Source organism: Sebastes fasciatus, chromosome 1 (assembly GCF_043250625.1).
Source record: "Sebastes fasciatus isolate fSebFas1 chromosome 1, fSebFas1.pri, whole genome shotgun sequence".
NCBI lineage: Eukaryota > Metazoa > Chordata > Actinopteri > Perciformes > Sebastidae > Sebastes > Sebastes fasciatus.
In genome coordinates, this window is record NC_133795.1 from 38241353 (window position 1) to 38313441 (window position 72089).

The 72089-nt window shown below is 38.9% G+C and overlaps 1 protein-coding gene across 2 annotated transcripts; it reads right to left on the reverse strand.

Annotated features, from left to right (window-relative positions):
* Positions 1–6364: 6364 nt before the first annotated feature.
* Positions 6365–53572, reverse strand: pmepa1 (prostate transmembrane protein, androgen induced 1). 2 transcript variants are annotated; one of them, XM_074647688.1, is made up of 6 exons: positions 53205–53572; positions 13987–14141; positions 11926–11979; positions 11442–11836; positions 7903–10274; positions 6365–7865 (listed from the first exon to the last, which is right to left on the reverse strand). In XM_074647688.1, exons 1-5 carry the CDS (start codon positions 53299–53301, stop codon positions 9974–9976), a joined length of 1002 nt encoding a protein of 333 aa, XP_074503789.1. In that variant the 5' UTR covers positions 53302–53572; the 3' UTR covers positions 6365–7865; positions 7903–9973. The 2 variants fall into 2 exon arrangements, with proteins under 2 accessions (XP_074503789.1, XP_074503798.1); XM_074647697.1 differs by lacking the exon at positions 53205–53572 and adding an exon at positions 18522–18850.
* Between the last annotated feature and the right edge of the window lie 18517 nt (positions 53573–72089).

Sequence of the window (72089 nt, forward strand, 5' to 3'; positions counted from 1 at the left end):
GACCTCCAGATATGTGAATGTAAATGGGTTCTCTGGTTCCCCACGAGTCTCCCCTTTACAGACATGCCCACTTTATGATAATCACATGCAGTTTGGGGCAAGTCATAGTCAAGTCAGCACACTGACACACTGACAGCTGTTGTTGCCTGTTGGGCTGCAGTTTGCCATGTTCTGATTTGAGCATATTGTTTTATGCTAAATGCAGTACCTGTGAGGGTTTCTGGACAACATCTGTCATTGTTTTGTGTTGTTTATTGATTTACAATAATACATATATACATACATTTGCATAAAGCAGCATATTTGTCCACTCCCATGTTGATAAGAGGATTAAATACTTGACAAACGATCATGCGATTAATCACGATTAAGTATTTTAATCGATTGACAGCCCTAATACTAATACATTAAAAGCAGGAAATCTTCACATTTGAGAAGCTTGTAGCAGTCCCTCATTCTTTGGTTCTTGCTGTTATCTAATTTGATCTGAATGTCTCAGTTCCTCTGAGTTTATTGGAGGTGATTCGGATCACCTGTTGTGCAGGTGTGATTAACAAGTGAGAGCAGCTTGGTGCATTTCCCCTCTCGTCCAATCAGGGTGTGACGACGCCTTTTCTTTAGGGCTGAAGAGAGGGGGGGTGCTGCACATCTTCTGATTCTTCCTCTACTTAATGCAGAGTCAGCCACAAACTCTGGTCTTTTGAGACTTCTTTGCTGTCTTAACTTTTCTGATTGAAGATGATTTTGATTGTTGTGAAACCAGCAGGAGTGAATATTAAAGAACACCTTTAGGTTTCCTGCATCAGGGCCGACCTTAGTGCCGATAGTGCCAGGGTTTGTGCAACCTAACGCCCACCGGCTTTATTAGGGGCTGGGCAGCTATGCTGTGCAAATCTATCCTCATGTGAACCATTGAAGTCAATGGAAATCAAGCATTTTTTAAACACAGTTTGTCACTTATGGAGCAATCAATCTTTATTCAAATAAATTACTGACATCTCTGTGTTGTCTAGATGAAGTACTAGAAATCAGCTGAAATCTGGAGAATCAGTACCGCCACAAGCTGATACCATGAAATGTTTATGCGTGAAACATTAGAGATCATCAAAGTGCTTGGCCAATTAATATTCTGTCAATTTAATTAGTAAAGTAACTAAAGCTGTCAAATATGAAGTAAAAAGTCTAATATTTCCCTCTGAATTGTGGAGTAGAATTAGAAAGTGACATGAGAAGAAATGCTCAAGTAAAGTACAAGTACCTCAGATTTGTACTTAAGTACAGTACTTGAGTAAATGTACCATCGTTTATCAGAAACATGTCTGACTTGAAGATGCAGTCTGTGTTTGAGCCATGTGGTTTTACTGTGTAAAATACTCCAAATACTTCCTTTTCCAGTGGAAGATTAAAAAATCTTTCCAGTCTGATGATTGAATTTCTCTCAACTCGTCATGCGTGTTCATAAATTAAAACATGTAACAGGAAAACTTTATCAATTTGGCTAAAAGGAAAGGAAATCAGTGTGCCAAACTAAATAAATAAGCAGAGGAGACGCGGACATATTTATAAAACTTTTTATTCATTGTTTAAATCGAAGGCTAACTGAAATGTGTACGATTCATTCCATGTTCTGTGACGATAAACCGTCTTCGGTTTGTAACAAACAGAAGAAAAATAACAACAAACTTTGCAACACATAGAAGACCATCCAATATAAATAAAAATAAACTGTTTTTAATACACAAATAAGCAATTATTACCATTGAGGATAAGTAGGCCTCTATATAAGTATGTGAGCCATGCTGTGAACAGAGAACAGACGGGATTTCAACCCTCAACCCTTCAGCGACGTCTTCGTCTTCCCTCCACTTCAATGGAGGAAACGTCTGCTGCTGAATCTGAACTCGGGAGTTCAAACACATTTGATCTGACATGACCAGAACAAACTCATCTATTGTACAAGTCCCACATTATTTAGATGCGTGCAGGATGAAACTCAACAACAGGTGGAAGACTTCTACAAAAGTCACTGCGGTGGACGAGCATCAGAGCGCTGCGGAGCGCGTCCTGTAGGATATTGAGGCTTGTTTAAATATGCACACGTACGTACTGCAACCAAAAGAGAGGATTTCTGTATATTTGTCTTCAACATTGTCAGAGGAAAGGCGCCGTACAGCGCTGATTCAAAGAGCAGAAAAGAACACGACGAGGCAGAATGAGCAAAAACACAAACGGGGAAAACGGTTTCTTTTACACTTGGCCTTCCTCCAGTCTGCTACGAGCGTCAACGGTGTAAGTTCTTTCAAACAACGTAAAATACTTGGTCAACAACAGAGTTACAGGAACTGGAAAAAAGGCTTTTGTAAAGTGTTTTGCACAAAGAAAATAAGAAAAGTTCAAGTCAGGTTGACGAGAGTCTCGTTTAGGATGATTCCTTCTTTGGACATGTCTTTAATGATGCGCTGTAGTGTGTGTGTGTGTGTGTGTGTTTGTGTGTTATTTCCGTGGCAGCCATGTTGGCTCCAGTACTGTATCTTGTTTCTTGTTTCTTATGTTGCGTTCCATTAAATGTCGGTAAAGTAAAACAAAACTCTGAGCTGGTATGTTGTAGTTCTTTGACACCTTTTAACCATAACTTGAAAAAGTAGAAGAAACACGACCGGTTTTCTTTAACTTCAAATACCGTTCGCTATCCGACAGCTAACATTCACACTGAACTTCAGATGCAACTGAAATGCAACTAGATGTGAACAACATGTCTCTGGAGCGCAGCATAAGTAACACGTAAGCTAAACTTTAAAACATTCAGCATCTTTTTTCAATATTATGGAAGCCCACATTTGCCAGGAAAAGGAAAAAAATTAAAAGTTTTTTTTACAAATATATTTAAAATTATCAGACACTAAGTCAAAAATGTGACTTTGTAAATCAATATGCAGCCCTGTTTCCTAAAAACTATGTTCCCGTACAAAAAAAACTGCGTTGTGAATTACGTTTTGAGGGATACATTTTGTCGCGGATTACGTTTGTTTTTGACGATTAACAAATATGTTTGTAATGAGAGTCCGCATAGGTCAAACAATCACAGGACTTTCACCCAGGAGACCGCCGTTCGTGTCCCATGTGAAACTAAAAGTTTATGTTCACTTATTTTAATTTACCTCCGTAGCCTAATAACGTAACAAACGTTGTCATTTTAAGCCAAACCATGATGTTATTTTTTAACTAACCCTAACAAAGTAGTTTTGTTGCGTTTTTTTTTGTTTCAATTTACAACATTAACATGTTTAAAACTGTTTAAAACTGTGACCATAATCCAGGAGAAAATACATTTCCCTCAAAACTTAATTGAGATTGCAGTTTAGTTGTATGGGAACATCATTTTGTATGAGACAAAAACAATCTCAGCACTCTTTCGATTGTATTACACAATCTTCCTCAACAGATGTTTGTTTATCCAGTTGTACTGATATTGTTCGCATTAACATTTCTTTTATCATCCATATTGTCAAGAATAAACTTTCAATCTGTGAGTATTTTCTCATTCCTCACATTTAATCTATTTTCTTCCCTTTTCCTGTCTTGAATGGACTTCCATACATCCTGGCCGACGTGTCATGAGAAGTATTTTGTTAATATGTTGTTGATGTCTGAAGTGGTAAAAGGCAACAGTATTGGAGTATTTGAGGGGCGTTTTGACAGACGGGTGAAGTCTCCGGTGAGCCGGGACACCAGAAGGCACACATGTAGACGCTGGGCGGCGGCCAGGAGACGTGGTGATTGGGGACGTAGTGGACAAAGTATACTTGGACTTGTAAGTGCGTGGAGGAATACCTCAGGACTGAATGAAGTGCGTGTACGGCGGTGGTTTAGATGCGTCGCTTTCATCCTCTGACAAACCGTTAAGTACATGTTGTCGTATTTACACGTCCTCCCAGTGGTCTGCAGCATTTGTGTGTGTGTTAGGTAGTTTTACACTCTCAAAGTTGGTTTTACAAAAAAATAAAATAAAAGTGTGATGATGGATTGAAGTAAAATTTTTTGTTCTCAAGTGAATAAACAACAATAACAACAACAATAAAAAAAAAACTTACTTTTAGCACACTACGTTAAAATATGACTAATATTATCAAAAAGGCAAATAGTAGGTGTATTGCAACGCTCTCTGCGGCATCACTATCAAAAACATCAATCTTCATCATCCTCAATCTCATCATCGTCATCATCATCATCATCCAATCATCATCATCTGAGACAGTAAGGAGGCGTGGCCCGGGATGATTGACAGCCCAAACTAGCCACTCACGTTTCGCCCGTCTCAGCGCAGGCAGGCACACTTGTACGACATAGCAACAACAATAAACGTTTCCAAGGAGACCGAACAGCCAATGGCGGCAAGGGGCCGGTCTGAGAGGAGCTCTGTCATTGGACAGCAGGCATCTCTAGGGAACAGGAAGAGCTCGTTCAGACAGGGAGGAGGCAGAGGAGGAGGTGAGCCAGGTGTGTTAGATAAATGTTTTTGCTATCGTGTGTGGTCCACAATAAGAACAAAAGTGTGTGTGGATGTATGAAAGTGCACCTGTGTGTGTGGAAGGTCGGGTTAGTTTGTTTAGTCTGCTGCATGTGTGTGTGTGTGTGTGTGTGTGTGTGTGTGTGTTTGGTTTAAGTCTAGACAGCTGGAGGTCTTTCCCAGGGCAGGTCAGTGTACATTAACACACACACACACACTCTCTGCTCTGGGAAACAGTCGGCTGCCTCTCCAGACACCGCTGTGCTGTAACGCCGCCTTCACGCTGGCTTAAAGCAAAGAGAAATGTGTGACCAGTTCAAACAGATACACATTATCTCTGGTTTAGACACATTTTAGGAGACAGAAACCTGATTGGTTTCATATGTGAACAACAGAGTGCTGCAGGGATATTTTTGTAGGCCAACCAGGAAGTTAGCGTCGCTCTGGTTCCCTCCAATGACAGCCAATGAGATTGTTCCGTTGGGTTTTGGATTATTGCAGAAAATAAACTCTGTGGCAAACAAATGTTTATGATATTTACACGTGTTGTTCAGCAAGATAATCTCCACTAATGAACACCACTTTTATGATTTAAAAAGATAACGTTAGGCTATAAACGAACTACATCATGGTCACATGAGCGTGAGGATAAACAACGAGGCTGCAAAGGAGGACGAGTCGGCGTGATGACGTTTCATTCTGCCACTTGTTAGTAACCGCCTTTTTTAAGACGTAAAAGCGGGAGTCGGATATTCACTGACTTATTTTATGGCGTAGAACAAAACGTTTAACAAAATTTTATGTATTGATTCCTGTATATAGACATAAATTTCACATTTGTTTCGTGACGCTCAGCACGAAATCAATTCGTATGTAATCTACGTAATTGTGAACCACGAAGTATAAAGAGCAGCGAACGCCGCAAAAAACACCAGACTTCCGGATTTAAGTTATGCCACTTATGGTGTTATTTAAACCCAAACCACCATCTTTTCCTAAACCTAACTAAGTAGTTTTGTTGCCTAAACCTAACCAAGTTGATATTTTCCTAAACCTAAGTAGTTTTAATGTGAAAAGACCGGAGCGGAAATTGACTCATGTGTCACGTGTTGTTGGACAGTCGTAGGAAAACGCACGAAAAATCCGTTGTGACTATTTCACGAACTGTGAGACTTTGTTAACCACAGACCTTATTTCAGGCATCTAATTGAAAACCCATTGACTTCCAGACAAGGGAACCGGAAGTGCTAAACTCATTTCCAGGTTTTCAGACTCATTCCTGCAGCACTCGGTTATGGATTTCAACCGACTCCACGTGAACTTAAGCTGCTTCAGTTACTGTGCTGTAAGAACAGAAAACTGAAGGGATGTAAATCAGCTGTTATCTCCTCTCTGCATGTAAACATACCAGTGTGTGTGTGTGTGTGTGTGTGTGTGTGTGTGTGTGTGTGTGTGTGTGTTGTGTATCAGCAGCAGCACATGTATGATGATGATTTCTCCTCCTCTCTCCTCCCGTCTTTAGTTTTGTATCGTCAGCCAGCGCAGGTTTCCCTGAAGCGAGAGATTGATCCTACACTGTTTCACTTCTCATCCACTAATAAATCATCACTAATAAATCATTCGTTTGCCTGTCCAGCCTTCTCATACCCGCTGCAAACCCTCCAGGGAACCAAACCATTTGAAAAAAAGGAAAACAGCCCAGTTCAAACACAAGTATCCTACTGGTGGAGGGGAAGAGGAAAAGGGAAAGGAAGAGAGTTATCTAACGGGCTCATAATCTCATTTCGAGGTCAAAGGTGATTCGTACTTTGACTGATTCACTCATCGCTCCTTTAGCTGCTTTGGGTCAAGAGATTAATTTCTTTATATATATATATATATATATCGTGATTTTTTTTTTTTCAAGTGCTCGTCATTAAATTAAAACGCGCCGACACGGCAGATCAGCACAGGAACAAAAAGGAGAACGAGAGACGGTAAACAAGACAGAAGGAAGGTGAATCACAAAGAAATGACTTTTGATTATATGTCTTTTTTTTTGTATCACAGAAGTTTAAGGCAGGAATCATATAACTAAACACCCACTCTTCATCTGAGTTCAATCTGTATTTCCAGAATCCTCAAAGATCCAATCTAGATACAAATTATTCTGTGTGTTGCACGACAGAAACGATTTTTAACGTCATTTCTGGTTACCATCTTAGTTTGGATTAAGAAACAACTTGGGAAACAAGTTATTAATCATTTTTATAGCACAGCAGACTAAATATTTTTTATCCGTGGATCGCTGGAGACTCTTTAAAGTTTCTGGAAATAACTTCAAACCAGTGGCAAAGTGCTGTTAAAGAATCACCAGGAATTTATCTGTCAGAAAATCGTATGCTTAGCTCCGGCCTTAAACACCTGTGATTCATCTGAGAAGGAAAGAAAAGACAAAGGATTTGAGGATTCACCAGATTATAAAATGTCTTTTTTTTTTGGCCTATTCACTCTCTCCTCTCAAAGCAAAGAGATTTGGCTGCGGTTTGGTTCGGTCCCCGTGGAGGGCGCTGTTGCATAAAGACTGGACACAAAAGAGGTTCCTCCCAACACAAAAAAGCAACTAAAAGACTAAAAGCTACAAGCGTCTACACGTTCTGATCTTCTACTGTTCGACCTTTAGCTCCAGACTCGTAACGAGACGACAAAAGACGAGTTGCTTTCAACACTCGTGTCACTTTTCAACACTTCGGTGTGTCTAATTTGCGACAACTCGTCTCGTGCTGCGTTCAACGCACAAAGAGTTCTGCTCCAACAAGAGGTAAAAATAAAAAATAATTCAGTTTAAAAGTCTGTCATTACTCCTTCTGGGTATCGAACTTTAATAGTTTTATGGTGCCGACAGACGTGTGTGAGCAGTAGAGCTGCAACGATTAGTCGATAGAAAGAAAAACAACTGCCAACTGTTTTGATAATCGATTAATGGTTTGTGATTTTTTAATTCAAAAATGTCAGAAAATGCCTCTCAAATATGAAAATGCCGTTCTTTTCTGTATTCTATATCATATTAAACTGAATATCTTTAGGTTTTGGACAATACAAGACATTTAAAGTCAACATCTTGGATGTGTTTTCACTATTTTCTGACATTTTATAGACCAAACGATGAATCGATAATCAAGAAAATAATGGTTACTTGCAGCCCTCGTGCTCAGCACAGAGTAGTGAAACTGTCTGGTCACATTCATGATCTTATTTACTTCTTCTTTGATAAGATAGTTCCTGATTTAAATAAAAGTTTTACCAATTATTATTTTATTTAACTAAAGTTCTGCTTGTCTAAAGAACATTTAACATTTGAGAAATTAAAAGAAGATTTCTGCAGATATCTAAAATGTCGTTGCCGGTACTGAAACTGTGTTACTGGTAAACGACACCCAGCCCAGACTTCAGAAGGATGAATCGATGGTTCCAGGTTATAATTAGTTTTCCAGTTGAAGGATGGTTAAAGTTTTTGGAGCACAACTCTTTGCATCTTTTACCAGTGTGTCTCTAAAGGTTGGGGAGTCTAAGCTAGAATATTAAAGGGTTCTATCGTACGTTTAAAAGTTTTATCGGCTGCCGCTGGCTGACAGAAGATTGTTGTCTCGTTCCTGGTGCAGTAAAGTGCTCAGAGATGCTGCAACAGTGATGGACTCACCAGAGGGGGGGCTGTGTGAGTGTTGAAAGATGCACATTTAATGCGTGCATGTATATGTGTGAGCGGCCACAGCGGTGCACAGTCAGCGTATCACTCATTGAGGGGCCTGTAGGGCGACATGGCTTCCTTCCTCACTACAGAGGAGACGTTAGGTGTCACTGTCTCTCTCTCTCTTTTCACCCGATGAACAAAAATAAAAGAACACACAGCGGGATTTAAAAACTAGCTCTACTCTACCGTTACATTACACATTGTCGTGATTAGTTCGGACGTTTGTTCGCTGTGACAAAACGTCCGATCAACGTGAGCGAACTCGACAGCCAGCTTTGGGATTGGCTAACGATTCGGCCAATCGGATGAGAGAGCGCTACGAGCAGAGTTTCTGATTGGGCCCACAGGTTTGAATGCTGACTCGTTGTCGGCTCGCGGGACTCGGACATTTGCATAAGCGAGGGATTTATTTCTTTTTTTATATCAATGGTACAGTAACGGTGGATCCGAGTCCGTCGGGCCAACGTCAGATTCTCCCCCCTGATATGTTATCGTGATACTGGCCGCTGTGCACCACTCTGGTCCGACCCTCTAATGAGTCCCCCCAGGGTTTTTTTTTTCCATCTGTTCATGCCTCAATTAGACAGAGCTCCTTCACAATAAAAGTCTCTCTCACACGTTCCATCTGCGCATACTAAAAAAATAGTGCAATTCTTTTCAGCAATTATATAAATAACTCTAAATTCGTGCTTTTAAGTTCGCTCTCGGTTTGCATACATGCGTGTGTGTACTCATAATACATGTATGTAGCAAAAGGTGAAAGTTGGCACCCCAACACATTAATGATGTTTCTTTTTTCTAAAACTAGACAACATGTAAAAACACAAATCTATCAAGTTTAGAAAAAATACCCCCTACTTTCTGTTTTCTCTCATCAATCATATTGCGGATTTCTTTCTTTTTCTGTGGTGAACAGTCTTGTGCAAACCTTCTTTAGAAAACATCAAATCAAAAAAAGAAAAAAGGATTTTAGCGACAACTCCTGCACCGGTTGGTCGTTATAAGGCAGAACGTTTAGCTCGAGGACTTTCAGCACTGTGATACGACTGAGCTAACGCTTACTAAACCTAAACTCTACCGTGCCAACATGTCCCAGTGATACAGCTAAAGCCGGGTGCAGGAGTCACTGCCAACGTTGGTTACTGTGCAGTCGTGAATAAATGGAGTCAAAGCAGCGAGGGGGGGGATTATCACTAGAAAACAAAAACCTGGAAGTACCAAGAAGATTGCAACGTTTCGCCATTTGCCTGGATAGAACGATTTTTTTTGTAAGCGCGAAAAAGACGAACAAACAAACACAAAAAGTTGTATAGAAACAAACAGAACAAGTAAATATTTATAATGAATGATCAGTCTGGTGGAGGAGGGACGAGGGAAGAAGGAGCCTTCCCTTTGTGCACCTCCTGCCCTTCATCATCATCATCTGAAGCGCTCCTCACACAGGAAATAAGAAGCGGCGGAACAGGAAGTACCAGATGTTCTCCTGCGACTGTGCTCTGCAGGAGTGATCCAGGTGTTCTTACCTAACGTGAAGCGTCCCCGTCCTAGCCCGATCCAGGAAAACTGTGAAACTGACCACGTGTCTTCTAACTAGCGTGAACCAGCCCTTAAACCGTTTAAACATTCACCAGGTTGTTCCTCATTGTGCTACTGACCGCTTCCCAAGCGGCGAGCAGACAAAATCCTGGCTTTCCCCCCCTCCCTCCCCACAGGCTAGGAATGAGGAGGCAGTACTGTCACACCTGCTGGGGCTTCTGGGATTTCTCCTTCGTATTCCTGGCGTTCCTGTTGTCCACGCTTCCTTGCTGCTGAGGCGGAGGTCGGAGCAGGCCGTGTATGAACGAGGACGGCGGCGCTTGCGAGGACGACACCGTCCGATGGTTGTGGGACGTCGGGTGGTAGTAGTGGCCGATCACCTCGCTGTAGGTCGGGGGAGCTCCTTCTACTCGAGAGCCTTGCTTCTGGTGGCGGGACGACGCCTCCTGGGCTCCGAGCACGCTGACGCCAGAGTGGACGCTAGGAGGAGGGGCCTGCAGACTGGACGCAAAACAACACGGGTCATAAATAAAACCGATGGGAGGACAAATAAACAACTGTAGAAGCAGAAGAATGAGGAACAGGCAGACTGTAACGCTGTGTTCACACTACGAGCGACACCGCAACGGGCTACAAGTCATTTTCAACGGAAGCCGGTGACATGGTGACTCTTGTTGTCGCATGACGGGCGTGGCGCACTGCGAATAAAGTTGAGCTGGTCTCAACACTCAACACTTCAGCGGAGACTCTGCGACAATGTAGCAGGCCACGCTGACCGTTTTGTTGCTTTTGCCGCTGGTACTGTGAACATAGCTTTAGGGTTACAAAGAAAAGTAGGGCTGAAGCATCCAGATGTTTGAACACTGTTCCAACACGGTTTTCATCGCAGGAAATTTTCCAGGAACCCAGGAACCATTTTAGGAACCATACTTGACATTTTTTCCAATGGAACCAATGTTTAAATTTAGTTCTTAGCTCTAAAAAAGTGTGGGGCCTTCTAATGAAACCTGTAACTACTGACGATTGTCTTTGCGGGCGGCTACAACTTGCGTACGGCTTCATTCACACAGTAAACAAGCACCGCTTGAATCAATATCAGGATGAGGAACGGACACTTCTTGTCATGTTTACTGACGTTAAAGGGATAGTACGGGTGTTTTGAAGGGGGTTGTATGAGTTCCTCATCCATAGTAGGTGTATTACTCACAGGGTTGGCTCTAGCCCTTTTGGTGCCCTATGCAAAATTTGGATTTTGGTGTTTTTTGAGAGGGTGACCAGCGCCCCCCAGAAAGTGGCACCCAAGGCGACCGTCTATAAACAGTATAGATACGTTTCACTTTCAGTTCAGTTCGCCATCGGTGAATATTCTAAATACAGCGTACACTTAAACTGATATAATCTTTTTTTTAGGTGAGCCTTTCTTTTAAGTGGCTGAAATATGTTTGTGTGCCGTCCCCGTCCACAACACTGTACTGCTTTGTTCCGGTGCCAGTGCTGGGGGCACACCGACCATCATCTACTCTAAGTAATACACCTACTATGGATAAGGACCTCATACAACCCCACTTCAAAACACCCGAACTACCACATCAAGAACATTGTTATAAATACTGGAGTTCGACCCAGTGTGTCTATAAACAGTGAGATGAAGACATAGTCAGCAGTTACCTGGCGTGCAGACAGGAGCTGGATGGGTGGATGGGGTGCGAGTCGAACACGGTTCGGTTGGGCGGCGCTCTGACTGACTCGCGGTTCAGCTCCATCTGTTGCTCCGGGTCTCGGAGCTGCAGGGTGCAGGGGCCCTGGTAGGGCGGCGGCTCCTCCCCGTCCGACAGGCAGATGGTGGGGGGGAGATCGATGAGGCTCTGGGGCAGGTAGGGATACGTCGGCTGGAAGCGACTCGGAGCGTACGTGTGCTGGAAGCGCTGGGACTGGAGCGGAGGCAGGGACTGGGACTGGGACTGGGACTGGGACTGGGACTGGGACTGGGCGTGCTGGGGCTCCCGCTGTAGGTAGGACGAGGGGACCCCTCTGTCTGGAGGGCGAGGGTTATACACCTGGTGCTGTGGCGAGGAATGACATCACATTAGTCACACTGTATGACATTAAACTGAGCTGTTATACACTCAGTTCTAAATGTTACTCGACTCACCTCAGTTAGACCAGCGTTGGTCCCCGTTCCCTCAGAAGACCACAGACTTCCCTCCTGAGAGACAGAGACCATCTATTGAGTCATTTCAGTCTGATTTAAACCCATTTAGCAAAAGAGTCACATGTATATTTAGTACTATTTATACCTGTCTTCCATTCTTGTGCTTTGGCAGCAAATACTGTATTTTATTCCATGTAAATAAAGCTCATTTAAATAAAACTGATAATAACAGCATACTATACAGTTCTATATATGCTATTAAGTCTCTACTATACACTCCTGTTGATACTTATTTTAGAAGTTAGTATTTCAAAAATATATTTATTGAACCTTTTTGTTGTCATTATGTTTCATAATGACAGAAAGTATGAGCCAACCAACAGACATATATATATATCAGGCCGAGTCTTCAAAATGATACCATTTTAAAACTGTACAGTAAATGATATATTACAAGGGTTAATATCTTGTTTTAAAAGCTGTCGAATAAGCTGCGTCAATACAGATCTAACTATGTTTATTTTCTGTTGTATGTTGCACCGTGTCAGTCAAAACTATGTTTTAAAATTAAGCAATTTTAGTGTGACGTTTATATTATTAAGCACCCTTCTTTGTGTCGCCACTGCATAAAGCAGCATATTTGTCCACTCCCAGAGAAGAGTATTAAATACTGGACAAATCTCCCTTTAAGGTACATTTAGAACAGATAAAAAATATGCGATTAATTTGAGATTAATCATGATTAACTATTAATCACAAAAATACAAACATGTTTAGATTTTGTGTACATGAAGTTCTGTTGTGTTTTTTTATGGTTTGATTAACGTTTTGTCCACTAGAGGGTTCCGCTGCTGTTCAACAAACATTTAAAATGTCCTCACATTGTCATAAAGTCTTTATGTCTCAGTGAATCATGTAGCTCTTACTGCAGCATCTTTTTTTTTTGCAAATCTTGTGACATATTGCCCGTGTAATGTAGATTAACAAAGTTTCACAGTGAACACACACTGTTGTGGAAATAATCTGATATCAGTTGTGTCTCGATGCCTCGCAGTAAGACGACAAAAGCAGCTCTAAAAACGTCTGGAAGGAACTTTAGTTGCAGGTGTTTTGTTCTCTGACTGACTGACTGTATGTGTGTCAGTGTGTCTGTCTGCTAATCCAAATTAACTGGGACAATGACTCCCCTGAGCTTATCAGCAGCTCTATCTATCTGTGTGTGTGTGTGTGTGTGTGTGTGTGTGTGTGTGTGTGTGTGTGTGTGTGTGTGTGTGCTTCATCCTTTACTCATATCTTACTTGTAGACTGGAGCCACACACACATCAGTGATTCAGTAGCAGGTGATTCAGGAAGCACAAGTGAAGTCATATGTTTGGAGAAGCCCCAAGTGTAAGTCAGCGTATGTGTGTGTGTGTGTGTGTGTGTGTGTGTATCTTGAAATAGTAGTTGCGAGCCGCTGCGGCCCTTTAATGAAGGAATGAATCAGTGTGTTAGCGTTAGCCTGCAGCGGTGTTTAATCACTGTGATCACATGGAGTCACTCAGCGCTCCTCAAACTCTGCTTTCCTTCTGATTCTGTCTCTCGTTAACAACTGTAGGACGTCTGATGTTTTCACTGAGGCATGTCAAGTTATTTTATATGTTTCTATAGTGATATTTCAGATAGGGCTGTCAATCGATTCAAATATTTAATCGTGATTAATCACACCATCCGTTCAAAATGTACCGTAAAGGGAGATTTGTCAAGTATTTAATACTCTTATCAACATGGGAGTGGACAAATATGCTGCTTTATGCAAAATGTATGTATATATTTATTATTGGAAATCAATTAACAACACAAAACAATGACAGATATTGTCCAGAAACCCTCACAGGTACTGCATTTAGCATAAAACAATATGCTCAAATCATAACATGGCAAACTGCAGCCCAACAGGCAACAACAGCTGTCATTTACCTGTTCAATTCATTGTTTATGTATATTTCTGATCAGATATGTGAGAGTATATGTGAGGATAAATTACATTTTATTTACATCTGTCACAAACGTTTGACTCACATTGGCCAACGGCAGGTGTCTCCTGCGTGCGGGGGCGTGTCTGGAGAGGAGGGAGCGAGCTGATAGGCGGTAGTGGTTCAGCAGACAAGTGATGACCACCACCATCACCATCATCACCACCACGATCACCAGGATCTGGACGAACTCCAGCTGGGCTGCAACGACATAACAGAGATAAACATCAGGATCGGCTCGCTCGGCGTGGTTAGTCCTACTAACTACTCAGATAAAAATAATAATAACCCCGATGATGTCATAGTGATGTCATCAGGGTTATGGACTACACTACAGATTTTTAAACACAGGACCGGGCATGGAATTTGCAAAACATGGGTATTTCCCAGGCAGGGGGAGCCTAGTGAAAAAGGCTGTATCCAGTTGCATTATGGGAAGTGTAGGATGTTGGATCTTGACTCATACTTGACAGACTAAAGGTCAGAATATCTTGTACAGTGCAAAGCAAAAACACTTCATTCATTATACATATATATATATATATATATAGCTCACTGCTTTTAAAATATAAGGCAGTAAAACACTTGTGTGTAACTTTTCTTTCTTAACCTGAAATAATAAACTTTAACAAAATGCTTAATTGCCTTTGTGCATACAATAAAAATACACGCAATGTCCTATATGTACAATATAAATGTTTTAGAATAATAATTAATATAAAGAAACAGAACAAAAATCAGATGAAAATGAAGGAAAACCACTTCAGATAAATCATTACATAAAAAAAAAAAACGATTACGCACTATGACACCTTATTTACAGTATGTGTTTTACAAAAAATGTCACAGGTCAAATCTCACATGTATAAACACATTGTACATATGTGTATATGTATGTATGTATGTATGTATATATATGTATGAGTTTTCACTTCTGCTGTATTTTTTTATGCTTGACATGACGCATTCACCTGAAGCAATATACTGTCACACAAGACTGAAAAGAGAGAGAAATAAAAGCATAATCTATAAATGAATATTACTCTTTTCACATTTGTATTAAAACCCGTCAAACGACATAGGGAAAATTGTTCATATGTGAGCAAAAATCAATTCATCCTTCAGTCTATCTTCATATTACTCGTTGTGTCCGACCAACAGTCCAAATCTCAGATATATTCAAGAAGTAATAATCTCACAGATTTAAATAAATGTCTGTTAAGTCACTACAGCAGAAGGAGGTATCACAACGGTGATTGAGGCTGTGGAACACTGATGAAGTATTACAATATCTATATATTTGCAGTATTATCTGTGGTGACATTCCCAGTAAAAATGCTGTATGGAACTGCGCACACAATTCTGAAAACTTGAAGCTCGTGACTTCGTCCGAAATCGCACACTATGCACTACAAACTCAACGTGTGTACTATCGTTTAACATACTTTTGTGTATATATAAACAGTAGTATGAATCTTTTCAGACGCACTGAGCTGCAATGTATGTCGTCACTTCCTGAGAGCCTTCTTTCCGGCTGGAGACGTGTAACCATGGTAACCCGTGCCAACCTCATGTGGCGATATGATGTGTTTGTGAGAATCATTAAGTCTGAATTAATTTAAAATATATATTACGCCTAGCAAAGTGAAATCTTATACTTACAGTTCAATGAATTTATGAACGTTGTTGTTACTGCCGCGTTGCATTATAGGATATTTATGCTGCCGTAGTGTCTAGGGGTGAAATCTTATAACTCTACTAGTTAGAGATTAATTATGTGTTGAGAACTAACAGACTTATCGACTTCAGTGTGTTTGGGCGTTTTCATTTGATATAGTGATACAACATTTTTTTTAAATTCAGTTAATAAATAATAAAATATATTAGGCTACACACTAGTCCTGCTGTGACCAGTAATACTTTAACTGTAAAGAGTCATTTCAACAACGAGGTTTGGATGTTTCCGTGTTGTGAGGGAGAGAAAATAAATGTTTTCAGTCCAGACAGAGATGTAGTCCTGATGTAGAGGTCACACAGAGCCAGACGAGAGCAGACAGACACACAGGGATAGCTTTGTTTAGAGGCAGTCTGCTCTGACACCATCCCCCCGCACCCCCACCCCGTCCTCCTGCATCCACCACCCCCACCAACACACACACACACACACACACACACACACTGAGCACTTTCTCACACTTTTTCCTCTCAGGGAGCAGGCCGAGGTCAGGACCGAGTCAGACAGGAGAGCATAAAGCAGCAGACTGGTTTCCAGACGGTTCACACCAGTTCTCACAGTCTGGTCGTGTGTTGTGTTCCTCTGACCAGCTAACCATTACACAACATGACGAGACACACAGACAGTCAGCTGATTCTGTAACTCTTTCATAACCTTTTTAATGAAGTCAACCTTCAACACGTGATTCTGTTTAGTTCCTCTGAAACCACTTTTAAAAACCAGACCGATGAGACTTCACAACACTGACCAGCTCACACACACACTACGTTAGATACACATTAGATCAATAAAACAGTCAAATATCTCCTTCATAACCTGCACATGATCAACACAAAGACGACAGTTAGTCTCAGTCTGTACGACACAAGTGGGTTAAAGCTATGAATCTTTCTGTGTCACACGATTTGATTCGAAATCGGTTCTGGATTCAGTCCATAAAGGGGCTCATCTGGGATCTACTCGAGGCCACTGCTCACTAATAAAGGCATGAAGAAGATTTCTATAGTCGATTACTCGTTTTTTATGCTTTTTTTCATGCTGAATGACTTATTTCAAGAAACTAATGAGCACATCTCTGGTAAACACCAGATTTAAAGTGGTGTCTTTTGTGCAGAAACTCAACTAATCAACTAAATCAACTAATCGATTAGTCGACTAAATTGTATGTTAGTGTTAGTCGATTAAGAATTTCTTTGGTCAAGGACAGACCTACAGGCAAAAGGTAACATTTATTCATGCTAAACTTGCACAAATAAACATTACATGTTTTTAATATTTCTCAATTCTCAGTGACTTCAACAATAACACAAAAAAAAAAAAAGAAGCTGCCTGTTACATGAATGAAATGTGTCGGCTTCAATTTCTAAGAAACTTGCCATTTTCAAAAATAATTTGTACACAAACTGACAACGTAAAACTGTGTGATTTCTCAACAAATAAACACAATAATGCTCGACACAACTCTGACTTAGTGTGTAGGATTAATGTCCATCAGCAGCAACATCTAGCTTCTTTTTTTACAAATCGATTTTTGGAAGTTGTGAATCGATTTCAGAGTCTTAGAAGATAAGAATCTCGATATTTTCCACCTCGAGTTAAAAACCAGACAATATAACACAACTCCACAGACCAGCTGAATTATTGACAAGTAAATAAACTTTATAGCAAAACCAGATCCCCAAAATAAAGGACATCAATCTGTCACAAGAACTAAACCAGCCAAAACATTTAGAGGTTATATACTCGAAGCAGGGAGTGACCAAGATGGACAAAATCCTCCCTCACAGTCTAGTTTTATAACTGGTCATGTCATCAATGAGTTAATAAGTCATTTACTAATGGTTATAGATCAGTTATAAGCCATTCATAAAAACATTTAGGTTGTCATTTAGTGTTCATCCTCCAGCAGGACTCTTGCTTTTTGTTTTTATTAATTACCCCAACTTTTTTTTGACCAGTTAACTTTTGGAAAAGTTGCAGAGAATTTGGTTTATAAACCCGTTTATTAACAACTTACTGAACATTTACAATTGCAGACTTGATGGCTTATTAGCAAGTGAGAAACAAATAAGGTTACCAGCATCATTGTCGAATAAAGGGGATGGATTTTCACTACCTGGCAACCCAAAACAATTCCCCAAAGCCTACAAAGAAGTCTCCTAAATGCTTCTTCTGTCTGACCAACGGTCCAAACCTCAAAGATATCCAGTTTATAGAGATGCAAACCTCACCAAAGAAGCAAATCATCCCGTTTGAGAGGCTGAAACCAGTGAATAATGGCTTTTTTTGCTTCATAAATGACTTACAGCTGGTTTTTACTGTCAATCAACTAATTGATTGATTGTTTCAGAACAACTCTACTGTCCTAAATAGCAAGCATTTAACCCCCTGAGACCCACAATAGACCCGTTTTAGTTTTAGGGGGGTCTAGGGGGTCTTTAGGGGGAGATAGCAGGTCAACAGTAGATGTTACATAGAAGTGGTGTACACCATCTGAAAGCTGAGAACCTAAATTTACCATTTTTTACCACTCTAAATTTATAAAAATGATCAATTATCCCTCCAAAATACCACGTTAAGACACCAAGACCTTGAGGAACACCATAGAAAAAGCCATGCTGTGATTTGGGATCAAAAACTTTTGACATTTGTAGATTTCTGCAACAATTGCGATTTTTCGGCGATTGGATGGCGAGCGCCTCTGTTGTGTAAACTGCTCAGAAACCCCCTTATCGTCTGTCAATCAACTAATTGATTAAATGCTTCAGAAAAACTCTACTGTACTAAACAACATGCATTTAAAGGAAGCGTCCAGTTATCAGAGAGCGAACCGATGAGAAACTCACCACACAGTTGGGTCTGAACACAGTTGTCATGGTTGTGAGTGCCTGACGACGGCTGCATATCTCTCTGCTCTATAAGATCTTCAGTCTCCAGTAGATGTTTGTATTCCTGTGATAATAACAAGATATTTTTCCCCCAAACTAAACAACAAAAATAAAAGAAACTAAAAGGAGTGTTGGGGCTGCAGGTAAACTCCAGACTACATGTCCTGTTGATGCTCCGCCGCCGTGTGCGTCCTCGCCGGGTGACACACACTCTCTGAGCCTCCAACAGGCTTTGTCTGTAACTTTTTCTCACACACACATTCCCACAGTGTCCACACACACAGACACGAAACAGCTGACCGGACCCCCCCCCACCACCACCACCTCCCTATAGCTGTGAACAAAAGGGGTCAAAGAGAGGGAGGAGGGGAGACAGACAGAGAGAGAGGGGGAGTGGTGGGAGCGTCTGGGAGACACAGATGGGTCAGAGGGACAGACGGAATAATGATGAGACGGGGGAGTAAAAAGGGGGGAGGAGAGTCTCAACCTCTCTACACATATTAAATAATATCAAGGAAGTTAAAGGAAAACTCATCTGATGTAAACTTACCTGCTCAATACTCACAAAAGTAGGAAAATGACCATTTATAGTAACTCTGAAGACGTGTGAGTCTGCTGGTTTTATGGACAAAATAGGTCAAATTTTAAAACTAAATATGATTCAAGACCAAAAAAAGCCGTTGGGATAATCAACCACTTTACCAATGAATTGACTTGGAAGTAGTGAATGTTGTTGTGCTGTGGAGGAGAGTTTAGTTTAGCGGTCTCCTGGTGAAAGTCTGGTGTTTTTTGAGCCACCCATCCACCCCGACCTCCTCCCTATACGCTGCTCTTTATACTTTCTGGTTCACAATTATGTGGATTACATACGAATTGATTTTGTGCTGACCATCACGAAAACAAGGCAAAAGTGAGCATGGCTCACTTACCCCCGCTCACTGCTTGACCCCTACTAAAGTAGGGCCAAAGGTTTTGCTCTTTTGGAACTAATGGAATGAGTTCTACTCTGGAAACGAAATTGAAGTCGAGAAAATCACAGCTTTTTGGTCAAAATTTCAAAAATGTTGGGAACCCTGGACTTCTAACCCCCCAAAAGCACAATTAGACCACACTGTCAACCATCAAACCAAATTTGAAGGTCCTAAGTTAAATAGTTTCCAAGTTCTGCTCCGGAAACGAAAGTGTGACACGCAAACGGACGTACGGAAGGACGGACACGCGGAGCGCTATATACCCCCCGACTACGTTGATGCGGGGGTATAAAATGTGAAATTCATGTCCATGTGCACACATCAATTTCGTGACCATTTCACAAACTGCTGTGTGACTTGGCTGCACATTTTCCCCCAAAAACATATCTGCTAGGTTGCAGATAAACCTCCTGTGATCTGCAGGTGATAGAGTTGACAATAAATGACGATAAAACTATCAAATTGTTTAAACATTTTAAATTTATTCCAATTGTTTAACAGACCCTGAATGTTTTTTGTTTGTTTTTATTTAGTTTTGTTTTTTTTATTCATCTTTTCCTTTCCTTACATTTTATTTGTTGTATAATTTATCCTTTATTTTTATATTATTTTTATACTGTAAAATATTTTTGCAGAATTGTAATGAATAATCAGAACATGCGAATATATTGTATTGAACTTTTGAAATAAAATATTAAAAAGTGTTTAGAAGAAAAAAAAAGTTGACGATAAATACTCTGCAGATGATCTGGTGTAACTTTATAGGATCTCTTTTCTTATTATTTCTTATTCAGTTTTTCCAAGTTGTTCCTTCACAGTTTAAGGCAGTATATACATTATATATATTTTAATATGGTGTAGGAATGCATAAAATGTCTAAATTTAAAGTATACGGTGTTAAGCAAATTACCCAAATATTAAGTCCATTCAATCCTGAGCTATTGGACAGAAATAGAGGATTAATTTTCAGAAGGACGAGTCTGTTTGTGGCTGTAATGCAGGAGGGTGAACATGTCGACTATACTGAGTTCATACCCTACAGCACAGTCACATGCTCCCACTTCCACTTTTACACTTCCACTTTTAATTTGTGAAGTCTGCGTCTATTTGAAGATTAGATGTTTTAATTACTGAAAGAAAGAAAATCGTCGTCACTATATTTACTGTTAAAACAGAGGAAAGGATGGAGTGAAGGAAGGAAGGACGCTGAGGAGAGACGGGAGGAGACAAGATGAGGAAACATAAACAGACTAAATTAATGAAACGTAAACAGATCACATTCCTCTGCTTATTAAAGAGAACTGTTATTGTAAAAGGCAAACGGGAACACGCCGTGATGCCAGCCTCGCCATCTGTGTGTGTGTGTGTGTGTGTGTGTGTGTGTGTGTGTGTGTCTGCTGACAGCTTGTCAACTTCGTCTTTCAGCCAAAACACTCCCACGACTCTTTTTTCTCTTCCTCTCTCCTTCTTCCTCGTCTGTCTCTCGTCTTGTTTTCCTGACGTTATAACAGATTACATCACCGACGCAACAATTTGATTTGTCATCATGACATTATGAAATGATTATTGTAGTGCGTCCCAAACTTGTTCTATCATCTCCTCCTTTGGAATCCAAAACAATTCCCATCAACACATAAACTGATGTGATTTTATTAATTACGATGCTGTGGCCGAGTTCAGCGTTACGTTGCTTTCTACGTGTGTATTCTTCGTTACTTTGTGTAGCTGTAACATATGCCTCTTGCATGTTACATTAGATACACAATTTCAGCTTTCATAAATTGTTACTATAGTTACTTTGAATTTCTTTTACTAATTTTACCAGTATCCATGGTAACAATGGAGCTATAAAAGCTCATCACTGGGGGAACGAGTCAGACCGGGTTTGTATCGCAGAGACTGTTTGCTGCCACCGCTATCAGCGGTACAAAGCAAAGTTAACTGGGCTGTTATGAACTGTCTATAGAGATGTAAACAGAAGACAGACCTCCCGTTACATGGAGTAAATGAAAAACAGAAGTTAAACTGACTCTCCTGCTTTATCGACGGTGAAGTTGAGTGAAAGAAATGCTTCTTCACATTTTGGATTTCTTTCTCAATACGAAATTCAAAGCATTTCTATTGTCTCCACATGGCTCTCAACATGGCGACGACTGAGCGGGCGGTTAGTAGCTAACGTTGCTAACAGCACTAACAGTGCAAACAGTGCAAAACAAGTGCTGGCAGTGCTGACAGAGCGAACAGTGTTAACCTGGGGGGAACCGGATGGAGGGCGCTACGCGACAACGCCGTCGTCAACACGTTCTCACTCCAAACTCGTCAAATACCGCCAGTTGGTCAGTGCCCCTTGGCATCGGAGACAGACGCACAGGTACCTCTCTGGTGTTACTTTTGGACAGACCAGGGACGGCGTGTCAATATACGCTCGTTACATGCATAGTGTCCTTTCAAAATAAACTTCCGTTTTCACAGGAAGTTTGGTTCATGCAACACAACCACTTACGTAGGGTTAGGAAACGGTCATGGTTGACGTTAACTTCACTGACTAGGGACTCACGGGACTGACGATACCGACGAGTCACGTGACTAAAGACTGACGTGACAAAATAACGTCAACGTTACTTTTAGTTTCACACGGGACACAAACAGCGGTCTCCTGATTGAAAGTCTCGTGATTGTTTTGACCCTTCCACCACAAGAACGGACTGCCGTCGTCTGTAAACCGTTTCAACGGAATTGCAACGCTAGGCAACAGTTTGGGTCCATGTTTACTTCCTGTTAGCTGATGTCATTCACATAAACTGCAACAGGAAATAAACTGGACACATTGTTTAAAACTATGAAATGGTTTCTATATTATATATAGATATTTCAACCTGCATTAACTACATTTGTGTTTAACAGAAATGTCTTTTCCACTTTAGTCTGAATCCACATTTCCCCCCTGAAATACTGAATCTGCATGAAGATGCTATTATTTTCTTATAAGTTACAACATGAACTCATTTTATTACATGTTCCACCCAGTTTAAGAGCTTTGATGCTTTCCTTTAATTATTATTATTTCATTATTTATTGGATCATTAATCACAGAGAGTGACAGGTTTGTTGCAGTTTTGAGGAAATTTAATAAAAACATTTGCTGTTTCCATTCAGCGTCTCCGGTTTGATGAGTCATAAGAAAAAGAAAAATACTTCTTGACTATGTGCGTGTGTGTGTGTGTGTGCATGTGTGTGTGTGTGTGTGTGTGTGTGTGTGTGTGTGCGTGCGTGTGTGTGTGTGTGTGCGTGCGTGCGTGCGTGTGTGTGTGTGTGCGTGCGTGCGTGTGTGTGTGTGTGTGTGTGTGTGTGCGTGCGTGCGTGCGTGCGTGTGTGTGTGTGTGTGTATGTGTGTAGTAAAAGTCAGCTCCCAAATGGGGAGGTCAACAGGTCAGTCAGCAGACCTCCTCTCCTCCTTTTTCTTGTCCTTTCTTATTTTTCACGCTCTCCCCTTTCTCTCTATCTATTTTCATTTCCCTCCGTTACCTCACTCCTTCCATTCTGCACACTAACAGGGAAATAATCCTCTTATGTTATGTTTCCATGCAGATGTTCGGCACATTGGAAGTGAATTTCCAAAAGAAGGTGCAACAGAATTACATAATAATATCGATACACCAATTCTTTCCACTTTAGCAAAGCGGAAAAACATTTTTAGTTCAGTCTCTATAGTTCAACTCAAAACACAAATAAAGAGGAATGAAAATGTACTTTCTCTTCTTTCTCTCTTCCTCAGCCTTTTCTCTCCCTCTCTTTATTCGTCGTCCCTACTTCTCTTCCTTTCAACTTCAGTTTTTTTTTTGGCTTGACAAAATAATTTTCAAAGCAAATGTGTTGTGCAGATGCAGAACGGTGAAAAACATCCTGAAGGCCAAAACATGCTTCAGTGAAGATACACAATAACACGGAGTCATACTGCACTCACGGAGTTCATTTCTGTACACATTTTTACACAAAAATGTGTACAGAAAAATAGAAATATAATACTGAATGCATATTATATGCATTCAGTATTATAAATATATATATATTTATAATAATTCTTTATGAATGCAGGCATTTATTTCAACAGTTACTTTCTTAAACTTTTCTTTTTCTGCAAATGTTTTATTCATTGAAACAGAGTTTCTCTTAAAGCTTTTTTTCAAAGGGTTCTCTCTACTCTCTACATAAATTAAAATGTTGTATTTACTCATTTTATTTTTGTTTATGATTCATATTTTTGGCTCAAAAGTGTAAGAAAAGCATTCATATCTGTCTTTTAAAACTGGTGCCCATATTCTCAGAAAGGAAATGCAGAGGACATGATGCTGTTTGTTGATATGTTTGTCCTGAACTGTGTAATCAAGCCAAAGACAGTTTTCTGCTTTGTTTCAAACGTCCACTAAACAACGACTTGTTGTTTTTATGGAGAAGACGGTCTAGTGTGGACGTCTCCGCACATTAAAGACAAACAGTCGAAACGATGTAGGTTTTATTTCCTACTAACTGAGACATTTACTGACATTACATGCTGCTGTTGGTTTGGTCACTGAGACTGACTTACCAACTTTAACTCTTTACTCTCTAGTTATTACGTAGACTGACTGGCCGCGGTAAATTTTGGAGTCTGATATAATATTTTTATGAATAAAAGCCTGAATTGTATCTGTATTTGGTCTCAAAGTTTTACTTCAAACGACCCAAACAATTGGTCACCGTCACCAACTCCCGCTGCAACCGAGTCGACTGTTATCAGGCCATTAAATAGGTCTTATCAGTCCGTTTAAGCACCATGGATGTGGGTCAGTAGGGGCCTACTACGTTGTAAAAGTGAAAGTGAATCTTAAAAGCAACACGTTCTAACATGTTGTAAAACTGAATGAAACAGCACGTTTTGAACAAAAAGCAAAAAAAAAAAAAAAAAAAAAGGCTTCTTTGAGTTTAGGCCGAAGAAAACACGGTTAAGTTTAGGGAAAAAATAACTATCACAAAGACTACTACACGTTGTTGGTTTCACACAGGATGCAAACTCTGGTCTCCTTGATAAAAATCCTGTGTCATATTCTTTTATACCTTCTTTTGGTGATCTACCATATGAATAGATGATAAAACCTACTATTGGGTGTAGTAGGCCCCTATTGACCCACATCTATGGGGCTGATAGCGACTGATAACGCCTATTTAACAGCCTGGCAACAGTCTAATCGGCTGGATTTTGAAACAGTAGCCTTATGCTGTTGTTACTTAGCCTTTCTCAGGCTATTGCACGGTTGAAACACGGTTGAAATTATGCCCCCCCCCCCCCTCCCTTGTTCAGATGCGGTCCATGCCCGACTTTATGGAGGTACAGCACTAAATACCTGGAATACCTCTTTAACAGCACATGCTCTTGCTGTGTGCAGATTACTGACCTCATCTGACAGGATTTACAGTTCTTTTAACTCGTGCAATTTAGAAAAAAACAACAAAAAAATACATAAAAACATGTTCACTTCTTGGCTCTGTAGCATGAGAGGGACCACTGATCTGTTCCCTCCCTCTGTGGTGGTGTCTAGACAGGACGAGGCTGTAAGCCTGGCGGGCAGGCAGGCAGACACTCCATGGTTAATCTAAAGCAATTAGCTCATTTGTCATCCGCTGCCTGCCCTCCGTCTATCCTCCTCCTCCTCCTCCTCCTCCTCCTCCTCCTCCTCATGCATTCAGCTAAAGGTCACCGGCGGTCATTGCCGAGTCAGATGGCTCAGAGAGAGCAGACAGACACAGAGAGGGGGGGTCAGGAGAGGAGGAGGAGGATATGAGGGTAGGAGAGAGGAAGGAATAGAGGGGGAGGAAGAAAATATGGTGGGAAGGAAGGAGGGTAAAGGATGGAAAGAAGTAAGGGAGGATGCAGTCGAGGAAGGAGGAAGGAAGGAAGGAAGGATGCTGGAAGTCAGTCAGAATTAGGGCTGCTGAGAGAGAGTCAGTCTATATAAAATGTCATACTAAATGCTGCACAACGATTCATGTCTTTTGCATTCATTTTGAATCCTATGGAGGAAGGAACCTGCCAAAATCCAAAATAAATGAATGAATAAATAAATGACTCGATGAATAAATAAATATGTCATTAAATGTAGAAAAAATAATATCAAAAATAAATGTGAATGTGAATTTCTGTTTTAATTTGCTTCTTTATTTATTTATCTTTGTATTAATTCCCTTATATAATTACTCTTGTTTAATTTTTCCTTTTATTTATTTATGCATTTATTTTTATTCATTTTACGTGTATTTATTTGTTTTTGCATTTATTTTCTATTTATTAATTTATCTTTGCAATTATTTTTAATTTATTTATTCATTTTTTCACTTATATTTTATTTATTTTATATTTATTTTCAAATGTATGTATTTATGCATTTATTTATGTTTTTATTTCTGCATGATTTTCCTTTGGCATTTCACCCCCTATTTATTTCCTAAAACTTATTTATTTCTGTATTCTTTTCTTTATACATTTCTTTACACATTTCTTTTTACATTTCTTTATGAATTTCTGTCTCGTTATGCAAATGAGGGAAAAGGGAACATTTAACAACAGTAAATACGTAAGGAGATTAATACAAAGATAAATAAATAAAGAAGCAAATTAAAACAGAATTATCAATTTATGTCACATTTTTATCAATTAATTAATGGCTACATTTATTTTTTATATTATTTTCGCTACATTTAATGACATTGACTTTTAATTTATTTATCAAGTCATTTATTAATTTATTAACTTATGATAGATTTTGGCAAGTTCCGTCCTCCATAACTGCAAGGAGAGGATGAGACGGGACAGATGTGGCCCATCATGCAGTAGTTTATAATAACGCAGCGCAGTGAGGATACAGTCATTTCATACAGGAGACGATGCAGATAGCAGTCAGCGATGGAGCCGTCAGACTGTTACTGTCACTGAGACTCCAGTCTGCGCTGTAGTTCACTTCACTTAGAAAGAGTTACATAAGTTTTTGTTTGGTGTCTCCACTTGTGTCTGTTGCACCAGCCCGACAGAGCTGACTCACCTGGAAGTGGACTGGAGCAACCTCCAGATCTGCTTCACTGTATAATCAGTTGTGTGTCTGCACCACAGCGTCAGTAATTACAGTTAAATCACAGCAGACTGGAAAAAACGCTCTCCAGGAGGTCTGTCTGACTTTGTTTCACTTGAAAAACTCCCCAAAAAATGTCAGTGTGTTTGTGAGCGACAGAAAAGCTCCGACCTGCTGCGAGTCGCATCACTTTTATGGAAGGATTATAAATAAACTGCACATATTGCAACGTATCCTCATATGATATCTTACGAAAAGTTATTCCTCATTTTTTCGTTCGTTCTCCTACAAATGTCCAGCAACACAACGTGTCGATTTCCACTCGTTACATGCATACAGTCTTTTCAAAATAAACTTCCATCTTCACAGGCAACTACTTAGTTAGGTTTAGGAAAAGATGGTGGTTTGGGTTAAAATAACTCCAGAAGTGCTGTAACTTAAGTACGGAACTTACGTGACAAATAAATCAACGTTGACTTCAGGTTGACTTTCTGTGTGAAAAGTTTTTGACCCACCCATCCACCCCGACCTCCTCCTATATGCGCCGTGTGTCGCTCGTTATACTTCCTGGTTCACGATTACGTGGATTAAATACAAATTGATTTCAACATATATGTATACAAACTACAGTGCATTACTTTTCGTAGGTATAGCTACAAACATAGACACAAATGTTCCTTTTTTTGTGACACACAATCTTTAACAAAGTTGCATTTTCCTACCATTTTTGGGACTTTTTTTTTAGTTTTTTTTCAGACATATTTTTTGGACATTTTTCTGACTTTTTTTTACTTTTATTTTAAACTTTTTTTCTGACATTTTCCGATATTTTTATTCCACCTTTTTCTTCGTTTTCCTATGAATGTCCAGCAACACGTGTCAATTTCCACTCGTTACATGCATACAGTTTTAAATCAGCGTTGCAAACGGGACATTAACAGCGGTTAATCCTGGGGGCGAAAGTCCTGTGTTTTATGACCCACCCATCCACCCCGACCTCCTCCAGACGTGGCATTCGCCGCTCTTTATACTTCCTGGTTCATAATTACGTGGATTATATACAAATCGGTGTATATCTCAGTAAAAAGGGGTAAAATATAAGTTTAAACATTTTCTTTTCTTCTTTTTTATTATGCTTGGTTTTAGGAGTGCTGCAGCCCTCTCAGTGCCCTTATACTTCCTTACATTTATGGAAGGAAGGAATAAATAAAAAAGAACAGAAAATATATGAGAGAAGTAAAAAGAGAAAAGAAATAGTTCCTGAAGCATGGATGGAAATAAGTAGTAAGAAATGATACAGGAAGCCTGGAAGAAAAAAGACAGTTTACTAAAGGAGAGAGTAAAGGAGGAAACAAGGAAAGAGAAAGATTTAAAACATTCATGATGGAAAGAGAAGAAAGGTAGAAGAGGAAGGGGAAAAGGACAGGAAGAGAGAGAGAGAGAGAGAGAGAGAGGTTGCTAATTCCTCCCTCTCTGCTTTCTCAGTCCTGGGATGACTCGACAGTCTGGTAGTCAGAAATAGCTCAGACAGCTGTGTGTGTGTGTGTGTGTGTGTGTGTGTGTGTGTGTGTGTGTGTATGTGTGCGTGTGTGTGTGTGAGAGAGAGTTATAGGTCATAGGTGCACACTATTTGCTTGCCTGCCAATTTCCATGAGAAAGGCTATAGGGGGTGGAAGTGGGGGGGCCACACACACACACACACAGACACACACACACAAACACACACACACACAAAGTCCATTGACTTTGGGAGCCGCGGTCACGGTGCAGTCAACAAGTGTGGGAACTTTGGTCCACAAAACTCCCACTACTGGTTTCAACAGTGGGAAAATGGAGAGGGAGGGGTGTGTGTGTGTGTGTGTGTGTGTGTGGTTGGTTGTGTTTGTGTGCGGGTGTGTAGTTTTGGGGGTCAATTATCATCCCGTCCTCATGTTTCTATCCGTCTCCTTTCTGATTCTCATCTTTCTATCTTCGCTCTGATTTTCTTCACACTGACTACGTTTACATGCACAACATATTCCACTTTCTGCTCTTATTCTGAATAGTTCCTACTAATCTGTCTAAATGTTTAATGAAAATGAATATTCCACAAATATTCACGTTCACATGCAGCCGTGCATGCTCCGACTAACGTAACCGGTGGCGAACACGGCCTCCCTCTTTCAATCCTTCTTGAAAAGGTTGGCGTTTTGTGATATTTGATCATATCCAAAAACCTGTCGATATCCAAGTCTTTCTTAATGTTTCACAGTAGGTGTGTTTCTCCTTCTTTTTCTTTTTGGGCATCTCTGCAAACTGTCGTCTAGTTGGTTTTTGTTCAACGCACAGAGCTGACTGTAAACAGACAAGCGGCATATTCTGAATGTGCTGTATACACGTCCAAAGAATGCTCCTGAAACCTGAATAATATCAGCAGATCACATACGTTTTCATCTGAAAATACTGCATTCAGAATGAGGCCTAATTCAGAATATCCAAACAGAATCTGCTGTTCACATGACCCGTATGCACAGACACGATGCAGCAGGAATGGGAGAACTACAGTCCTTTATCACAGTTAATGTTGAAATGCAGTATATCATGTACGTAAACTCTCTGCAAAATGAACTGTGAAATGTTTTTTGTTTGTTTGTTTAAATCACAGTGATTTAAAAATCACAATGTAGACGTTATGAGGTTCAAACATTTTAGTAAGTGGACCTCTTTGAGTTTTAACCCCCTGAGACCCACAATAGAGCCGTTGTAGTCTTTTTTATGGGGGTCCAGGGCGTCTTTAGGGGGAGATAGCAGGTCAACAGTAGATGTCACATAGAAGTGGTGTACATCATCTGAAAGCTGGGAACCTGAAGATTAATCTGAGATGCAGCTCAGCACTGTGTGTCAAGTTGTTCTAGTCATAAATCAGAAATAAACATGAACTAATTAAAATAAATTGTGAAAGTGTATAAGGGTTTAGAACATTATGATAGAAGTATATGATGGTCATCCCCATGCTCTATTATGTCTCATAAGTTGTTGCAGCAATTTTTGGGTTGATACCATTTGTAACGCAGATTTAGTGCTAAATTTAACCATTTTTTACCACTGGAGAATTGATAAAAATGATCAATAATCCCTCAAAAATACCACATTAAGACACCAAGACCTTGAGGAACACCATAGAAAAAGCCATGCTGTGATTTGGGATGAAAAACTTTTGATGCGAAGAATTGCATTTTTCGGCGATTGGATGTCGAGCGCTTCTGTTGTGTAAACTGCTCAGAAACCCCCTTATTGTCAATCTAGCTAGGAAAGCCATCCATCCTCTGAATGCTCTAGGTCTCTAGTTTGTGGCTGTAAAGCTTCATGAGGCTGTGATTATCCTAGAGGTCACCACAGGTCATTTTATACAGTGAGGTCAAGGTTTTTTAAAGAAAAGGTCTCACTACAATGAAATGTCTCCTATGGGGACTAACATCATCACACATGAATACAGTTGGACTCATTGGAGTTTGCATTTTTGGAAGATTTTTCCTAACTGTGGAGCATCTTTTAGCCTTCTTCCTGAAATGCTAACATTACCAATGGATTTCTTTGTTTTTTTCTAGTTTCATGTGAGATCTGTAGCTTCACTCCAGCTCTAAAACTGAACCTGATAGAGCCTCTGAAAGGCAGTAAAGTCGGTCTCAGGGGGTCAAATGAGAACTAGAAGCTCTTTGGATCTGCTTTAAAAAGTGTTCTATAAACAAAGTTAATTATTATTAGTATTATTAGATACCAAGAAGAGAGTGTTGAGTTTTAAATCTAAGAGTTTAAATGCTTTTAAAAATAACCACAAACAGCAGTCTGGCTGTAGCTTTAAAAGAATAAGGAATAAAACAACTCGAATTTAAATAGAAGTCTGGTTGAGCCGACATCAGACACACGGAGACAAAACACAGACAAAAGCAAACGACACACCGAGCGCTGTAATGGTCATTAATGTTAACAAGGGAAACAGTGAGAGGATGTAAAGTCCAACACACACACACACACACACACACACACACACACACACACACTGTGTACTAGCTGACCTGCAGAGCATTCTGTCTGAAACGTATGAAAATCAAACCTCATTATCAGCTGCTTGTCTGGCTCTCTGTGCTGTGCTATGCTGTGTGTGTGTGTGTGTGTGTGTGTGTGTGTGTGTGTGATGCTCATTAGAATTCTAGCCAGAAGGAGCTAGACTACCCCTGTCGTCTCGCACCCCCGCACACACACACACACACACACACACACACACACACAGTCAGACCTTCGTACACAAACACACACTCTGTTCATTTGAATGTGAAAGAGAGAGGGAAGTCAGACAGTCGCAGAGGGCAGGTCACATGCAGACGGCTGTGTGTGTGTGTGTGTGGGTGTGTGTGTGTTTGTGGTGGCTGTGATCCAATGTGATACTAGACATAATAATCATTAACAGTCTGCAGTGGTGTGCACACACATTCACAGTGCACCAGGTTAGTAATACAAGTTATTGGTTAAATCCCTGCTGCTGTCTGCAGTGCCACATACTGCCACAGTGCCCTTGAGCCAAGGTGTCTAAATTAGCGATTAATGGTATGATTGTCCATAGTTAATCGCAATTAATCGCACATTTTCTATCCATTCAAAATGTACCTTAAAGGGAGATTTGTCAAGTATTTAATACTCTTATCAACATGTGAGTGGACAAATATGCTGCTTTATGCAAATGCATGTATATATGTATTATTGGAAATCAATTAACAACAATGAGAAATATTGTCCAGAAACCCTCACAGGTACTGCATTTAGCATAAAGAAGATGCGTGATCTGTGAAGGGGTGACTCATGGGTACCCATAGAACCCATTTACATTCACATATCTGGAGGTCAGAGGTCAAGGGACCCCGTTGAAAATGGACATGACAGCTTTTCCTCGCCAAAATTTAGTGTAAGTTTGGAGCGTTATGTAGCCTCCTTCACGACAAGCTAGTATGACATGGTTGGTACCAATGGATTCTTTAGGTTTTTTCTAGTTTCATATGATACCAGTATTTATATTAAAACTGAACCCGCTAAAACCTAAAAATCACAAGTTGCATTAATGCGTTAAAGAAATTAGTGGCGTTAAAACGAATTTGCATTAGTGCGTTATTATCACGTTAACTTTGACAGCCCTAATAATGATAAATGCTTTCTAATAAATCAGTACACAACATTTCCTTTGCAATCATCTGCAACTAAGGATTATTTTCATAATTGATTCATCATTTTGAGCTATAAATCATCACAAAAAAAAGAGATTCAGTTTACTGTAACGTCAGACAAGGAAAAGCAGAACATTCTCCAATTTCAGGAACTGGAAACATCAAATTTTGTAGAGAAGATCATCAAAATATTTAATTTTCTGTCATCCTTTCCTTTCATGTGCTGACTAGATTTTTGTTTGTCGTGTTAAAGACTCTGGACTTTGGGCTGATTGGTTGATTGAACCCCTGGTTGTTGTTTAATCTTGTTCACTGTAATTCAATTAAACTGGTTTCCAGCATCTGACCCCTTTTTTTTTTTAGAAAACTCTACATTTACTTTAATCTGTGCATCCACATTGACGGTTAAATCTGTGAAGAACTTTTAAACAGCAACAGAAAAACAGAAGTAAAGACACAATATTCTGAAACCATCATCCCAAAACTCAGCTCATAGTTGAAGGTCTGAATCTGACTCATAACGTCCACCAGAATGAGTATTAATAAGACACAGGTTAGACACCTTTTTTCCATTTCATCTTCTTCATGAGAGCATTAAGGGTGTTTCAGCCATTTCAATCATTGAGTCTAAAACATATTCAAGGACGAACCTGTGTGTTGGATGAAGTGTGAGATCAAGCATGAGGGTAAATGTGTGTGTGAGCCAGACATGATGTCCCTGTCCAAACAGTGTTTTTCTGCCAAACCAAAACCAGCTCAGCCGGTCCTTACACACACATACACACACACCCACACACACACACACACACACACACACACACACCTGGCTAGACACAACAATGTCTGGATGCTTTGAATGTCGGACCCTGTGTGTGTGCGTGTGTTTGTGTGTGTGGGAAAAATCAATTCCACATTAATAAACAATGGTAATGAATAGAAAGCACATCTCGCTGCAGTTTATGTGAATGCTGAAAACAGGTCGACATTATGAATAATGCTGATGTGTTACATCATGGACGTCCACAGTGTTCAATCTGTGTGTGTTTTCACTGAGCCATATCTACTCGGCCTCATTGGAAGCTCCACTAATCAATATTTGATATTAACAATGAATCAAATGACTACATTTGATGTGAAGGGGTTATCACCCACGCTTTTTAATTTCTTTTAGTTCATTGTTTTGGTTTTTACGGCCCCCAACTCAACTAGTTGGTTCAGTCTCATCAAACCAACCTGGTCTCACGGGTAGGCGCATAAATATCACGACATTACACGGACATTCTGCCTGTAATGAGTACACATTTTTTGCGTTTTCGTTTCATTTGTACGCCACTCAAACATCTGCAATTCGGAACCACTAACTTAGGTTCAGGCAAGAAAACCACTTAGTTAGGGTAAGGGAAAACGTCATGGTTGGGCTGAAAATAAGTACGTAAACTAAGTAAAACACGTACGGAAACAACTATGGAAAACACGTCGCAAACGTCGACAAAAAACACGTGACTAACGTCACTAACGTAACTTACAAAACAAAGAAAACTTTCTCGCTTTTTACACGTCACTAACTGTTACCGTAGCATTTATACGTGGATGCGTTTACATTGCAGTCAGTACAGGATACATGGCGTACAAAAGACACGTGGAAATCAACAAAGGCGTACTTATTGCGCGATAAACGCCTTGCGCATTATCGTGGCATTTATATTTATATGTGTCGTTCAAATGAGAATAGTTAGTCCACCTTAAAGCCGCCGATACATGATCAGCGGTACATTTTTCAGTGAGTGAAAAGCAAATTTCTTATCATGTGAAGGCAGCTTAAGAGAGCGAGCTTGAGCCGAAATTGTCCACTACTGAAACTACAAACCAATGACACCATTACGTGAGCGCTTCAATACTTCCTCTGTTTCAGTTGCCGCTGAGCGAGACAGCGAAGCTTCACCTGCCTCACCAGAGCGGCTCAGTGGCCAACTGAAACAGTAGAAACACCTGGCTTTGAAAAGATCTTTTCTTCCTGAAAAGACTCGGCTCGGATCGGCTCATATCCTCCGCATGAATCAACTCGCCCTCTCTTTTGTATCTGTGCCTGAGAGAGAGATAACCACTACTTTAGACAAAACAAATCTCCGCAGACACCCAAACAAGATCAGAGGGACAAAGCCGTTCAAATGAGGCATAGCCAGGAAAGTTTAGAAAAGAAAGACTGAGCGAGGGAGGTGCCGTGAAGCGAAAACATTTAACTGTCTGGGTATTTGGTGTTGGCTTTTCAGCCAAAAACAGAATTTCAGCTTCTTCAGTTTATCACATGTGACGTCTGGCAGAAACCCAGCACACACCTGGAACGTCTCTGTGGATAACATTCCCATGTGCTCAAGTTCACAGCTGACAGTGACTTAAGTTGTCAACATTTCTTTGCAGCATTAGTGTCAGAAATGTTTACCAGTGACCAGTGAGTGGATGTGTGGTTGAGTAATGAAGGCTTAATGGATGGATGGATGGCAAACACGCTGGGAATCTGGCTCTGTGCCTGCAGAGCACAAAACGATATGGGCCTCATATATACTATATATATATGTGTGTGTGTGTGTGTGTGTGCCAGCTGGCAAGGCCGACCGTCTCTTCACTAGAGGTGTGGGAGGTTGTTGGACACAATGCGAGCAGCGATTGTGTTTCGGACGTTGCCAAGAATCTGTCAGCTCAGGTGTGACGGGAGCTTTTCTCATCAAACTTGTTGGCTCACAGATAACTTCCTGCAACGAGACTCTAACCATACGTGACCCGATTGTAGGACGGAGAAAAAAACGACTTTTTAAGAAGTTCCTCAAACTTTCCAAATGAAATCTTTTCTTCCATATCTTCCTCTTCTACACCTTTCTCTTTTTTAAGGTTGAACTGGACCAAGACTCTGGGCTCAAAGCAGCATTTGGGATCTGACGTGATCAAACGGTGCAACACTCTCAATACTTGAAACGGAGAAAATTATTCAAAGTTCAAACTTTGATCTGACACTTGAATTTGATCAAGGAGAGAGTGTCGGGCTTTCCCATCATCATCACTTCTTATCATAGACTGTATTTAAGCAGCCAAGTCGCACAGCAGTTTGTGAAATAGTCACAAAATTGAATGTATTGATTCGTGTACATAGACACAAATTTCACATGTGTCGGTCAGCACGAAATCAATTCATACGTAATCCACGTAATTGTGAGCCAGGAAGTATGAAGAGTGGCGAGAGGAAGGACGTCAGGGTGGATGGGTGGGTCAAAAAACACCAGACAAACAGGAGACCGCTGTTCATGTCCCGTGTGAAACCAGAAGTCAACGTTGATTTATTTGTCACGTAACTTCCGTACTTAAGTTACAGCACTTCCGGTGTTATTTTAACCCAAACCACCATCTTTTCCTAAAGCTAACTGAGAAGTTTTGTTGCCTAAACCTAACCAAGTCGATCTATTTCTAAGCCTAACTAGGTAGTTTTAATTTGAAAAGACTGGAACGGAAACTGCATCACGTGTTTTTGGATATTTGTAGGAAAACGCATGAAAAATACGTTGTTGAAAATCGTGCTGAGCGTCACGAAAAAAAAAGGTATATTCATGTCTATCTACACGAATCAAATAGATAACACTTTGTGACTATTTCACGAACTTCTGGGAGACTGTTTTGATATGAAAATAAAAACACACTGTGAAAGGGTTAAAGTTGTAAGATGAAAACACGGACAACTCCCAGACGAAGACTTGAAACTAGCGATTGAGACCATAAACTCATGTTTACAATGTTTACTGAGGTAATAAATCAAGTGAGAAGTAGGCTCATTTTCTCATAGACTTCTATACAACCAGAGGAGTCGCCTCCTGCTGGCTGTTAGACAGAATGCAGGTTCAAGGCACTTCAGCGTTGTCTTCACTCCTCAGACCAAGTCCAATATTCATTCTGTTTTGTCCTTCACCAGATTGAATCAATGAGTCCTTTATCACCACAAACATTGTGTGCATACTTGTGCAGTAACATTCACTACATTCTGCCCTTCTACTTCCACATAACACTATGACAATGCGTGGCATTTTCTTTTCTAGGACCAATGGACCATTTAGTCTATAAAATGTCAGAAAATTGTGAAAAAACTGACATTCACAAGTTCCCAGAGTCCAGGGTGAAGTCTTAAAATTCCTTTTCTTTCACCAACAGCCCAAAACATAAAAGATATTCCACTGTGAGCAGGATTACATCATAGTTTTCCAAAAGCTCAGGTTTCCCCTGTCAACATTAAAATGTAAGGCCGGTGTTTTCAGATTTATTCACTCAGGAGACTAAAAGCTCAGTTTTGGGGTTTGAAAAACCCCATCTTAAACCGGGTTTCCACAAAACGTTCCCAGGACTTTAATAAACCTTAGGTTTTGTCTCTCTGTGACGACGATATTTACTGCTGCATGTTTGATGCAATGAATGAAATGTAGCGGAGGAAACTTAAAGAGCATCCGTCTCCACAGTAAATCATCTGCTGACTGTTTGACGGTTATTTATTTGTGCTGTAGAACGTAAAAACTCCGTAAAATAAAAATCAGAAAATAACTTTTCTTTCTCTCATTCACTGCAACGCCGCGCTACGTCTCCCCCTTCTCTCCCTCCTTTTCCTCTCTGTCCTTTTTTTAAATGAGTTGGAAGCCGACAGCAGAGCTTAACTTTACGTTCAATGTTATCAAACTAAGAGAAATGCTCTCCCCTCGTCCTGAAATGGTCCTAAATCGATACTAGAGTACTTCCTTGTTTATGAATGAAGCGGTACAGTTGAAGCAGCGGCGCTGTGTGTGTGTGTGTGTGTTTGACCAATCAGCGACGGTCATCCCTGCAAACTCCACCCTAAAAGCTCCAATACTTTCAGAACGTACAACCCCCCCTGTTTTTGGGGGTTAAAATGGCCCCAGAACTTATTTTAGACCCTGGTCTAGTCAAAACGCAATGAGTTCCTCAAAAGATTCTTAGTTCCTGCGGTGGGAATGGGCCTTTAGTGTAGAAAAAGGGCCGAGAAGGAGTGAAAAAGATGTGTTTTTTTAGATTTAGCCGGCTTATTGTGGATGTAATTTTGGCCACAGCTCAAGAAATGTGAATAGACAAACAGCATTATGGTGATCAAATGTTATTCTGACGTGTACTTTTATGTACTCTGTGCCCTAAAACCATCAAATAAGGTTGACTGCTGAGTTTGTGTCGGTCTGGTGTTTATAATGCTCGTGCATTGTGTCTCTGTTTGTTTGAATAGTTGAATGTATAATGACCATTTTTAGTAATATAAACAGAGAGGCGGGGTCACAGTGTCGTCTGTGTGTGTGTCTGTGGATGGAAATGTTGTGGTCCCAGCTGTTTCCTATGGGCCAGAGGGCAAAGTGAGGCAGACGCAGTCCTCACAAGTCTGTGTGTGTGTGTGAGCATACGTGTGTGTGTGTTTGTGTTTGTGTTTGTGTGTGTGTGTGCGTGCAGGGGTCAAGCCCACGGTCATGGCAGACTGAAGTGTCTTTTGTCTAGACTCGGTCTCGCCGTCAGGACCAGACCAGCTGACTGTGACGTCCCGATGATGTAAGATGTACGTGTGTATATATAAATGTATTAATACAACAATAAAAGTATGTCACTGTGTCAGGAACATGTCAACACTACTCAGATCATCTGCAGTGAAAATAATATTTTCTGCCACAATATGCAGCCATGCACAGCATTAAAATGTAGGAACGGACTTCAATAGGTAACACTTTACTTTAACACTATACTTTATAATAATGCAGCTGTAAGCAGATATGAGGACATTTGTCACTAAACTCTCCCATGAAGACATTTAATATTATTGCAACTGTGTTACAATATTGTCATTCATTAGCTGTTAACATATCGAACCTAAATAAAAAAAAATTATGAATAAATAAATAAATGACTCGATAAATAAATAAATAAATATGTCATTAAATGTAGCAAAAATAATATAAAAAATAAATGTAGCCATTAATTAGTTCATAAAATGTGACATGAATTGATATTTCTGTTTTGATTTGCTTCTTTACTTATTTATCTTTGTATTAATTCCTTTATTTATTTATTCTTCTGTTTATTTTCCCTTTTATTTATTTATTTTTTATTTATTTATTTAGTGTTGAGTCATTTGCATAATGGGGCCGAAATGAAAAAAGAAATGTATAACAAAAGACTAAAGAAATAAATAAGTTTGTGGAAATAAATAAGGGGTGAAATATAAAGGGTAAATCGTGACGAAATAAATAAATGCATGAATACATAAATAAGTACATACATTTAAAAAATAAATATAAAATAAATACAAAATAAGTGCAAAAATTAATAAATAAATAAAACATAAATGCAAAAATAAATTAATGAATCAAAAAATTAAAAATACATTTAAAGATTAATAAAAATAAATACATAAATGAATAAAAAGGAAAATTAAACAGAAGAGTAAATAAAAAAGGGAATCAATACAACGATAAATAAATAAACAATCAAATTAAAATTATTAAAAATGTATGTCACAATTTATCAATTAAGTAATGGCTACATTTATTTTTAATATTATTTTTGCTACATTTTATGACATTTATTCATTTATTTTGGATTTTGGCTGGAGCTCTCAAAATGTAAACTCAACGTGCCTATTTAACACATTTGGAGCCGGTGCAACTCCAAGATTGATTTAGACTTTTTTGACTGATCAGCTACAACTTCCTTCTGATCAGAATATTGATGACGGTACAAACAATCAGCTCTGTATCTGTCAGGTGCTGTATCACATATTTACTGGCAGCATTTAAAGTGACAAATCAATCTGTACCACCTCATCAAAGGCCTCATACACACACAGCTAAACATATCTGCTCTCTATGAAATAAGCAAATTAAACTGAACTAATCAATACAATCAATACATTCAGTGAGTTTAAAACATGCACGGTCACATTTAAGGGGTTTAGTTGTTTACACAAACAACATAATGAGAAGTAAACTAAAGCCAAATATGACCAAATAATACAAATACACATTTCCACAACCCGCCCCCCACTGCTGTGACAACGACCCCTCCCCCTCCCCCTCCCTCCCTGCCTCCTCCTGACCTGACCCTTGACCTTTGCCCTCCCAGACACCCAGACTGCCTCACTTCACCCCCTCTCGCCGCAGATGCACAGCAACGTTGGTTTCATATGCAAAAATAAAAACCTGCATCAACACAACCAGCATTTGCATACATACATCTGAATATCTGAATTTGTAATAGCAATTATAGCCCACATATGTGCAGACTGAACCCACTCATGGAGGTCTGTTTAGAGACTTATTTCTCGTCATACTGGATGTCTTCATCATATAATAATATTAAAATAGATATGTATTTGTAGGCTACTTTTCTTTCCATCACCACTTTGCAATTAAAATCGGTTAATGAAAAAGCAACAACAGATGGTCCTTTAAGCTGCTAAAGAGAGGAGGAAGGTGCAGGTACTCTTAATTTAAATACTGCAGCAAAAACAAACAGCTTGATTTAATTAGAGATGAACTACTTGAATATCTTTTTCTTTTCATCCAGCGACTTCTAACAGACAAAACATACTACAACACTGTGCAGTAGCACATTCTGGTTTAGACCGATTCCTGAAAGGCTGCAGACGTTTTGTTTAGAAAGCCAAATGGGAGCTTCCCCCCCGGCTCAGACTGGTTGATGGTCACTCTCTTTAACACTCTAAGCTCCGTGATGCAATCGACTATAATGACCATCAGGCTCAATAATAACAAAAGCCACTCGAGTAACACCGAAAAAGACATTTTAGTCTCAGAAGAAGGTAAAATGATTGCTGAAGCTGAAAGTATAGGTGATACTTTTGCTTGAAAAATAACTTAAATCTATTATCAAATAGTTTGACTCATTGTTTCAGCTCTAATTGAAATACATCAATCAGTTCATTCCAGTTTAAACCACTTTAAACACATTAAAATATACCTTCTTTTTTTCAACAGACAACCTTACATTTCGGATCTATTCAACATTAGCAGATGAGGGCTGAAATGATTCTTGAGAAACTCAATAACTAAAAATCATTGATGCAAATTCTTTGCAGATTTTTCAAGGACGCTGGTGAAAACAGTTAGTCTGGAGACTTGAAACCCAGAACGTAATATCCTCTTAAGCCCTACAGGGTGCTGGAAGGTGTGGTTCCCCTAGACAGACATACCCAAAATAAATCAAGAATAGCTCCACAACTACCAGGTCTATATGCATGATCTTGGTATCTATGGATAGATAAGACCTCAGAGAATTCATCTGTAATATTGTGACTGTTACTATGTCTGAGTAAATTGTGATGAACCAAAGGAAAGATTACATATATATCCTTGTCTAAAATGTTATCTAGATTAGACAGTGGATAAAACCATTATAGTAATGATGCCATGCACAGAGATGCCACTAAATTCATTCAGCAACTCCTTGACTACAACTGTGCCAAAACAGATATAAATAACACAAAGCACATAGATTCTACAAAGGTTTTAGTAAAGATAGGACCAGGAGGACTCTCCATTTGGCCACTTGGATACCCCAAGTGTGCCAAATGGGTTTTTATACCTCTTGAAAGGGAATCTGGCTCTAAAATACTACTGCTATCCACTACAGGATGATACGTGCACACAATGGAGCCTTTGGCCATGACATTTACCCTGTACATCATCACATTCTACCATTGTGCACAGTAGAAAATCAATAATAAACAACTAAATTGTATAATTCTGACTCCAAATGGAGTAGTTGTATTATAATAATGAAATATGATCAAGTAAAACTTAGTCAAGTAGTCAAGTATGTACATTAAATATAAGAACGGTCAAAAACATTAGGGTAAAAGAGGATATGGCACTTAAAGGCACTAAATGGATTTAGTTTTGTCTGATAATATTGTATGCAATTAAAGCAATAAACTTGATTAATCAATGGAATAATCGGTAGAATACTCTATAAAATAATCAATAGCTGCAGCCCGTGACTCTAAGCCCTTACTGAGTAATTAACAAAAAGCCAAAAGACACTTTTTACTTTACATTTACCATTTAGAAAACTAGACAATCCTACGCCATCCTCCCCTGGGCCAGACTAATTACTGAAAGACAAGACACAGTTGTGTTGAACTCCATAAACAGACTACAATTGAAGTATTTAGAAGAACCAGACGTCCATACTGGGATTTTTTCTGCCTCAGACCAATTAATGAAAAACAAGAGACGATCTATTCCACATTGTCGCATGACTCTCTATGCATATAGCAGGCAGACAGTCATTGGCTTTATTTATAGCGCAGCCTCTTGGTCCTCAGACAGCCTCTGTATGGATTTATTCACACCGCCAGACAGACGTATAGGACCGGCTATGACTTCAGACTAATTATTGGGACAATAAGGGTCCAACAGACTACAAGGGCCTCAGCTGAAAACTGTCTTCTATGCAGATGATATGCAGAGAGCACACACACACACACACACACACACACACACACACAACCCCCAAAGTGACGACGACCTTGACCCCTAGACGCACACGCTGCATGCATCTACATATATGCATATACCACGATGATGACTTCTGTGTGTGTGTGTGTGTTGTTGGTGTCTAGACCCAGAAACAATGAACAGCTGAGAGGATGATTGAGAGGCATGAAGGAAGCAAGGAAGAAAGAGGTCAGGAAGGAGAGTATAGAGTTGCAAAGATGGACGGGGTGTTTTTCCTGAAACTGTATTCCCAGCATTTAAAATGTTTCTGTTAATGATATCTTCAGTGTTTATTAACATAGAAACACTTTGTTTCTGAGATATCTGGGATTGATGGGCGGTTCTAAATACTAAAATACCCATGAGCCTCTGCTGCTAATGCCAAGGAGAAGAGAAGAAGAAGAAGAACAACAACAACAAAACACTGCGCCATAGTTGTGGACCCAAAATTTAAAGCTACTAAGAGAAACTTTAATTTTGTGTGGATTTTGGCGAGCACCAGAGTCCATTTAGAAAACCTTTCATTTTACTGCAGCAGGGTCTGACAGGCTGCCCCGCTCAGTCCTGGTTCTGGTTCTCTCATGCCTCCCTTCCCTCCAGCGGGGCCCAGCAATGGACCTCTAGGACCACCTCCAGGTGGTCAGCAGACGAAGCTCTGCTCATGGCCGGAGAAGGAGCTCCAAAGCCTGATCTGGGTCTGAGATCTGAGACGGTTTCATAACCAGTTAAAAGTTCCTCACATTAATTTTAAAGCTGCAGATTGTCTTTTTAATTTTGTCAACATCGTTATCTTTAGTTTCCATCCATTTTAAACACAGTGATTGGATGTCTCTTGCCGAAATGCACCTTGGGAGTTGTAGTTAAGCTATGGGTAAAATGAATCGGGACAGAAGGACAGCAGGTTTTCAGCAGAACCAAAGAACGTATGTTGCCAAGAAGTGAAAGTCCATTGCAGCAGAGTTACGCTTCCGCCATTTTGGACTGAAAGCGACTACCGGATGCCAGTAAAACGTCCGCCTACAAAGAGTCGCGCAAAAGTAAAACTAAATGATTTCTATTCTATTGTCATATTCTACCGAAATGGTCTGTGTTGAACAATAAAATACTATAGATATAATAAGCGTTTTCAGTCCAAAATGGCGTCAGCGGCCGCTGTCCAAAAAACACTGGAGTTTCGTCTCTTTGCTTCTAACTAAACTCTCAACAACTGAACAGCGACAGTCAACTGGACATGCTCCTCCCTGCATCAACAGCTACTGTTAGACTGTGTCTGTACTGGGCAGCTCCCAGTGTCATGTGGTATATGAAACTGGCAAACAAAGAGAAGGCAGCTTTCGGCGGATAAATAATTTCTTCCGAGACAAATTACTGGTTTATCGTACTCGAGGATTAAAGCGAATCTGGTTCTGGGACGACACCAGCTGTCAATCAGAGAACAAAAACCAAACACAAAAGACGGAGTTTGATCCACGCAGGCTTCTGTAAACACACATCATATTTACAGCAGAGCGCTTTACCGCAAGAAGAGGCAAATGTAGAAGAGAATGATTTATATAATTTTACAAATCCTCCCTCAACTATCACACACACACACACACAGAAACACGGACAGGAAATGAATAGACAAACGCAGACTAACACATGTGCACACACTCACACAGAGTAGTGAGACAGCCAGACAGAGAGGTTTACATAATAAGTCTAGGAGGACAGCCAGAACAGACTCAATCATTTAATTTCCATGATTCACTGAGTGAGAGAGAAACAGAGACGCAACGAGGAAAGAGAGAGAACCAATCAATGAGAAGTAAAACACAGAGACATGAAACACAAACGCTGCTGAAGAACTGACAAATATCACTCTTATTTCACTTTTTGTTTTAGGAGCACTGGCATGGATTTGTTAAAACATCTCTTCCATAAACCCAGTGGTGGAATGTAACTAAGTACATTTACTCAAGTACCGCACTTAAGTACAATATTGAGGTACTTGTATTTCTATTTTATGTTACTTTATACTACTCCACTACATTTTGGAGGCAGATTGCAGAATCAGATTATCAATACAAAAAAATAACCAACACCTAAATTATGATGTATTAACATAACTTCTATTTTTACATTTTGCAACTTTTACTTAAAGTTACTACAAGAACTTTCATTTTGTGCTGATTTTGGCAGTCCCTGTGGACAAAAGCGGAAATGTTTCTTAGCACCAGAGTCCATTTAGAAAACAGCTAATTTCTAAGGCCCTGACACACCATGCCGACCGTCGGACAGTTGGGGCCGTCGGTGAGCTACCGTCGGTCTAGTTTTTGTGGTGCACCGTCGGCTCTAGTCTGCCCGTGTCGGAGGCTTTTCGGCTGATTCAGCATGTTAAATCAGCGGGAGAGCCCGTCGGTGAGAGAAATCACTCTGATTGGCGGTTCAGTTTAAACGAATCAGTGCACAAGAAGAGAAACGGACGTGGGGAAAGCAAGTCAAAGAGTAAAGTCACACAGAAGGCTCTTCTCATTTTTCATCTTCATCTCATCTGATCGTTCCAACACACAGATATTTTCACAGCCACATGAACATCTGGAATGAAGCTAAGTGGTGAGTGAACGAAGACGTCGCTTTGTTTCATGTATGTATCAAAACAACGGCTTGTATATCCACGGTCCTCGGTCTTCCTGTTTCCCTTTTTGAATGATGAATACAGACTACTGCCGCCTGCTGGTGTGGAGAGTTATTTCCTCTCACGCAGGTGCAGAACATACGTGCTAACTGTCCGTCAGCTGTAGTCTTAGCGGTGTGTTCAAGTGCAACTTATCGGCCGAGACAAAGGAGACGTGAGGCGACTCAACAGTCGGCCTTCGTCGCTGCTAGTTCTTTAATGTCGGGTTGGCGTGTCTGGGCCTTTAAAGCTACTATGAGAACTTTCATTTTGTGTTGTTTTTGGCAGACCATGTGGACAAAAGCGGTAGTGTTTCTAAGCACCAGAGTCCCTTTAGAAAACCTCTCATTTTACTGCAGCTGGGTCTGACAGTCTGTCATGCGCTCGCCTGGTTCTGGTTCTCCCCTCATATCTGACTATGTTGGTTATTCATCTATCAATAGATCCCAAACATTATAAAGTGACAATAATAATGCAAAACGTCCAACAGCGTTCAGTCCCAGTGTGTGCCCGAGTTGATGATGTTGTTGTTGTGTCTCCTTGCTCACACTGTTTCATATAAATGGTATAGAGGTTGCTTGTGTACGGCTATTACAGTTTGAGCGATCAAACAGAGTTTGCCTCAGGATGGAGTTTAGCACCACAGATATGCTGTCAAAAGTGGAACTGGATAAAAACATGCTGTTGTTATTTTTACTCTGAATAATAAACATCTTTGTGTCACATGGGAGCTGCAGCCTGAACAGGATGTGGTGTTGTGATGTTTGTGACACATGACGATGACAGAATGACACATGACAATCACAAAGCCGGATGTGAGATGTAAGAGGGACTTTTTTTTCGAGCTGAAATACAGTAAATATTGTTGACTGCTGGTGCTTCTGTATACATATTTCATACATTTAATATAAACTAGCGGTGGATGATGTGGTCTCTGACAAAAACATTGTGATGCTGAGGTGTCCAAACAGATAAAGACATCAGCGGAAGATGATCTCCGCCTACGCTCATCTCACAATAACCAAAATTCCAGATGAGATCACGTCTCAGTTGTTTCCGTTCGGGTTGATTCACAAAATCTTTTGTCTGTCCTTTTTCTCTTTTGTTATTAACGTGCAAACCATTCAGGTGAGCCGGGCTCTGACTTTCACTGGAGTTACACTCGCTGTAATTAATTAACATTAATGCCCTGTGTCACCTGCCAAAAGGCCTCAGTGGAACTTGGCTGTCGTCTGGTTAAAACGCTCTCTGCGAGCCGGCGTCTGAACTCAGCCAAAGATTGTTTGTGAGGTAAAAAAAAAACAAGCTCCACTCTGTCAGATTTAATCGATACCTTCTGCTGCTCTTCTCATTTTCAGGTTGCTGTGAATTGTCAGCTAACAACTAGAATTAACGCCTCGTGGTTGTACGCATCCACCAACCAGTCAACTTGCAGTTTACATCCATGTCACTTCATCATTTTATCCTGTTAGACATTTGTGTGAAATTGTCATAATTAGCATATACATTTTTGAGTTAAAATGTGTTTTGTGAGGTCACAGTGACCATTTTGACGTATCAGCTATCAACTATCGAACCCAAATACAAAAACCCTAAAAAACTGAGAAGTTCAGTTTTTCGCTCCGGCCCAGTCGCACAGCAGTTTGTGAAATAGTCATGAAATTTAATGTATTTATTCTTTTACATAGACACAAATTAAAAAAAAATTTCAGGACGAAATCAATTCGTATGTAATCCACGTAATTGTGAACCAGGAAGTATAGAGAGCGGCCAACGGTACGTAGGGAGGAGGTCAGGGTGGATGGGTGGGTCTAAAAACACCAGACTTTCACTCGGAGACCGCTGTTCATGTCCCGTGTGAAACCAGAAGTCAACGTTGATTTCTTTGTCACATAACTTCCGTACTTAAGTAATGCCACTTTTGTGGGACGATGAACAAATTCGAAACACAAAATCAACAAATTTGTGTTCACGAAGTGCCGTGAGACTGCGTTGTTTCCTCATGGGTACACGGGTCGATGCAGGGATCAAACTTGTGACTTATGTCTTGACTAACCCCTAACCCAATAACAGGGATCTGTGTGAACCAGAAGAGACGCCCAGTCACAGTGTGTCCTCCCTGTGCCCGCCACAGCCGCTGCCGTCGCCTCCCGTCCACTTCAGGAACACTCTGACTCTTTTCCTCGAATTCACTAATCAAATAAATACTGCTACCCTCCAGCTGAACTCACACACACGCACACACACACACACACACACACACACTCTGACAACATTGATGTTGGCTGCGGAGACAGACTGTGGAGGTGTTGGTGTCTGCCAGACATGTAGTAACAAATGTGGAGGAAACAGAGCTGCTGGTAGGAAATGATCCTGAAGACCTGATACAAGCGATGACTTCACTACACTCACACACACACACACGCACACGCACACTCTCTCTCACACACACACACACACATGGCTAGCCTGTGAGTAATGCTGATGTCATGTGCTTTGACTAGCGATGTCTGCCGCTCAGAACAGATGTGTTTCTGCATATGTGTGTGTGTGTGTCTGTGTGTGTGTGTGTGTTTGTGTTCGTGTGTGTGTGCTAACAGGTAGATGTAACCCTACAATTACAGCTGCACACATCCAGATGAGAGGCGACACAGAGAGATGATTGATAGTTGGAAGTGAGTCAGGGTCTCTGTAGCTCCTTCACAAGTCTAAGAAGTCTGAATTTATCGCAATTCAGTGACTTCAAAGTATTTAAAAACTTTAAAGGTCCCTGATCATGCTTATTTTCAGGTTCATACTTGTATTTTGTGTTTCTACTAGAACATGTTTACATGCTGTAATGTTAAAAAAAAACATTATTTTCCTCATACTGTCTGCATGACTTCGCTGTATTTACCCTCATGTCTGAAAGTGCATTTCAACGGAATTGCAACGGAACTGTGTTGCTGGGCAACAGCTTGGTTCCATGTTTACTTCCTGTCAGTTGATGTCATTGACATACACTGCAACCGGAAATAAACTGGGACAAATTTAGAATGTTTGTTTGCATTTAAAACTGTGTAATGGTCTATATATTGTAGATTTGTGACATCACAAATGGACAGAAATCATGACGGCTTGTTTTAAAGACACAATTTTTTAATACAAGCTGTGTGTATATCTCTGTGGATTGAGTGTTTCGATACTTTCACAGTATTTATATATCACTTAAACCTGCTTTATAATAAAAAAGACATGAAAATCTCACTTTTTACAATATGGGACCAGCTTTTATTAGGGCTGCAACTAACGATTATTTTCACTGTTGATATTTTCTCGATTAATTGATTTGTTGTTTTGGTCTATAAAATATCAGAAAATGGTGAAAAAAGTTGATCAGCGTTTCCCAAAAGCCAAAGGCAGAGCGTTTTCAGCTTAAAGGCCCTTACACACCGGGGGCATTTTTTTCATGCCATTAATTTACACATCATTATATATTTTCAAACTGTTGTTATTGTCATAAGTACTTTCACACAGAACGTAAGAATTACGCGCCAAAAAAAAGCCTCAGAATGAGGTCAATTTTTCTGAGCCTACCCACCGCGAGTAAAGGCATTGACCAATCACAGAACAGGTTGAGTTGCGCCTTTATTATTTATGAAACAACAACACGAAGGCTCCGTAGTCCGAACCAGGACGGCAGACTTTATTACTCCTTTCAACCTCGACAAAGGCAGCGCAGACCAGATCTACTCCTTCTGTTCTTACCTTTCACAATAAGAGCCCTAGATATGTAATATTCCAACGTATTCTAACACAACCGTTCGTATGATATCTTACAAAAAAGTTATTCCTCATTTTTCGTTTGTTTTCCTATGAATGTCCAGCAACACGCGCCAATTTCCGCTCGTGACATGCATACAGTCTTTTCAAAATAAATCAGAATCAGAATTATAACTTTTTTTCTTAATAATTTCTCAAACCGATTCATCGATTATCAAAATAATTGGCAGTTAATTGAGTAGTTGATAAGTAATTGATTAATTCTTGCAGCTCCAACTAGCCTTTTCCTAAAACCAGGCTAGTTGAGTTGCTATATTTTGCAGTTATTTTGCTTTGGATTCCTAGATTATAATGCTTATTACAAATAATTCTCCTTTGTTTCTTAACTTTTCTTGTTAATCGTGTGTCACATTTATTTTCCCAGATACGGGTCTATTTTTAACACATTGTGAAGTATAAAGACGGAGGGAAGCCCAGCCTTTTCTATCACGTCTACGTCCTCCTTTGATCACCACATATCTAGGGTGTATGTAACGTGGATTATTATCCTGTGTTATACTTTCTTCCACAACGTCTTTCATCTTCGCTGTCACACTCCACTGCATCATGTCCAGTGCAGCTGAAACACCCTTAAACATCATCTGGTTTTATAAATAAAAACCATCATTAGTTTCAGTTTCTATCACCAGAACGTCTCTCTTCTCTGTTGCTGACATCTTGCTCCTTTATAGAAAGTTTTGACATATTCTTCTCTCTCTCTGCTGTTTCTGCAGTCCTCTGTGTTTCCCTCCTCTGTCTTCCAGACTAAACATCACGTCTGCTCTCAGACAGGAATCCTGTGTGTCTGCCTACATTCTCATCTTGTTTCTGTTACAAGTCCAGGCGATTCTCTGTATTTCACTGATTGATTGCTATTGCTACTGCTGCAACGATTAACATCACACCTGTTAAGATTTATGTGGACATACTTTGGTCACCTCTTATATCCAATGAAGGGACATCTTAATGCTATAACATACAGTACTTCCATACTTGCCAAGCCCTCAGGAAGAGCGCCGGGCCATGAAGCAAATTTCCGTAGTAGCCAAACGGCGGTACTACAATTTCCGTGTCCGTCACGTGATGCCATTGAGCCCAAAATACTTTTTCCCATAGACTTACATTGGGAAAGAGACGTCTCTAACTCAGCGGGAAATTTTTCTCTAATAGTCCTTATTTAAATCATTAGGTCCTAAAAGTTGTAAAACGCAATAATAGCCAAATCCAGAGTTATTTCCCTTCTTCCGTTCATGTGAATGAGACCCAGACTGAGGCCTGCTCTAAGGGTCCAATGGATGAGGAAGATCGCCGTATGATCCGGGTACTTTATCACTCGTCAGTCGAGCCGTTTTGGCTTCATGCGCCAATGAGCAACTGTCATAGGAATGAACGGGAACCTCATTCTCTTAATAAATCCATGGATGTTTCAGACAGCAGTGTGCTTCTAACTTTGCCATCACCATGTTGAGAGCCGTGCGGAGGCAATAGAAATGCTCCCATGCTCACATTTAGCACCTTTAAGGTATTGACCAAAATAATCAAGTAGCATCGAAACTTCTCCAGTCAAACGATATCTAATCATTTTTGTAAAAAGATTATTTCTTGCTTCTTCCGACACCAGCGTCGTCTCCTCCTCAAGAGGACACGCCGCGACAATAGGGCTGTCCTCGACCAAAGAAATCCTCAGTCGACTAACACTAACATATGATTTTGTCGACTAATCGATTAGTTGATTTAATCAACAGATCTGTAAAACTGAGTTTCTCCACAAAGAATCACACAAAAAGCACCACTCTAAATCTGGTGTTTCCCAGAGATGTGCTCACAACTTTCTTGGAAATAAGTCTTTCAGCATGAAAAATGACTAATGGACTAAGAGGGGAACTGGTCCAACCGCAATTGTTGATCACTTCAGGCAAGATATGTGGTTACTAGGTGAAAAGGTATCACACAAAGAGCTCTATCGGAGTCTGTATCACTTTAACGGTACCGGTATTAAACAATACCCTAACCCATCCCTAATGAAGGCCCGTTCCTGTTTCAACATGACTACATTTCTTCTCAATAAACAAATGGGTTTCCCAGTTTATGGTGGAAGAACTGCATGATTGTGGCCAAAAAGATGTATCAGGATTATTTTGATCAGTATTGACATCACGATTATTTATCACGATTATTCATAGATTTTAGAGACAAACTATTTTGATTGCACTTTCACATTTGAATACAATGCTTTCACTTATATGTTGCGTTACATTGCTGACAACTCTTTGCATCAAAATAAGACATGAAATAAGGTTCTTCTTCACCTGATTTCAGTGCATTTCATATAGTATGTTACTCTTCTGCTCTGGTCTGCAGCCGCAACATTCAGGAAAGTTTTTCACAGGCTGCCGCTGTATGGTGAGCGCACGCAGCGGCATGACAGCTCCCCAAAAATGAAGCCAAAACATCTGGATCGCCTGCTGGTGGCTAGCTGTTAGTTTAGGAAGCGCTTGATTTGATATGCAGCAGAGTTTTCTATGAGTGGAGCATTTTAAACGTCAGTATCTCAGTCGATCATGTTCATTTAATTGTGGGAGCCAAAATCCTGATCGCGATTAATATTCGTCTAATTGTGCAGCCATAGCAGAACTCGACTGGCCTGCACGGTGCCGTCACATATGGGAGGAATGTTTGGGTGTCCATATACTTTTAACCATGCAATGTATTGCTATTACTACCACTAATACTAGTAGCGATACTGAAATTGTACTAACTGAAGCACTGCTACTAATCTACTATACTCTTGCAAAACTGCTTCTGTTACAATTACTACTATTACTCCAACTATTACTACTAAAATATCACAAATAATACTCACTATTACACTGATACAAATGCTATTATTAAGATTCTAACTGAATATATTAGGACTAACAGGAATATTATTGGTATTTAACCTGGTCTAAGTAGGCTGCATGGTGAATAAATGACTGTTGACACCAGCGTGAACTCTTCCCACTCGCGATCAGAGGAACACATTACTCACTGATCTTTTCTTCCAAATCTAAAAACTGGAAAATCATAATAAGCCTGTCAAAATATCTCCTCAACCACCCAAGAAAATCCGTTTCTAAATAAATCTGAGACGGAAGAAAAAAAGGCCACGGAGTCACTGAATCACGTTTCTTGTTTGAGCGTAACAAATTGTTTTTAACAAGGTTTTGGGGATTTTCAAGAGACGGCGAGTCACGTCGTCATCTGAACACTCTTCGGTTATTGGCTGATCTGTATCTGACCAGTTCAACTCTGTGCACGTTCTCCACTCTTGAATCATGTACCGTATGTCGCGTAAACTGAACTCACACAAAGTAGTCTGGCTTTGATTCTATTCCATTATGAGTGCCTTAAAAATGATATTAACAACTGCGATATTGACGTTAAAATGCGTGCTTCTCTCATAGAAAACTCCACTGTAGGGAAGCGCTGCATGAATATGGCCAAAATGATGATCACGATTATTTTGATCAATATTGATATCACGATTACTCATTGATTTTAGCAACAACATATTTTTATTGCACTTTCACATTAAATAAACTGAACACTGTTTTCACTAACATGCTGTGCTGAATCCCTGTTACTGTACAGATTAGGGCTGCACGATGTTGGAAAAAACTGTCATTGTATTATTTTTTTCTGCTATATATATTGCAATTATGAAAAAATACAGGAATATTCACCCTGCCTCTTTGTTAGCAAAGCTAAATGCTTCAATCTGGTGCACTTCAAGAGCAAATTAGCAACAATAAGAGCAGGATAATCAATTCCATGCTCTTAATTTAATCATAAACACATTGGTTGTAGAGATAATATATATATATATACCCAAAAGTTAAGTCAAAACATCTGGATCACCAGCTGGTGGCTGGCTGTTAGATTAGGAAGCGCTTGATTATTTGATATGTAGCAGTTTTCCATGAGAGAAGCGTGCATTTTAAACGTCAATATCACAGAGCGATCGTGTTCATTTAAGTGTAAGAACCCAAAATTGTGATCGCGATTAATATTCGATTAATCGTGCAGCCTTTACTGGTTTTCTACGACTGCAGACTGGATCTAGGAGGGTTTGCTGCTGCTGCTGCTGCTGCTTCTGCTCTGCTCTGGCAAAACAAGACATTTGAATGCAACACTTTGAACTGGGAGGACTGGGAGGACTGAGAGGACTGGGATAACTGGGAGGACTGGGAGGTCTGGGAGGACTGGGAGGACTGGGAAACTGTCTACGCCGTCCAGTCCAAACAGTTGAATGAGCTGAAGCTGAGTCAGCCCTGCTGGTGACCTCAGCTGGACACACACGCACACACGCAAACACACACACACACACACACACACACACACACACACACAGCTTTCATCTAAATGACCTTTCAGTACTGAGGGTGTCTCTAACCAGAAAAACACACACTTCACCAAACACCAGATACATAAAGGCACACTACCAGTGTATAAACACACACACGCACGCACACACGCACACACATATAAACAGGGATTTCCCGGATGCGACCACGCACACACATGGATGTGCACGCGCACACATACACGCGCGTGCAGGCAGACGGCTAGACGTCTGTCTGGCTTCGTTTTGCTCCAAATGACGGAGCGGCGACACAAACTTCAGCTCCCCCCTCCCTTGTTCACCCTTTTTACCGAACCAACCGGCTCTTTTCACTCCCACACCCGTCCCCTCGGTGTCCTCCACTCCACGGTAACTTCACCACAGTTTCAGCCCTCTTCAGGTCGTGTTTTAACCGTTAAAACACGGCGGAACAGACCAAATGAAGCAAAGGAAACGTTATAAGATCAGAAGCAGACACTAAACACTAACAACCAGCAACTCTGGACCGGAACCCCGCCGACAAAACCACACAATCTGTCAAACTTCTCTTCATAGCGAAAAAAAGTGATGTTTAAAAAGCCTGAAAATGATGTGAATCAAACAACACAGGAGGTGTGTTCAATTCGGCTCAGTGGAGAGAGATGTGAAGACTGCGGTTTATGTTCAAGTTCAACATCAAACCTTAATAATCACACATGGAGAACAGCTTTTAGCGTTACAGCAACTCAACTCACAATAACTACTAATGTATTCAAAATGAGAGCACATTTAGTGAGGTGAAGAGGCAGATGCATGTCACTGAAACACAACCCAACATCAGTCAGGACAAACAGTGACTGTTCACTATCAAATGGAGACACTTTTTCTCCTTTCTGTGCTTGTAAATGTGTAAAATCTGTGATATGAATCCATAACAGTGTGCAGCTTCACAGTCGGGATGTACACAGACACAGACAGAGTCAATGATTAGAGACGAGATGATGAGAAGTTGTACTCACTGATTTCCATGCTCTGCAGGGAGGTGAAGCGCTTGCAGTTACAAGTACAGGAGACATTGGCGGCGGTGGCGTTTAAAACACCCATCAAGTTCAACATCTAGGTCCTCCTACGGACACACATCGAGACTCCGCCACGGGAACACCGGAGACCAGAGAGACAGCGAGGGTCCGAGGAAGATATCGATATGAAACCACCACACCAAACTCCCCCAAAATATCCTCCCTTTTCTCTCTCCAGCCTCCTCTCCGTCCTCTCCGTCCTCTCCGGTCCGACAGTCCTCCTCCTGGCTCGGTTCTCTCCTCCTCCTCTCTCCGGTTTCTCCTCCTCTTCCTCCCAAATCTATCCCTCTATCTCTCTCTCTCTCTATCCCTCTAGCTCTCTCTCCCTCTATCCCTCTCTCCCTCTCCCTCTCTCTATGTGAGCTGTGTAAGTGTCGGTACAGCCGTTACATGTAGTTTGAACGGGGCTAAACTAGTTTAAACGTCCGGTTCCGTCCGTTAGAAATCAGGTTCCGTGTTTTCAGCCGAGTAACCGGCGACTAAACTGCTAACGGACGTCTGTCTGGTCCTGACTGTCTCTCTCTCTCTCTGTCTCTCGGTGTCTCTCGGTGTCTCCAGGGATTTCTCAGTGTCTCTCCCCTCCTCCCTCCTCCGTCTCTCGGTGACACCGTCTGTCTGTCTCTCATTTACAATTTCCACTCGCTTTTTTTGGGGGGGGCTAATCATCAGAGTAACCGCAGCTAAAAGACAAACAACGAAGTCACTTTTATTCATTTAAAGCACACATTTTACCCAAAGTTATGGAGGACGAAACCTGCCAAAAAAAAATGAATAAAATAAATAAATGACTCTATAAATAAATAAATGAATAAGTATGTCATTAAGTATAGCAAAAATTATGTTAAAAACAAATTTAGCATCCGGACATAAATTGATATTTCTGTTTTAATTTGCTTTTTTATTTATTTATTTATCTTTGTATTAATTTCCTTAGTTATTTACTCGTTGTTACTTTAGATTTACTTGTTTAATTTGTTTATTTATTTATTATACATTTTTAAATGTATTTATGAATTTTTGCATTTATTTTTTATTTATTTATTGAGGGTTGACAGACAGCGCCCTCATTTGCATAATGAGGCAGAAATACATAAAGAAATGTATAAAGAAAAGAATACAGAAATAAATAAGTTTGGGGAAATAAATGAGGGGTGAAATGCAAAGGGAAAATCGTGCATAATAATAATAATAATAATAATAAATAAACAAACAAACTCATAAAATTAATAAAAAGTGTAGTTATTTATTTAACATAAACATAATTTAACATATTTATTTCTGTATTGTTTTCTTTATACATTTCTTTAAACGTTATCTGAAGGCCACCGTTCTCCGACATGCTGGTGAAACTGCGGTAACGTGAGCCACAGAGTGCTAAACCGTGGTAGCGCCAGCCGCCGTCTGACTTCTATTGGTCCTAAAGTATAGTGTTATTATGGTAAGGATGAGCGAGGCCAACGGAGTTACCATGGTCTGGCACTCATTCTTTCTTCGGCTTTTTTCAGACATTTTTCTGACTTTTTTCAGATTTTTTGGGGATATGTGTCAGGCTTTTCTTCAGCCTTTCTTCTGCTTTTTTGGACATTTTTTGGACATTTGTCTGACTTTTCTTTGAACATAGCTTATCTAAACTAGCTTTTTTGAGCTGTCAGCAGCATGTTATGGTCTTCATCAGCGAACAACTTTTAATTTCAGTTTCTATTGCTTCAAAAACGTGACATTAATATTCATGAATTACTAATAGATTATTTGAGTTTGCATGAAATCCTTAATTTAAACAACGGAAGTTTGTTTAAGCAATACAATGATATTGTCTCAATAGGATTACAATGAGACGAACATTGAAAATTGAACTTGCTCATTGTGAACATGACATTTTTATTTTATTTTTGTAATGCAGTGCAGCTGTTTCAGAGTCAGCTGTGTGTGTGATAGTCGGCCAAACTAAATGTAGATTGAGACAAAAGCTCTGCGTTATTCACCTTCAGTGACTAAAATTCAACACACAGCAGCAGCAGCAGCTTCACAGTGAACGCCTTCCCCTGGTGTCATGTTCACCCTTATTTTGTGGCTGTCACTGATCAAATAGGGGTGGAATGAACTTCAGTGTAGCTTCAGACAAAACATGAAAACACAGCACATTATATTGTTGCTCAAAACATGTTGCCAAAATATAAGCAAACCCTCACCGTCTCAGTTAAACATGCTTAATTGAGATGCAGGCAAAAAGAACTTAGTCAAAGATTTTGTATCCAGATAGAAGTTTTAAAATGTTTATAATCCCAGAAGTGCTGTAAAAGCTGAGTCCAAATATTGAATTTAGAGTCAGTGGATGGACAGAGCCAGACAGCATTACGTCACCTCCATGATTGACAGGCCCCAGGGACCAATGGGGCGAGACTGTAACAGCATGTCTCATCTGAGTCAACTTTCTAATTAGGTCTGCTCGGGTTTATGGCTGCATGTTAAAGTGGTTTTATTGCCCAGCTGGACTCACCAAAGCCCTAATCTAGTAGACAGAGAAACATATATACTACGCAAATCCACTGCTCGGTGTGTACAGAGAAGAAAACATGTTTAAAATATCAAACTTTTGCAAGAAAAGTGTTGGATCAGGAGGTAGTTTAGAGCACTGAAGTACACCATAGCAGGGTATACAGCTGCTTTATTGTTGTTGTTTTATTATTGGTGCAAAGGAGAGTACAAAAAAACAGGGACACAATACATAATATGTACTCAATACATTGGAAGAGACAGAAAACAGGAACAAAGATGAAACAAGACAAACCAAACAAAGCATAACAAACAAAACAAAAATAACTACTTATTTGTTTTGCTTCTCCTGTGACCTTAAAGATACTGAACACGTTTTCTAACTATTTATTAGCCGCATAACTCACTCCACCGGTTTTTAACTGAAACTTTTGCTGGTAGATGTGATTATAACTAACTTATCAAAGGGTCTGTTCAACCAAATTACAAAAAAAATAACAAAAAGAAGCATAATTTGAATGTTGTTAAGCACCACCAATAACCTTTATTTATGTTTTCATTGCTGTTTTCTATTGGTCCAGCATCGGCCTTCACGGTTTTAGATGTGCGTGATCACTTTACATTTTTTAAGCACCACCAAGAAATCTTCGTCAAATAAAACTTACTTAGTACTTTAGTACTTTATCTTTGTATTAACCCCCTTATTTATTTAGTATTCTGTTTAATTTTCCCTTTTATTTATGCATTTATTTTTATTAATTTTAAAATTTATTTATTTATTTTTGCATTTATTTATGCAAATGAGGCGACTGTCAGTCAACACTCAATAAATAAATAGAAAATAAATGCAAAAATAAATAAATACATTTAAAAATGTATAATAAATAAATAAATAAGACAAGTAATAACGAGTAAATAAATAAGGGAATTAATACAAATATAAATAAATAAAGAAGCAAATTAAAACAGAAATGTCAATTCATGTCACATTTTATCAATAAGTTAATGGCTACAATTCTTTTTCAATATTATTTTTGCTACATTTAATTACATATTTATTTATTTATTTATCGAGTCATTTATTTAGTTATTTATTTATTTTTTATTTCATCAGTTTCCGTCCTCCATTGTCGTCTGCCAGCTCAGTGAACATTGACCTGTGTCATCCTCACTCCCACTGATTCAAACAGAAACTAAGATGATAAAGTAGAAATCAGATCCGCCTATCAGCCTGGTTACCATTCATGTCGATAGTAATGCAGGGTAGTAATCTATCCAGCTCATAAATAAAGATACCGAAGTATAAATAGTGTGTAGGGCCTCTGCTGCCCCCCACTGGACTCCAGCAGCACTGAGACCAGTGAGACCACCACCAGGCCTGTGCAGAGGCTGCTGGACTAAATGATCCACTTGTTCTGCTGGTCCTGGACTGTCTGATGTGAGATACTGGAGCTGAAACGTTGAACATCTTATCTCAAACTATAATGGATTTCACCCAACTAACAAGGTGATGTTCTGCAGGTAATGTTCAGCACGTTTACCATCTTTACTGTGTTAGCATGCTAACAATTGCTAATTAACACAAAACATGAATGTCTACAGAACTTTGTGCCAGTCCATCCAGTAGATGTTGACTTATGTCAGAGAATAAGTGAAAAGTTTGACCTGTTGGTGGCGTTACAGGACACGTCAGGAGAGTTCAAATAATGATTGAGATTATTGATCTGGACACAACGGATACCTGTGCCAAATCCCATGGCAATCCCTCCATTAGCCCAGTTGTGAGAAATTTCATTAAAATCCCCAAATGTCAACCTCATGGTGGCGCTGAAGGGAAAATGTGAAAGTCAGTAGCTTTCATCCTCTGGAGAACATGATCTATACTAAAGTTCATGGAAATCCATCCAGTAGATGTTGACTTATTTCAGTCTGGACCGAAGTGGTGAAGTCCACCAGTTTGGTCCGGACTGACCGACCAACCGGCCATCCCTAGAGCCGGACTGTTAGCGGGCTAAAAATTGAGGAGGTTGCTAATAGCTTACTCACCACCAAGATGTTGGATTTAGCAGCAGGGCCATTTGAGGTCATTTAAACACATCTACACATGGATAAGACTGTAACAGCTAGATGGGACTGTTATTTCCTCCCATCGAACCAAAAGTAAAACAGTGGAGCTGCAGAGGAACAGCTACATGTTATGGAGGACGGAGCCTGCCAAAATAAATAAATAAATAAATGACTCGATAAATAATATTAGAAATAAATGTAGCCAATAATTAATTGATGAAATGTTACATAAATGGTTATTTCTTTTTAATTTATTTATCTTTGTATTAATTCCCTTATTTATTTACACTTACGTTTTATTTATGCATGCATTTATTTGTATTATTTTTTTTTATTTATTTCTTAATTTATTTTTTATTTATTTATAATTTATTTTTGCACTTACTTTTTATTCATTTTGTATTTATTTTTAAATGTATTTATTTATTTATGCACGATTTTCACTTTGCATTTCACCCTTTATTTATTTCCCCAAATTAATTTATTTCTGTATTCTTTTCTTTATACATCTCTTTTTACATTTCTTTTTACATTTCTGCCTCAATATGCAAATGAGGTGGCTGTCACTCAACACTTAATAAATGAATAAAAAGATAAATAAAAAAATAAATAAATGGAAAATTATGTGGAAAAAAAATTGCGATACATAGGGGAATCGATTTTTTTCCCACTCCTAATTTTTGGTGTACTTTGGTGCATCGTCTAACCCGCACTGTAAAACAAACTGGCTGCAGGTGTTCAACACATACTATCTGTTTACTGAACATCTCCTCATACATCATTTTTACTGTGTTAAAAGCCAGACGGACAGACAGAGCTCCTCTGTTAGTCTGTGTTGTCTTGGCACAGACAGCAGGCTGAGACTGATAGTGGAGCTGGCAGTGAGTCAGTTTACTGTCTAAAAAAGGCTGAGTCACCATAACGGACACCCAGGTGTGGTCATTCTTTGTCTCTTTATGAAGACTGAAGTGGGTGAATCATTGGGTTCAGGACTTTCAGCTCTTTCTCTACTCGTCTGACTCTCTTTGGGAATGAGTCGATCCATTTATCATTGTCTTCCTGTGTTAAAAGAAGGGGCTGTGCTGGGGGGAGGCCAGTTAGAGTAATAGATCTCTGAGTTTTGAGGCTTATCCGACACCAAAACACTGCACAGCTGTTTATAACACCATGACACAGGATTTTTAAAAAATCTATCATTTTATCCTCCACTTTTATGATCAGCAGTAGAACTATGGTTCTACCAGGAATATGCTCTCATATTTGATCGCAACCCCCTAAAAATGCCGTTCATATACTAATAAATGGTTTTCCAAATACATTTTAGAGGAAACATAATTGCTGTATGGATTATGTTGACTAGTAGCTAAAAGCTGCTGAGCTGAGGTCATAAGGAGTAGGCCAGGGGGGAGAATGGACGCTGCCAAAATAAAAAATAAATAAATAAATGACTCGATAAATAAATAAATATGTAATTGATATTTCTGTTTCTATTTGCTTATTTATTTATTTATGTTTGTATTAATAGCCTTATTTATTTACTCTTCTGTTTTATTTTCTCTTTTATTTATTTATGTATTTTTTTTTTTTAGATGTATTTATTTTAACATCATTTTTTTCTTTCTTTCTTTTTTTTATGCATTATTTATTTATTTATTTATTCATTTATTTATTTCTGTAAAATGTTCCCTTTGCATTTCACCTCCTATTTATTTCCCCAAATTGATATATTTCTTTATTCTTTTCTTTACACATTTCTTTTTCTTTTTTTTCTCCATGCATTTCTGCCTCTTTATGCAAATGTGGGGGCTGGCGCTCAACACTCAATAAATAAAAAATAAATAAATGCAAAAATAAATGAATAAATTAAAAAAATATTAGAAATAAATACATAAATAAATAAAAAGGAAAATGAAACAAGAGGAAATAATACAAAGATAAATAAATAAGAAGCAAATTGAAACCGAAATATGTATTTATGTCACATGTTATCAACTAATTAATGGCTACATTTATTTTTAATATTAATTTGGTACATTTAATGATATATTTATTTATTTATTGAGTCATTTATTTTGTCATTCTATAACAATTCTTTCAGTCTCATTTTTCATCAAAGTGTTTGCACGCATATGTGCACGTTTATCTTCCTCCTCCTCAGTGTGTGTTTTTCACACTGTGTCAAAATGGTTTCATCCTGTGCTTGTTGTTTCACTGCTTCATCTTTTCCTCTAATTCCTGTACTTTCCGCGTCTCGATCCTCGTCTAAATCCCTCACGTTGTCTTTTTTTCTCACTTATCCTTCTGCTTCTCTCCTTCTTTTTCAATTCAATTCAATTCGACATGCATCATTAGAGAGCGAGACGAACGCAGAATTGCCAAAACAAACATAGCTTTTTTTTGTAACTCTCTCCCTGTGTCTGTCTCTCGGCCCAGGTGTGTGCTAGTCTGTGTCTAATGCCTGGATTCGTGGTAATAGCCGTCAGAGTCTTAGGTGGTGGCCAATCCCGTTGAAGGTGGGATTAAACAGGGATTAAGCATGTTTCTCCGTGAAAGCAGACAGACAGACTAGCACTAATCTGACTTTAGCCCTGTACCGAAAAATGGCAGACTTGAGCAATCCCACTCTTCCGTGACTTTGTGTTCTGTATGTGTGTGTTCGTGGGTGTGTTTCTACCTTGATGGGAACCAAATGACCTCTGAAGTGCAGAACGGCTTCATTACACCATCAGTCTTCATCACCAGCTGACGCTCAAATGATGGCTTCTAATAAACCGTTTTTAAAACTGTCCCTGTGGAAAACTACATCACATCAAATAAAACAATGTAACTTTGGCAGAGAGATAAAACTGACTACGTGTTCACTGCAATTCATTAAATATCACCGGCTGAGCGATGGACGGCTGAGCAAGGGACGGCTGAGCGATGGACGGCTGAGCGAGGGACGGCTGAGTGAAGGACGGCTGAGCAAGGACGACGCTGCCTGTGGACCGCTGCAGCGGGGCAGCCGTCGGGCTCGCTGTCAGCTGTTCGGGCTGACCCTAGGCGGGACTGGATGCGGGTGTGGGCAACGGACAGCTGTACGGGCCGTTTACAGACAGGCTGCTAGTGACACATTACAAACATGAGGTTCATTCCCACCCTGAGGCTGCAGTGATCTTGTACGCCATTGTTTTACTGCTTAATTTTTTACGTTTTACATTAGAAAGTAGAGAGATAAGAAGAAAACTAGTGTAGTAATTATAATAATTTTACTTATATAGCATATGTCAAAGTTAAGCGAAAGTGCTTTCCAGATTAAAAGATTTGCAGAATAAAAATTAAAGAATCTGAATCCCATGTATTCCCAGTAGTATAGGACTGGTTCGTTTGCGCGTGCATGTGAAATGCGCGTGCACGTGAGCATGCGCGCGCGTGTGCGCGCGTGCACGCGCGCGTGCGTGTGTGTGTGTGGGGATACAGGTGAACCCTTGGTGACCCTGGTGTCCTTTTTGTAACCCTAGGGCTGATGTTAATTATTGGTAGTTGTCCAAAGGTGTCTGCTGTAAGGTGTTATCAGTTGCTCCACAACAAAAAAAGAAAGACCCCATCCTGTGGATCCTGATGCAGATAAAAAATACAGTTGTATCCCAATATGTGTCTTTTATTACAGTATCATTAAAAGTTCAAACAAACCCTGCTTCCTGTGACCAAATGTTTTTGCCTTTTTGGTGTGCCACAGAAGACCCATACTGTTGATCCTGATTCAGATAAAAAAAAAAAAGTCAGTTGTATCCAAGATGTTATCAGTTGCTCTGTAAACAAAAGAAGACCCCCTCCTGTGGATCCTGCTTCAGTGAACAAAACACAGTTGTATCCCTATATGTGAACTCCGTTGCATCCCAATATGTGTCTTTATTACAGTACCATTAAAAGTTCAAACAAACCCCTGGTCCCTGTGACCAAATGTTTTTGCCTTTTTGGTGTGCCACAGAAGACCCATACTGTTGATCCTGAGTCAGATAAAAAAAAAAGTCAGTTGTATCCAAGATGTTATCAGTTGCTCAGTAAACAAAAGAAGACCCCCTCCTGTGGATCCTGCTTCAGTGAACAAAACACAGTTGTATCCCTAGATGTGAACTCCGCTGTATCCAAGAGGTGTCTTTTTTATTACAGTACTCATAAAAGTTCAAGCAAACCCCAGTGTGTTGGGGTCAAAATGTTTATGGCTTTTGATGATGTGATGGTTGGTACTGTTTGCAGGCTATATCAGCATGGCTCCTGTCAACCATGCTTATTCTGTGAGAGGGTGTTTGGATTAGCGTTGTTCGTAGTCGATATTAACATGTATCCAGGACAAATGGTGTGAGAAGGGAAGTATGTCATCTCCTTCATGTCATCTCCTAAAATTCTTTATGAGATGTATCTGTGAGAGGGGGTGGGGTATGGAGTGGTATTGTTTGTAATAGATATCAGCATGTATCCAGGGACAAATGGGGTGGATGTGAGCGGGATGGGGGTCATCTCTTGTATGCCATCTCCTAAAATTCTTTAGGAGATGTATCTGTGCTGTAATGATTTGTTAACATTTAAATTGGTAGATGTGTGTTAGTACACCACTAATTTTGCTTGTAGTCATCTCCCAAAAAAAAAAAGCGGTGCAATGTCGGTAGAGTTACAATATAGTGGGTTTTTAAAAAAAAAAAAAAAAAAAAAAAAAAAATGTATGTAGTGTGAATGGGGCAACCTCAAGGCCTGTCAACCATGCGTATTCATGAGATGTCACTAGCTCCATCTTTTACCTACACTTTGTGTATATAGTCAGCATTCAGCTGAGGTCGTGTTTACCAAACTTCACAACTTTTGAAGAGGACGCTTTTCCTAACGCCACTCTTGCATTTTGCACATTAGGTACAGTGTTCTTTTCTTTGGATGCTTCATTTTTGGCGTCTGTGAACATAGAGCTGATGTGACTTGCCAAAAAGCCCCAGTTTTGTCTCATCTGTCCAAAAGACATTCTCCAAGAAGCTTTGTGGCTTGTCAATATGCATTTTGGCATATTCCAGCCTCACTTTTTTATGATTTGGTGTCCTCCGGGGTTGTCTGCCATTAAGTCCACTTTGGCTCAAACAGGAGAAAATGGCTCATGGACTACTACTAAAACACTATGAATACTATAGAACTAACTAGCATTGTTAGAAAAATAATTATTAATGGGCCAAATTTCTTGGGTATTTTAGCGTGCGATCAACTGCCTAAACACATCAGGCTGCTTGGAGATGGTCTTATAGCTTTTACCTTTAACATGCTTGTCTATAATTTTCTTTCTAATCTCCTGAGACAACTCTCTCCTTAGCTTTCTGTGGTCCATGTTCAGTGTGGTACACACCATGATACCAATGTTTAATGTGCCCCTATGGTCAAATTATTTTCAATCTTTTCTAGGGGTACCATCATTTTTGTCCAGGCCAGCTTCATTAGTTTGTTTTTTTAAATGATTCTGAACCAAAATTCAAAAACATTAGCTGATTTTCATTAGTTCATTTTCAATACATTTTTATTGATTATTACTTTTTTGTCAGTTTCAAGTTATTTCAGTGACCATTGTTTTTTTTTTTTTTATTCTTTCTTTAACGGAAGGGTACCAACAATTTTGACTATGTGTGTAGATACACACACACACACACACACACACACACACACATACAGTATATACATATGTCTATATCCACACCCGCTTACATATAGATATCCACTTAGACACAGCCAATGTTTAATGTGCCCCTATGGTCAAATTATTTTCAATCTTTTCTAGGGGTACCATCATTTTTGTCCAGGCCAGCTTCATTAGTTTGTTTTTTTAAATGATTCTGAACCAAAATTCAAAAACATTAGCTGATTTTCATTAGTTCATTTTCAATAAATTTTTATTATTACTTTTTGTCAGTTTCAAGTTATTTCAGTGACCATTGTTTTTTTTTATTCTTTCTTTAACGGAAGGGTACCAACAATTTTGACTAAGTGTGTAGATACACACACACACACACACATACAGTATATACATATGTCTATATCCACACCCGCTTACATATAGATATCCACTTAGACACATTCGCTTACACAGTTATCTATTCTATTTTACAGACAAAAAAAAAAAAGGACATATTTACATCCCTTTAGTTGACCTTTTTGTCGACATTACTTATTAATTAATTTTGTTTAACTCCAATCCTCACCCTGACTCAAAGTAGCCCACCCATGATCAAAAATGATATTCTGTTCTTTTATTTCTATTAACATCCCTCTCAAGAACCCACTGATGTTTCAAAAACTTTTTGAAATGTTCAGTGTTCAACTGTTGTCTTTCTATAGCTTTAAATATAAATGCTTTCCCCATCGTAATGATGATGTTGTTCAGGTCTTTTCCTTTTTTTTTTTCATCACCCCTTAAATCACCAAACATTATAGATAAAGGACAACTATAGAAATTTGATTTGTAGACTGAGATCCACTTTTTTCAACGTTAATCCAAAATAATGCAACTTCCTTACAATACCAAAAATAAATGAATGTCTGACTCCTCTTCCTCCTCACACAATCTACATATGTCACCTTGTTGGATGCCCCATTTTAATTTTTTTTAGCATTCTCTTAGTAGGCAAGAATTTGTAGATTAGTTTTAGTTGTAAAATTCTAATGGAGACATCAAAAGAAGTTGTGTAAATACATGCATATACTTTCCTCCATGGGATACATCTGTCTAACAAATACCCCCATTTTTGACTGGATAGCTACTGGTGTAGCAGAAATGTGTTTAAGTTGCATGTATAACTGATATATTTTCTTGTTTATTTTTGTCTTATTCATCCATGTTGTGTCCTTAATGTAGGGGTAACATGCCATTTGTTTTGTACATAATAATAGCTTCCTTTTCCAGATCTGAGGTATAGCTGCACAGAGTTGATTAAATGTAAAAAGGTCACAAACATTACCGTATACTATTTTAAATTCATCATAAGTCTTGATTTCGCCCCCACTATTCAAGAGGTCATTTATAAATAATATTCCTTTTTTCAAACATTGATTCAATAAAGATACGGTGATCATTAATCAAAATATTTCTATTATACCACAACACTTGGCTCTGGATTTCATAACTTCACACTGGTTGATGATATTGGTATTGAAACCAACTGACTATGGCCTCTTCCAAAAAGCCGGATAAGTATGGAAATGACTTTCTCTTTAATATAGTGAACTGAAAAGCAGTTAACTGGAGGTAAGGATAGAGTACTTTGTGGAACAGAGGATGAGCAGACCTCAATCATTTTGCTGAAAACCACTGCGGATTTAAGATACATTTTGGTATAAGGGATGCTTTTAGTGCAAAGTTGAGTGCCTTAAGGTTTAACAATTTAAGTCCACAGTGTTTGTAATCATTATACAGATAAGCTCTTTTAATTTCGTCAGGCTTCCAACCCCATATGAAATTGAACACATTTTGCTCATATTTTTTAAACAGCTCCTCTCCTGGGGTAGGTAATGACATGAGGATATAGATAAACTGAGGAATCACTAAGGAATTTATCACGGTTATTTTTTTCCATATAAAGTTAAGTTAGTCATTCCCCAAACTTTTTAATTTTCTGTCTACTGTATGTAGCTTTCTATCAAAGTTTTCCTTCATGATAAGGTCCATGTCTTTAGGGATATGTATACCAATGACATCTATTGGGCCATCTGACCATTTTAGTGGGCAGATTACTATAGATATTAAAATTTGTACCTTTCAGAGATCCAATTCGCAGCACAGTACATTTATCATAGTTAGGTTTTAGTCAGGAAATTACTGAGAAGTTATTCAACTCTTTAACTAATGCAGTAAAGGATGCAACATTTGGTTGATTTTGAAAGTTTACATCGTCCGCATACATTGATATTTTTGATTCCAAACTATTTATTCTCAAACCTTCTATGTTGTTATTCATTCTTACTTTTTGTGCTAAGATTTCTATAGCTATAATAAATAGATACGCAGACAGTGGACATCCTTCTTTCAATCTTCTATATTGCTTAATTGTTTCAGAAAAAAAACATTGTTTATTATTTTACACTTTGGATTACTATACATTACTTTTTATTCAACTAATTAAAGAGTCTCCAAAGTTAAAATATTCTAAACATTTATAAATAAAATCCAAACGTACTTTATCGAAAGCTTTCTCAAAGGCAGCAAAAAAAAAAAAAAATAATTAAAGCAGGGTTTTTTGTTGAGTCATAATATTCAATTATTTCAATTATTTGTCTAATACTGTCACTGATAGATCGACACTGTAAGAAGCCACACTGATCTGGATGAATAATATTGGGCAGTACTAGTTTTAATCTGTTTGCAAGACATTTGGCTAATATTTTAGCATCGTTACATTGTAGTGTGATTGGTCTCCAATTCTTTAGAGTAGTGGGATCTTTATACCTTCCACCTGAATCTTGTTTCAATAATAGTGAGATTAAACCTTCCTGTCGAGTTTCTGTAAGTTGTTTTTTGCTATATGACCAGTTGAAGGTGTTCAGCAAAGGTGTTTTAACAGACTCATAGAAGGTTTGATAAAAGTTTACAGGTATGCCATCGGCTCCTGGACTTTTTACCTTTTTCAAAGGAGTTAATAGCTGGATGTAATTCCATCCAGCGTAATAAGTCCCTCACAAGATTTTTTTCTTTCTCTGTTAACTTTACGGTATTATCGTCTTGAGAATTGGGGGTAGTATTTTGAGGCAATAAATCCTCTGGTGGGCTCTGTAAGGAGTACAATTTTGAAAAATAATTATGTTGTACCAGCAAAATTTCCCTTGGTTTTTTCAATGATTTTATTTCCTACTACAAGCTTCAAAACATTTTTCTTTACAGTGTTTTTATACTGCAGATTTAAAAAATATTTGGTTGATCTCTCCCGATTTTTCCAGCCATTCTATTCTATTTCTCAAATATGATACGTTGGCTTTCTCTGCACATAGTCTTTCTAACTCTCTTTCCTTGTGCTCAAGATTGTCCAGTAGAGCTTGTGACACATTTGTATTATTGTCTACCCGTTCTGTTAAATCTTCTATCTCAGCTATCAATATTTTTTCTGTCTCCAAACGATTTTTATTTTTCCTTGAGCTGTATTGAATGCAGTGTCCCCTTAAGGTGTATTTTAAAAGCATCCCATATAATCAAAGGATCCGCTGTATCATTATACACTACAAAGAAATCTTTTATGAATTTGTTTGTTGTATCTATAAACTCTTTATCCTTCAATAGCTTCTGATTTAATTTCCAGTATCCTGGACCCCTATGAAACGTTGTGGTACAAATGCTCAAGGTTATAAGATGATGATCTGACCTAAATCTCTCTTTAATCTCGACTTTATTCATTTTTGGAGTCAAAGAAAATGATGTTAAGAAATAATCTATTCTGCTAGCCTGATTTCCTCGTCTCCATGTATATCTTGTTTGCTTTGGATTTTGCAATCGCCATATGTCAATTAAATCTAGTGAGGTCATGAGGCCAGAAATAGCATTATATGCTCTAGAATGATAATTCTTAGTTTGTATGCCTTTTCGATCCAGATCTACATCCAACACAGTGTTGTAGTCTCCTGTCATTATCAAATTTTTTATCATGTAGTTTTTCTTTTCTTGCAACATGTTGAATATATCTTGAAAGAAGAGTGGATCATCAGAATGAGGTGCATACAGATTTACTAATACAAATTCTAGGCTATCCACCAATATATCTTGTATAATATATCTACCTGCTTGATGTATTATTGTATCTTTGACCACAATATCTACTTCCTTTTTATACATTATCATTACAACTTTAGAATTTGAGCATCCGTGTGAAAAGTATATGTTATCCCCTCCACTCTGTTTTCCATTTAATCTCATACAGTTGGGTAGAGTGAGTCTCTTGTAAACAAAATATATCATAGTTTTTATCCGTAAGCCAACTAATAAAGTGTCCCCTTTTCTTCCTATCAGCTAAACCGTTACAGTTGAAGCTTGATATTACTAACTTAGACATATTTGATCTTCAGTGGATTCTATACTTTCATGATTCTTGAAAAAAAAAAAGGATGGAAATAATAATAGTGACACCAAAACAACGGGAAGGGGCTGAAAATATTTCCTGTTTCTTCCATCCTCTGATGATATATTTTCTATTGTCATATTTCTCTCCCTTTTTAAATAGCGTCTAAGAGAAACATTTTACTATAACAAAACATCCAATCCCAATTTTAAACTAAGAACAAAAGATCATCATTTTTTTATTTTCTGCATTGATGATCTTTTGTTCTTAGTTTAAAATTGGGATTGGATGTTTTGTTATAGTAAAATGTTTCTCTTAGACGCTATTTAAAAAGGGAGAGAAATATGACAATAGAAAATATATCATCAGAGGATGGAAGAAACAGGAAATATTTTCAGCCCCTTCCCGTTGTTTTGGTGTCACTATTATTATTTCCATCCTTTTTTTTTTTCAAGAATCATGAAAGTATAGAATCCACTGAAGATCAAATATGTCTAAGTTAGTAATATCAAGCTTCAACTGTAACGGTTTAGCTGATAGGAAGAAAAGGGGACACTTTATTAGTTGGCTTACGGATAAAAACTATGATATATTTTGTTTACAAGAGACTCACTCTACCCAACTGTATGAGATTAAATGGAAAACAGAGTGGAGGGGATAACATATACTTTTCACACGGATGCTCAAATTCTAAAGTTGTAATGATAATGTATAAAAAGGAAGTAGATATTGTGGTCAAAGATACAATAATACATCAAGCAGGTAGATATATTATACAAGATATATTGGTGGATAGCCTAGAATTTGTATTAGTAAATCTGTATGCACCTCATTCTGATGATCCACTCTTCTTTCAAGATATATTCAACATGTTGCAAGAAAAGAAAAACTACATGATAAAAAATTTGATAATGACAGGAGACTACAACACTGTGTTGGATGTAGATCTGGATCGAAAAGGCATACAAACTAAGAATTATCATTCTAGAGCATATAATGCTATTTCTGGCCTCATGACCTCACTAGATTTAATTGACATATGGCGATTGCAAAATCCAAAGCAAACAAGATATACATGGAGACGAGGAAATCAGGCTAGCAGAATAGATTATTTCTTAACATCATTTTCTTTGACTCCAAAAATGAATAAAGTCGAGATTAAAGAGAGATTTAGGTCAGATCATCATCTTATAACCTTGAGCATTTGTACCACAACGTTTCATAGGGGTCCAGGATACTGGAAATTAAATCAGAAGCTATTGAAGGATAAAGAGTTTATAGATACAACAAACAAATTCATAAAAGATTTCTTTGTAGTGTATAATGATACAGCGGATCCTTTGATTATATGGGATGCTTTTAAAATACACCTTAAGGGGACACTGCATTCAATACAGCTCAAGGAAAAATAAAAATCGTTTGGAGACAGAAAAAATATTGATAGCTGAGATAGAAGATTTAACAGAACGGGTAGACAATAATACAAATGTGTCACAAGCTCTACTGGACAATCTTGAGCACAAGGAAAGAGAGTTAGAAAGACTATGTGCAGAGAAAGCCAACGTATCATATTTGAGAAATAGAATAGAATGGCTGGAAAAATCGGGAGAGATCAACCAAATATTTTTTAAATCTGCAGTATAAAAACACTGTAAAGAAAAATGTTTTGAAGCTTGTAGTAGGAAATAAAATCATTGAAAAAACCAAGGGAAATTTTGCTGGTACAACATAATTATTTTTCAAAATTGTACTCCTTACAGAGCCCACCAGAGGATTTATTGCCTCAAAATACTACCCCCAATTCTCAAGACGATAATACCGTAAAGTTAACAGAGAAAGAAAAAAATCTTGTGAGGGACTTATTACGCTGGATGGAATTACATCCAGCTATTAACTCCTTTGAAAAAGGTAAAAAGTCCAGGAGCCGATGGCATACCTGTAAACTTTTATCAAACCTTCTATGAGTCTGTTAAAACACCTTTGCTGAACACCTTCAACTGGTCATATAGCAAAAAACAACTTACAGAAACTCGACAGGAAGGTTTAATCTCACTATTATTGAAACAAGATTCAGGTGGAAGGTATAAAGATCCCACTACTCTAAAGAATTGGAGACCAATCACACTACAATGTAACGATGCTAAAATATTAGCCAAATGTCTTGCAAACAGATTAAAACTAGTACTGCCCAATATTATTCATCCAGATCAGTGTGGCTTCTTACAGTGTCGATCTATCAGTGACAGTATTAGACAAATAATTGAAATAATTGAATATTATGACTCAACAAAAAACCCTGCTTTAATTTTTTTTTTTTTTTTTTGCTGCCTTTGAGAAAGCTTTCGATAAAGTACGTTTGGATTTTATTTATAAATGTTTAGAATATTTTAACTTTGGAGACTCTTTAATTAGTTGAATAAAAAGTAATGTATAGTAATCCAAAGTGTAAAATAATAAACAATGTTTTTTTTCTGAAACAATTAAGCAATATAGAAGATTGAAAGAAGGATGTCCACTGTCTGCGTATCTATTTATTATAGCTATAGAAATCTTAGCACAAAAAGTAAGAATGAATAACAACATAGAAGGTTTGAGAATAAATAGTTTGGAATCAAAAATATCAATGTATGCGGACGATGTAAACTTTCAAAATCAACCAAATGTTGCATCCTTTACTGCATTAGTTAAAGAGTTGAATAACTTCTCAGTAATTTCCTGACTAAAACCTAACTATGATAAATGTACTGTGCTGCGAATTGGATCTCTGAAAGGTACAAATTTTAATATCTATAGTAATCTGCCCACTAAAATGGTCAGATGGCCCAATAGATGTCATTGGTATACATATCCCTAAAGACATGGACCTTATCATGAAGGAAAACTTTGATAGAAAGCTACATACAGTAGACAGAAAATTAAAAAGTTTGGGGAATGACTAACTTAACTTTATATGGAAAAAAATAACCGTGATAAATTCCTTAGTGATTCCTCAGTTTATCTATATCCTCATGTCATTACCTACCCCAGGAGAGGAGCTGTTTAAAAAATATGAGCAAAATGTGTTCAATTTCATATGGGGTTGGAAGCCTGACGAAATTAAAAGAGCTTATCTGTATAATGATTACAAACACTGTGGACTTAAATTGTTAAACCTTAAGGCACTCAACTTTGCACTAAAAGCATCCCTTATACCAAAATGTATCTTAAATCCGCAGTGGTTTTCAGCAAAATGATTGAGGTCTGCTCATCCTCTGTTCCACAAAGTACTCTATCCTTACCTCCAGTTAACTGCTTTTCAGTTCACTATATTAAAGAGAAAGTCATTTCCATACTTATCCGGCTTTTTGGAAGAGGCCATAGTCAGTTGGTTTCAATACCAATATCATCAACCAGTGTGAAGTTATGAAATCCAGAGCCAAGTGTTGTGGTATAATAGAAATATTTTGATTAATGATCACCGTATCTTTATTGAATCAATGTTTGAAAAAAGGAATATTATTTATAAATGACCTCTTGAATAGTGGGGGCGAAATCAAGACTTATGATGAATTTAAAATAGTATACGGTAATGTTTGTGACCTTTTTACATTTAATCAACTCTGTGCAGCTATACCTCAGATCTGGAAAAGGAAGCTATTATTATGTACAAAACAAATGGCATGTTACCCCTACATTAAGGACACAACATGGATGAATAAGACAAAAATAAACAAGAAAATATATCAGTTATACATGCAACTTAAACACATTTCTGCTACACCAGTAGCTATCCAGTCAAAAATGGGGGTATTTGTTAGACAGATGTATCCCATGGAGGAAAGTATATGCATGTATTTACACAACTTCTTTTGATGTCTCCATTAGAATTTTACAACTAAAACTAATCTACAAATTCTTGCCTACTAAGAGAATGCTAAAAAAAATTAAAATGGGGCATCCAACAAGGTGACATATGTAGATTGTGTGAGGAGGAAGAGGAGTCAGACATTCATTTATTTTTGGTATTGTAAGGAAGTTGCATTATTTTGGATTAACGTTGAAAAAAGTGGATCTCAGTCTACAAATCAAATTTCTATAGTTGTCCTTTATCTATAATGTTTGGTGATTTAAGGGGTGATGAAAAAAAAAAAGGAAAAGACCTGAACAACATCATCATTACGATGGGGAAAGCATTTATATTTAAAGCTATAGAAAGACAACAGTTGAACACTGAACA

What these genes read in the sequence shown, in the direction of transcription:
- pmepa1 (XM_074647688.1), bottom strand. Translation starts at nt 53,301, where the DNA reads ATGTTGAACTTGATGGGTGTTTTAAACGCCACCGCCGCCAATGTCTCC. An exon ending in CCTGCAGAGCATGGAAATCA is followed by an intron (nt 14,142 to 53,204) that starts GTGAGTACAACT and finishes ATGTCGTTGCAG; the next exon opens with CCCAGCTGGAGTTCGTCCAG. An exon ending in GACACCTGCCGTTGGCCAAT is followed by an intron (nt 11,980 to 13,986) that starts GTGAGTCAAACG and finishes TCTGTCTCTCAG; the next exon opens with GAGGGAAGTCTGTGGTCTTC.